Source organism: Oncorhynchus kisutch, unplaced genomic scaffold (assembly GCF_002021735.2).
Source record: "Oncorhynchus kisutch isolate 150728-3 unplaced genomic scaffold, Okis_V2 scaffold3875, whole genome shotgun sequence".
In the NCBI taxonomy this organism is placed as follows: domain Eukaryota; kingdom Metazoa; phylum Chordata; class Actinopteri; order Salmoniformes; family Salmonidae; genus Oncorhynchus; species Oncorhynchus kisutch.
Genome location: NW_022265820.1, coordinates 1 through 55,529, shown reverse-complemented (window position 1 = coordinate 55,529; position 55,529 = coordinate 1). Strand labels below are relative to the sequence as shown.

Below are 55,529 nucleotides of genomic sequence, written 5' to 3'. Positions count from 1 at the left end.
TTCTATATTATTAACTGAATATGACACTTCACTCAGGCTCTGCTCCTTCAGGGTAGCTCACTGCCAACCTCCAAGACTATGCATTGTAATCTTTTCTAAGAAATGGTGAAACGTACATGTGGTGTTTCCTTTTTTAAATGGAATGGATCCCAACCCTGTTGCTCTCAGGCATGGATGAATGACAGGTAATTACTGATCAGAGAAGCTATATGAAAGTAGCCTCTCAACCCTGTTGCTCTCAGGCATGGATGAATGACAGGTAATTACTGATCAGAGAAGCTATATGAAAGTAGCCTCTCAACCCTGTTGCTCTCAGGCATGGATGATTGACAGGTAATTACTGATCAGAGAAGCTATATGAAAGTAGCCTCCCAACCCTGTTGCTCTCAGGCATGGATGATTGACAGGTAATTACTGATCAGAGAAGCTATATGAAAGTAGCCTCTCAACCCTGTTGCTCTCAGGCATGGATGAATGACAGGTAATTACTGATCAGAGAAGCTATATGAAAGTAGCCTCTCAACCCTGTTGCTCTCAGGTGTGGATGAATGACAGGTAATTACTGATCAGAGAAGCTATATGAAAGTAGACTCCCAACCCTGTTGCTCTCAGGCATGGATGATTGACAGGTAATTACTGATCAGAGAAGCTATATGAAAGTAGCCTCCCAACCCTGTTGCTCTCAGGCATGGATGATTGACAGGTAATTACTGATCAGAGAAGCTATATGAAAGTAGCCTCTCAACCCTGTTGGTTTGGATAGTCTTTTTGTTTTCCTTGTTGTGATTTTGTTGAGCTCTTGGGATGGCCAACTGAAGAGCCTCAACGGGCCTCCATTGGGCCACGGTGAGTCGTACGTAAACTGTCTCTCCCTGTATTCTGCCTAACTCTGGCTGTGAGAGAATCCCAAATGACACCCCATTCCCTTTAGTGCACTACTCACCCAAAGGAATGCAATACAAAGGGGATAGGGTATCATTTGGGATTCTCTCTCTCCCTCTGAAATATAATACAACCATTAAACAACTACATTCACTTGCTAAATAATATCTGCTTTTCAAAACAGTTGAATCTAATCACTACCTGTATTAAAGGTCACCAGGGTTCGTGACCTGTTTTTTGCACTGAAGGTCATTGCAACCTGTCTTACTGTAGTAAATGATTAGTCCCAGTTAATTTAGTAACAAAACCTTAGACACTGTTCTGATTACTGATGGTTATGATCCAACCCTTCATTCTGGTGTTGCCTCCACAAACAGGAAGTGAACAAGATATGAGTTCAAATGTAAACAGTAACATTCACTCTGTCTTAAAAGGCACAATGTCTTATTTACACCAGTTTTTCTTTCTTCAAGTTTAGGAGTTTAGACCTTTAAAATGTACACTGTAAAATTCACTCTGTCCTAAAGAGGCAGAGAGATGTCTTGTCCTTCTAGATTACAGATGTTATGCCCCTATTTATACACACTTTTTGACATACAGTATGAATACATGATTGTGTGTCAGCTTGTGCAGCAGACAGTAGTCAGTCATGTTTCTCCTGGTCACGTGATGCGGCAGCCCAACCTGCGACTTCAAAAATCAGTGTCAGCTCTCGGCCCAAGAGGGAATTACCTCCTTATCTAATTAAGAAGTTGGTTTCTCCTGTGGGAGACTCAGGTTCAGATCAGTGTCTTCGTGTGTCTGTCTGAATTTGAACATGTGTTTCTCTCCAACCTGTAGTTCAGAGTACCATTCTATCAAATCACACCAGCCTTCAGACCACCATTAACATACAGTAGAGAGTTCATTAAACGTACCAATGAGAAGCCTATTTCTCACAGATCCATTCTTGTGAAAATGAACATCCCAAATCCCTCCATACGCCTTGGCCTGACGATATGTAATAGATTTCCCCACAGTTCTGGTACGTACCACCACCAGGCTCTCCACTCCACCAATACCTGCAGTAGAAACAACAGAGTTAGACTGACCACTCTCTAAGAACCTAGAGTATGAACAACACAGAGTTAGACTGACCTCTCTCTCAGAACCTAGAGTATGAACAACACAGAGTTAGACTGACCACTCTCTCAGAACCTAGAGTGTGAACAACACAGAGTTAGACTGACCACTCGCTCAGAACCTAGAGTATGAACAACACATAGTTAGACTGACCACTCTCTCAGAACCTAGAGTATGAACAACACAGAGTTAGACTGACCTCTCTCTCAGAACCTAGAGTATGAACAACACAGAGTTAGACTGACCACTCTCTCAGAAAGAGTATGAACAACACAGAGTTAGACTGACCACTCTCTCAGAACCTAGAGTATGAACAACACATAGTTAGACTGACCTCTCTCTCAGAACCTAGAGTATGAACAACACAGAGTTAGACTGACCACTCTCTCAGAACCTAGAGTATGAACAACACATAGTTAGACTGACCTCTCTCTCAGAACCTAGAGTATGAACAACACAGAGTTAGACTGACCACTCTCTCAGAACCTAGAGTATGAACAACACATAGTTAGACTGACCACTCTCTCAGAACCTAGAGTATGAACAACACAGAGTTAGACTGACCTCTCTCTCAGAAAGAGTATGAACAAAACAGATAATCAGTCCTACTCCTTCCACTGTGGTCAGTGTTATTATAGATCAGTAGTCTCTTACCTTGGAGTGGTCAGTGTTATTGTAGATCAGTAGTCTCTTACCTTGGGGTGGTCAGTGTTATTATAGATCAGTAGTCTCTTACCTTGGAGTGGTCAGTGTTATTATAGATCAGTAGTCTCTTACCTTGGGGTGGTCAGTGTTATTATAGATCAGTAGTCTCTTACCTTGGGGTGGTCAGTGTTATTATAGATCAGGAGTCTCTTACCTTGGGGTGGTCAGTGTTATTATAGATCAGTAGTCTCTTACCTTGGAGTGGTCAGTGTTATTATAGATCAGTAGTCTCTTACCTTGGGGTGGCCAGTGTTATTATAGAGCAGTAGTCTCTTACCTTGGGGTGGTCAGTGTTATTATAGAGCAGGAGTCTCTTACCTTGGGGTGATCAGTGTTATTATATAGCAGTAGTCTCTTACCTTGGGGTGGTCAGTGTTATTATATAGCAGTAGTCTCTTACCTTGGGGTGGTCAGTGTTATTATATAGCAGTAGTCTCTTACCTTGGGGTGATCAGTGTTATTATATAGCAGTAGTCTCTTACCTTGGGGTGGTCAGTGTTATTATATAGCAGTAGTCTCTTACCTTGGGGTGGTCAGTGTTATTATAGAGCAGTAGTCTCTTACCTTGGGGTGGACAGTGTTATTATATAGCAGTAGTCTCTTACCTTGGGGTGGTCAGTGTTATTATAGATCAGTAGTTTCTTACCTTGGGGTGGTCAGTGGGGTGCCGTCCACCCATTTCCAGGTCCCCTCAGTAACAGAGTCAGTCAGACCAATCCAGACATAACTGACTGATTTAAACCCATTGATGAATGTCTGTTGTTGAGGAACAGAAAAAGCATTGTTACTAACACATGATGGACTAATAAATAGAGTATCTCTCTCTGTCTCTCACCTGTTCCTCTTCACTGTTAATGATCACCAGATCTGCTCCTCTCTCCAGACAGTCCTGTCTACTCTCCTCCCAGGATTTCTTCTCAGTAGAGAGGTAGTAACAGCTGCAGCCAAACCTTCTCCATCCTTCAGGACAGGACCCTAGAAGTTTCACATTAAACCTCTCACTAAAGGCTTCAGTCGTACTAAAGTTATACTTAAATCTGAAGTGGTTCTCCAGCAAATTAGTAAAAATGTCTCACCCCATGTTCAAGAATGGCATTTTTCCATTTATTCAGATTACAACCTCTCACTTTTGGTTATTTTAAAATTAAATGATCTCCAAAATATCGCTATTTTTAAAACAAGCCATAAAAAGTTGTTTGCAATTTCAGTTTATTCCAAATATTATGGTTAAACTCAAATATACTAATTGATAAAAAAAAACGTTATTTTTTATATAAAGCGTTATAATCTTTCTACGTTATAGAAATAGGACTGGTAGAGTTGTTACACATGCAGCTAACAAAAATATATGGAAATGTCTGTTCTACTCAAAATAAAAAATAAAACCAACGTTGGGAAGAGATTTTCCATGTACCTATTCCATGGTACATGGTTTATGAACTGATACACAAAACGACCCTGGATTAAAAAAAGGTTAAAATTATTACACACAATTCTTGCAACCAATAGAAGGTTATATACAGTGCATTCAGAAAGTGTTAAATGTCAAAATAAAAATAAATCCCCCGTCATCAATCCACCCCATAATGACAAAGCAAAAACAGTTTAAAAAACATTTTGGCAAATGTATTAAAAATAAAAACGGAAACGGAAGTATTAAGACAGTTTACTCAGTACTTTGCTGAAGCACATTTGGCAGTGAATTACAGCCTTGAGTCTTCTTGGGTATGACGCTACAAGCTTGGCACACCTGTATTTGGAAAGTTTCTTCCATTCTTCTCTGCAGATCCTCTCAAGCTCTGTCAGGTTGGATGGGGAGTGTCGCTGCAAAGCTATTTTCAGGTCTCTCCAGAGATGTTGGATCGGGTTTAAGTCCGTGCTCTGGCTGGGCCACTCAAGGACATTCAGAGACTTGTCCCGTAGCCACTCCTGCGTTTTCTAGGCTGTGTGCTTAAGGTCGTTGTCCTGTTGGAAGGTGAACCTTCGCCCCCAGTCTGAGGTCCTGAATAATACAATGCTATTGTTTGAGGAGAGTGCACAGTTATGAACTTAAATGTATTCATAAACCAATTAGGCACATTTGGGCAGTCTTGATACAACATTTTGAACAGAAATGCAAAGGTTCATTGGATTAGTCTAAAACTTTGCACATATACTGCTGCCATCTAGTGGACACAATCTAAATTTCGTAGTCATATATTTGCCTTTCTTTGCATTATAAAGATGGAAAAAACAAACATTTTTTTTTGTATTCTCTTTTACCAGATCTGTGTTATATTATCCTACATTAATTTCACATTTCCACAAACTTCAAAGTGTTTCCTTGCAAATGGTATCAATAATATGCATATCCTTGCTTCAGGTCCTGAGCTACAGGCAGTTAATGTCATTTTAGGCGAAGATTTAACAAGAAAAAGGTCCGATACTTCAGAGGTTAAGTAAACAAGGTATCTGTTTTTTATTACATTTGCACCCCCCCAAAAAAACTGTTTCGCTTTGTCATTGTGGGGTATTGTGTGTAGATTGAATACTTTCTGAATGCATTGTATATGGGGGGGATAAAACCATCCCAGCTCCACAGATTTTGCTGCTTAGAGAAAGAATCATTAGATCAATTGTTTTGGTACTGTCCATATGTAGCTTGTTTTTGGTCGCAGGTTCAGGAATGACTGAAGAATTGTAACATTTACCCCCAGCTAACTCTGCAGATAGCACTGCAGGGTGATTTAAAAAGCCATAGTCAATCAATCAATATTATAATAATACTCCTAGCAAAACGGTTTCACTTTATTGTTTCAGAATGTGGAATCTGTGAGACTAGATGTTTGTGAAACGTCACAGCACAGTTGACAAATATGACAAATATGAATCAACTGGATGGTGTTCAGATATAGATGGGAGGGGTTGAGTGGAGCTGAAGGATGGGACTAAAAACAAGCTAAATATAATTATTGTAAAATATGCTCAGTCCATAATATGTATATAGTATGCACAAGCTGGAAGTAGAAGATTAAGTGTTGTTTTCAGTTGGTTTACAACAATTAGGGGACGGGCAGGACGGTAGGGTATGTGGAATTAATAAGTAAAATATATATTTTTAAATATATATACCGGACTACAAGTCGAAATTTTTGGCACACCTACTCATTCAAGGGTTTTTCTTTAGTTTGACTATTTTCTACATTGTAGAATAACAGTGAAGACATCAAAACTATGAAATAACACATGGTATTGAACAAATCAAAATCTATTTTATATTTGAGATTCTTTCAAGTAATGATGGAATGTGGTTTCTCTTTGCTTATTTGAGCTGTTCTTGCCATAATGTGGACTTGGTATTTTACCAAATAGGGCTATCTTCTGTATACCACCCCTACCTTGTCACAACACAACTGATTGGCTCAAACACATTAAGGAAAGACATTCCACAAATTCACTTTTAAGAAGGCACACCTGTTAACTGAAATGCATTCCAGGTGACTACCTCATGAAGCTGGTTGAGAGAATGCCAAGTGTGAAAAGCTGTCATCAAGGCAAAGGGTTGCTATTTGAAGAATCTCAAATATATTTAGATTTGTTTAACACTTTTTTGGTTACTACATGATTCCATATGTCTTCACTATTATCCTACGATGTAGAAAATAGTACAAATAAAGAAAAACCCTTTACAGAAAATATTGGAAATGGTGCAGACAATTACATGTTTTTATATATAAATATTTAACTAGGCAAGTCAGTTAAGAACAAATTCTTATTTTCAATGACGGCCTAGGAACAGTGGTTTAACTGCCTTGTTCAGGGGCAGAACGACAGATTTCTACCTTGCTAGCTCGGGGATTCGATCTTGCAACCTTTCGGTTACTAGTCCAACAATCTAACCACTAGGCTACCCTGCTGCCCCTACCTTGCCGCTCCACATTGAAGGAAGCCACAATCTATCTGCAACATTAAAGCTGATCTACCCCATAAAAAAATAATACAATCTGAGTTCTAGGTAGTTCTGATGACCTCTGATCTCCCGTGGCGTGTGTTGAGCGCAAAGGCAGAACACAGCTCCAGTCAATTGAATTTGTTTCTGGTCCTAATGGTCATGGATAGCATTGACAATACTTCTTGAATATGCTTGTGTGAGATAACAGGTCAACTACAGAAACTGTGGATCAGGAAGCAAATAAAAAGGTGGGCCTTTTGCACACATTTACCTTTGTTCTCCCAGTTCAGTCTTTCTATCTCCTTCTGTAGCTGGTCACGCTCCATAGTTGTAGTGTTCAGACTCTTCTTCAACTTGTCTATTTCAGTGGTTCTGGTATTTAGACTACTCTGTAGCTGGTCTCTCTCTTTAGTCAGGGTGTTGTAACTGGTCTGTAGCTGGTCTCTCTCTTTAGTCAAGGTGTTGTAACTGGTCTGTAGCTGGTCTCTCTCTGTGGTCCTGGTATTTAGACTATTCTGTAGCTGGTCTCTCTCTTTAGTCAGGGTGTTGTAACTGATCTGTAGCTGGTCTCTCCCCTTAGTCGGGGTGTTGTAACTGGTCTGTAGCTGGTCTCTCTCCTTAGTCGGGGTGTTGTAACTGGTCTGTAGCTGGTCTCTCTCCGTGGTCCTGGTATTTAGACTATTCTGTAGCTGGTCTCGCTCTGAAGTTGCATCTGTAAAAGGGAAAAGTCCATCAAAATGTGTAACTGTCACAACATTGACAAAAATGTTTTAGTAAAAAACAATGTTCACTTACAGGAATCCCACAGGCCCATGATCACAGCCAGTAGAACAAACACTGCAGCAACTGTGGAGGGTCTCTTCCACCACTGAAGGTGTTCTGAATAACAAGTTATTAAAGTCAGATCTTTGGTAATGTGGTAATGTGTTTTACTGTATCAGTGTTTTATTTGAGCTGGATTCTGCAGGAACAGGATCCGGCAGCTCTCAGTTTTGGACTGATGGATTTCACAAACTATTTGGTCGGATCCGCTACCTCTCGTGGCATAAAAAATAATTGTTACTGTTTGCAATGAAATAATTTGAATTAAAGAGCTCAAAGTTCATTTGAGTTTCCTCCTCGTTAATTCTCCTGCCCCCTAAAATAAATGCAATGTAAAAACGTAGATTTCTATCCCGGGACTGATTTTCTGAGAATACTAAACTTTTCACAACTTTATTATTCATTACGCTGTTATTTCTAACCTGATATGGATGAAAATACCTTCAAATTAAAGCTGACGATTTGCACTTTAACCCCATAGCCATGATTTTAAAATCCAAACATTTGGACTATAGAGCCATAAGAAGAAAACATGCTCACTGTCCCAATAACTACGGAGGGCCTGTAGGTAGGGGTAAGGTAGAGGCTGGTAGCCTCAATATTAACAGAGGATACTGTAGGTAGGGGTAATGTAGAGGCTGGTAGCCTCAATATTAACAGAGGGTACTGTAGGTAGGGGTAAGGTAGAGACAGGTAGCCTCAATATTAACAGAGGATACTGTAGGTAGGGGTAAGGTAGAGGCAGGTAGCCTCAATATTAACAGAGGGTACTGTAGGTAGGGGTAAGGTAGAGACAGGTAGCCTCAATATTAACAGAGGGTACTGTAGGTAGGGGTAAGGTAGAGGCTGGTAGCCTCAATATTAACAGAGGATACTGTAGGTAGGGGTAATGTAGAGACAGGTAGCCTCAATATTAACAGAGGGTACTGTAGGTAGGGGTAAGGTAGAGACAGGTAGCCTCAATATTAACAGAGGGTACTGTAGGTAGGGGTAATGTAGAGGCTGGTAGCCTCAATATTAACAGAGGGTACTGTAGGTAGGGGTAAGGTAGAGACAGGTAGCCTCAATATTAACAGAGGGTACTGTAGGTAGGGGTAATGTAGAGACTGGTAGCCTCAATATTAACAGAGGGTACTGTAGGTAGGGGTAAGGTAGAGACAGGTAGCCTCAATATTAACAGAGGGTACTGTAGGTAGGGGTAATGTAGAGGCTGGTAGCCTCAATATTAACAGAGGGTACTGTAGGTAGAGGTAATGTAGAGGCTGGTAGCCTCAATATTAACAGAGGGTACTGTAGGTAGGGGTAATGTAGAGGCTGGTAGCCTCAATATTAACAGAGGGTACTGTAGGTAGGGGTAATGTAGAGGCTGGTAGCCTCAATATTAACAGAGGGTACTGTAGGTAGGGGTAAGGTAGAGGCTGGTAGCCTCAATATTAACAGAGGGTACTGTAGGTAGAGGTAAGGTAGAGACAGGTAGCCTCAATATTAACAGAGGGTACTGTAGGTAGGGGTAAGGTAGAGACAGGTAGCCTCAATATTAACAGAGGGTACTGTAGGTAGAGGTAAGGTAGAGACAGGTAGCCTCAATATTAACAGAGGGTACTGTAGGTAGGGGTAAGGTAGAGACAGGTAGCCTCAATATTAACAGAGGGTACTGTAGGTAGGGGTAAGGTAGAGACAGGTAGCCTCAATATTAACAGAGGGTACTGTAGGTAGGGGTAAGGTAGAGACAGGTAGCCTCAATATTAACAGAGGGTACTGTAGGTAGAGGTAAGGTAGAGGCATGTAGCCTCAATATTAACAGAGGATACTGTAGGTAGGGATAAGGTAGAGGCAGGTAGCCTCAATATTAAGAGGGTACTGTAGGTAGAGGTAAGGTAGAGACAGGTAGCCTCAATATTAACAGAGGGTACTGTAGGTAGAGGCTGGTAGGCTCAATATTAACAGAGGGCACTGTAGGTAGGGGTAAGGTAGAGGCTGGTAGCCTCAATATTAACAGAGGGTACTGTAGGTAGAGGTAAGGTAGAGACATGTAGCCTCAATATTAACAGAGGGTACTGTAGGTAGAGATTGGTAGCTTCAATATTAACAGAGGGCACTGTAGGTAGGGGTAAGGTAGAGGCTGGTAGCCTCAATATTAACAGAGGGCACTGTAGGTAGAGGTAAGGTAGAGGCTGGTAGCCTCAATATTAACAGAGGGTACTGTATGTAGGGGTACGGTAGAGGCTGGTAGCCTCAATATTAACAGAGGGTACTGTATGTAGGGGTACGGTAGAGGCAGGTAGCCTCAATATTAACAGAGGGTACTGTAGGTAGGGGTAAGGTAGAGGCAGGTAGCCTCAATATTAACAGAGGGTACTGTAGGTAGGGGTAAGGTAGAGGCAGGTAGCCTCAATATTAACAGAGGGTACTGTAGGTAGGGGTAAGTTGAGGCAGGTAGCCTCAATATTAACAGAGGGTACTGTAGGTAGGGGTAAGTTGAGGCAGGTAGCCTCAATATTAACAGAGGGTACTGTAGGTAAGGGTAAGTTGAGGCAGGTAGCCTCGAGGTTACAGTGTTGCGCCAGTAACCAAAAGGTTGCTGGTTTAAATACCGGAGCAGACAAGGTGATCAACTCCGTGACATAATGACTCACAGGAACAGAAACAAGCATGAACATCGCAACAACACATTCATGACTTTAATAAAAGTTTAATAAACTTTAACACCAGGCACAATACTTAAGTAGGGTAATTCCTTACTTGTGGTGAGGGTTGTTGACACCAGTCGACTTTGCTTTCCATTTTCCAGCACAGTGCAGACAGTGACAGAGTACTGAGTACCACATTGCAGGTCAGAGAGAGTGATGCTGGGTGAAGATGTGGTAGTGATGTGTACTTCTGTCCCTGGACAGTGGTAGGAGATCTGGTAATGATGTTGTGTTTGGTCCAATCCTGGTGGCTGGTTCCAGCAAACATCAGCTGATGTGGTGTCCACTGAGTCAACAGTCAGCTGGTCTGGAGCAGGAAGTACTAAGAGAAAATAGATTATTGTCAGGGCTACAGTTTAACTCCAGAAATAAACTACAGGAGGAAAAGTAGAATAGTAGCTTAATAAAAGTAGAAAAGGTCAGCTTGCAAATCCTTTTGATATTTTTTTATTTATTTCACCTTTATTTAACCAGGTCGGCCGGTTGAGAACAAGTTCTCATTTACAACTGTGGCCAAGATAAAGCAGAGCAGTAAGACAAAAACAACAGAGTTACACATGGAGTAAACAAACATACAGTCAATAACACAATAGAAAAATCTGTATACAGTGTGTGCAAATGAAGTAAGGAGGTAAGGCAATAAATAGGCCATAGTGGCAAAGTAATTACAAATTAGCAATTAACACAGGAGTGATAGATGTGCAGATGAGGATGTGTAAGTAGAAATACAAAAACAGATATTGGATGAGGTAGGTAGTTGGTTGGATGGGCTATTTACAGATGGGCTGTGTACAGCTGCAGCCATCGATAAGCTGCTCTGACAGCTGATGCTTAAAGTCAGTGAGGTAGATATAACTTCAGTAATTTTTGCAATTCTTTCCAGTCATTGGCAGCAGAGAACTGGAAGGCAAGGCAGCAAAAAGAGGTGTTGGCTTTGGGGGTGACCAGTGAAATACACCTGCTGAAGCGTGTGCTACGGGTGGGTGTTGCTATGGTGACCAGTGAAATACACCTGCTGAAGCGTGTGCTACGGGTGGGTGTTGCTATGGTGACCAGCGAGCTGAGATAAGGCGGAGCTTTACCTAGGAAAGAGTTCTAGATGACCTAGAGCCAGTGGGTTTGGCGACGAATACGTTGCGAAGACCAGCCAACGAGAGCATACAGGTCACAGTGGTGGGGAGTATATGAGGCATTAGTGACTAAACGGATGCCGCTGTGATAGACTGCATCCAATTCGCTGAGTAGAGTGTTGGAGGCTATTTTGTAAATTACATCGTCGAAGACAAGGATCGGTAGGATGGTCAGTTTTATGAGGGTAATGGGAAGGGAAAAAATAAACTAAAGCAGAAGTCACAACAGAGGTTAGATTTGAAAAAAAAAGAATCCGGGGTATATACATTTATCAACTTCACTGTGCCACTGCTACATTGTTGTCACCATGGCAACAAAACAAAAGACACTGCAGTTCTAAATCCTCTCCACAATAGTGTTTAACACTGTACTACTGATAAAGTTAAAGCAAGCAGAGGCAGATCAACTCCTTGACTCACACTAATCGAAGAAAGCAAGAATTCAGACACTATAAAAAACTTTGATTAATTTCAGCACCAAACTGCATGTTGAGATCTGGGGAATTCACCATCATATATTTCTCATCAGGAAAGATACTGGACCTTTACATCCCATGCTGACACATCCATTATGATTAGTTCATAGTTATTTTGATAACTAGTTTAGGTTTGATAAATATTATGTCTGGTGACAAACTTGACGTATTTGACTTCCTTACTTGTGGTGAAGGTTGTGGACACCAGTTGACTTTGCTTTCCATTTTCCAGCACAGTGCAGACAGTGACAGAGTACTGAGTACCACATTGCAGCCCAGAGAGAGTGGTGCTGGGTGAAGATGTGGTAGTGATGTGTGGTTCTGTCCCTGGACAGTGGTAGGAGATCAGGTACTGATGTTGGGTTTGGCCCAATCCTGGTGGCTGGCTCCAGCTAACAACAGCTGATGTGGTGTCCACTAAGTCAACAGTCAGCTGGTCTGGAGCAGGAAGTTCTAAGAGAAAGTACATTATTGTCAGTGTTATCGTTTAACTCCAGAAATAGACTACAATAGGAAAAGTAGAATAGTAGTTTAAAAAATAGAAAAAGCCAGCTTGCAATTCCTTTTGATATGGGAAGAAATAAGCTGAAGCAGAAGTCACAACAGAAGCTGATTTGTAACAAAAACGAAGTGTTTCTGCTATTCCGGCACCATTTCTTCCGGCGCCGTCCCACGCCTGGACTTCCTGACAGGCCCCCAGGTGGTGAGGGTAGGTAGCAACACATCTGCCACGCTGATCCTCAACACTGAAGCCCCTCAGGGGTGCGTGCTCAGTCCGCTCCTGTACTCCCTGTTCACCCGCGACTGCATTGCCAGGCACGTCACCAACAGCATCATTAAGTTTGCAGATGACAGATAAAAAATGTCTAAACAATTGTTTACCTAATATCTATTTTTTACTTAAAAATGTCACTGTTGGTTAAGGGCTTGTAAGTAAGCATTTCACTGTTGGTTAAGGGCTTGTAAGTAAGCATTTCACTGTTGGTTAAGGGCTTGTAAGTAAGCATTTCACTGTTGGTTAAGGGCTTGTAAGTAAGCATTTCACTGTTGGTTAAGGGCTTGTAAGTAAGCATTTCACTGTTGGTTAAGGGCTTGTAAGTAAGCATTTCACTGTTGGTTAAGGGCTTGTAAGTAAGCATTTCACTGTTGGTTAAGGGCTTGTAAGTAAGCATTTCACTGTTGGTTAAGGGCTTGTAAGTAAGCATTTCACTGTTGGTTAAGGGCTTGTAAGTAAGCATTTCACTGTTGGTTAAGGGCTTGTAAGTAAGCATTTCACTGTTGGTTAAGGGCTTGTAAGTAAGCATTTCACTGTTGGTTAAGGGCTTGTAAGTAAGCATTTCACTGTTGGTTAAGGGCTTGTAAGTAAGCATTTCACTGTTGGTTAAGGGCTTGTAAGTAAGCATTTCACTGTTGGTTAAGGGCTTGTAAGTAAGCATTTCACTGTTGGTTAAGGGCTTGTAAGTAAGCATTTCACTGTTGGTTAAGGGCTTGTAAGTAAGCATTTCACTGTTGGTTAAGGGCTTGTAAGTAAGCATTTCACTGTTGGTTAAGGGCTTGTAAGTAAGCATTTCACTGTTGGTTAAGGGCTTGTAAGTAAGCATTTCACTGTTGGTTAAGGGCTTGTAAGTAAGCATTTCACTGTTGGTTAAGGGCTTGTAAGTAAGCATTTCACTGTTGGTTAAGGGCTTGTAAGTAAGCATTTCACTGTTGGTTAAGGGCTTGTAAGTAAGCATTTCACTGTTGGTTAAGGGCTTGTAAGTAAGCATTTCACTGTTGTATTCGGCGCCCGTGACAAATACACTGATTTGATTCATATAAATTAAAAGAATGATGTGATTTATAAATACTCGCCACAATAACAAGTGTTTTACGTTGTACTTTGGATAAAGTTAAAGCAAGCAGATCAACTCCTTGACATAATGACTCACAGTGGTGTAACGTACTGAAATAAAAATACGTGAAAGTACTACTTAAGTAGTTAAGGTATCTGTACTTTACTATTTATGTTTGACTACTTTTACTTCACTACATTCCTTAAGAAAATAACATACTTTTTACTCCATACATTTTCCCTGGTACACAAAAGTACTCGTTACATTTCGAATACTTAGAAGGACAGGAAAATATGCTAATTCACACACTTATCAAGTGATCATCCCTACTGCCTCTGATCTGGCAGATACCCTAAACTAAAATGCTTAGTTTGTAAATGATGTTTGAGTATTGGAGTGGGCCCCTGGCTATCTGTAAAAAAATATATATATATATATATGGTTCCATCTGGTTTGCTTAATATAAGGAATGTGAAATGATTTATACTTTTACTTTTGATACTTGAGTATATTTAAAACCAAATACTTTTAGACTTTTCCTCAAGTAGTATTTTACTGTGTGACTTTCACCTTTACTCAAGGCCTTTTCTATCTTTACTTTTACTCAAGTATGAGAAATGGTTACTTTTTCAACCTGTCACGACTCCCACCGAAGGTGTCTCCCCTGCCTGTTTGGGCGGTGCTCGGTGGTCGTCGTCGCTGGTCTACTAGCATCCACTGATCCCTTTTTCCTTTTCTGTTAGTTTGGTCTTATTAGTTGCACCTGTTCCTTTCTGTGTTTCTTGATGTTTGTCTATTTAAGCCTGTTAGTCCTGTCTAGGTTTGTGCGGGATTGCTATGCTGTTAGTTTGTGGATGTTCCTTTGGGTTTTGTTTCTCCAGACAGTTTTGGGTCCTGTGTATGGGCCTGTGTATGGTCCTGTGTATGGTCCTGTGTATGGTCCTGTGTATGGTCCTGTGTATGGTCCTGTGTATGGTCCTGTGTATGGTCCTGTGTTTGGTCCTGTGTATGGGCCGGTCAGTTAATGCGCCTTGTGTTTTTGGTGTGACCGTTTCTTTCCGGGAGTTAAAAAAATATTTACATTTATTCGAACCCTCTGCACCTGCCTCCAAACCCACTGTGCTTGAAGGACTCTGACAACACCACTGATGACTCACAGAAATAGAATAAAGCATGAACTCAGATATTATAAACATTCATTGTTTTCAGCACCAAACTGCATTTTGAGATCTGGGGAAATCACATATAGTCATTTTAATAACCAGAACTAATACTTAAGTAGGGTAGTTACCTGTGGTGAAGGTTGTTAACACCAGTTGACTTTGCTTTCCATTTTCCAGCACAGTGCAGACAGTGACTGAGTATTCAGTAGCAGGTTTCAGGTCAGAGAGAGTGATGCTGGGTGAAGATGTGGTGGTGATGTGTGGTTCTGTCCCTGAACAGCGATAGGAGATCTGGTAATGATGTTGGGTTTGGTCCAATCCTGGTGACTGGCTCCAGCTAACAGTAGCTGATGTGGTGTCCACTGAGTCAACGGTCAGCTGGTCTGGAACAGGAAGTACTAAGGGAAAATAAACATTGTCAGGGTTACAGTTTAACTCCAGATAAACACTGAGTGTACAAAACATTAAGGATACCTGCTCTTTTCATGACAGACTGACCAGGTGAATCCAGATTAAAGTTATGATCCCTTATTAATGTCACTTTTTAAATCCACTTCAATCAGTGTAGATGAAGGAGAGGAGACGGGATAAAGAAGGATTTTGTGTGTGTGCCATTCAGAGGGTGAATGGGTAAGACAGAAATATTTAAGTGCCTTTGAACAGGGTATGGTATGTGCCAAGAGCATAAGTTTGGGTCAAGAACTGCAACGTTTTTTCACGCTCAACAGTTTCCCGTGTGTATCAAGAATGTTCCACCACCCAAAGGACATCCAGCCAACTTGACAACTCTGGAAAGAATTGGAGTCAACATGGGCCAGAATCCCTGTAGAACGCTTTCAATACCTAGTAGAGTCCATGCCCTGATGGATTGAGGCTGTTCTGGGGGCAAAATGTGTTGTACACTCAAATGTAATTAAATGTTTAACAGATGTCCCGCTTAACATTTCTCAAAAGTTAAATAATCTGAAAAATGTAAAAGTTGTAAAAAAAGAAAGTCCCCCAGCTTTCAATAAAGAGATACATAACTTCCGCTCAGATAATGTCTGAACTATGCCTCTTTCAGCCTCCACTGCTAGGTGTTGCACTAAGGATTGCTATGTTTTAAGAAGCTGTTTTACCTAGAGCTGTGGAGGTCATGACATTTAGTCTGCTGGTTATTGTCATGCAATAGACAGCCGGTCTCATGGCAATTGACCGTGAATTCATGAATTATTTACAATGTTTAATGTTTGATTCATTAAATAATAATAATTCCTGAATAATTTGCCAGTAAGAAACTGCTAGCCATGGGCTGTTAACAGCTGACCACTGCTAACTGGCAAGCACAAAAACAGTGAAGTTCGGGAGTACAGACTCCAAGAAATCAGCTGCCGAAAATGCACAGTCAAAGAAGAGATTATTCTGTCAAGGAAGTTATTTTTTTATTTGAAATAAAGGCATACTAAGACAAAATACATGTGACGGGTAAATTATAACACATTAGTGCATTTATTAAAATGCTGGAAGTGAAGGCTGGAATTAAACAATGAACTATGCAAATGAGCAAAAGGTGTGTGCATTAAGGAAATAGACGGCTGGCTCAAATAGAAACCTGTCTCTAATAACCATCTGTTGTTTCCAGTGATTTATGCAAATAAACCCCTGGGATATTAATTTCACTTATGGTAAACACGTTTAACATCTCCAGGCCTCAACACCTACAAGCCGCTGATGCGTGCCATTGAAACTTCCACATTTTTTAAAGTGTAATAAATCATTTAATATACACCATCACAATAAATCAATGATGTATTTTAGGCAGGACTAAATAAACATAATATGAAGACAATGTATTTCAGAAGAACAGAAGAGTTCTACTGTATATTATCTGGCTATGCACCATGCCATAGCATGTAGACTTGTTCATTTAGCAGACAAGATACGCTTAAGTCCCGTGCGATTCTTTTATATAATTTTATAGTAAGAAGAATACATAATCATTATTTTAATTCAGTTTTACTCTTGGGGGCTTGGGCTCATATAGGCCTATACATAACATATTATGCTCATGTGTGTTTTGAATGAATTTTCACCTTAGAAAGTGCTGTTCATTTCGTTGTGTTACGCTTTGAAACTACATCCACAACTACCATGTTTTCCATTCAGTTTCAACCTGTTATTGAACTTCTTTCTTCAAATTGGTCATCACAGTGAGGTGAGTTTTAAAAGCACATACTGTTTAAGTGTTTGATGTGATTTTCGATTGCATTGACGTCAGAGAGGTTACAGGGACAATAGAGCCCTGAGTACCAAGCCATTAGGACCTGCTGGTAGTTTGCAAGTTGGGTACTACCAAAGCATGTCCACAGTGCAAAAAAGAGATTACCTTAACTCAGTAGTCATGTGGAATATTACTGAGGTCATGACTCATGACTGCCGGTAATATGTGACTGAGTTGTATAGCTTACACTACATAAACTTGTAACCTCACTTTTCAGAAAATGGTCTTTGAATACTCTTTGTCTACTCCCATTCAGCATCGTTCACCCCCTCTTAAGCTTTAGCCCCACCCATCTCTTTAGGGATTCACATGTGAGGCCATGTACTAACCATTTCAAGACTAAAGGCTGGTTTATAATACAGTGTGTTCGCAAATTTGATCTAGACTGCCAGAGTGTGCTCTGGGTGTTCGTAAACTCAGAGCGTTGCCAGAATGTCCGTTTGTAAATTCAGAGCGCACACTGGAAGCTATGGCCCTAAAGTAGGATTGATCCGAGCGTTCTGACCTAACAGCAGCAGTCAAGCACCCAAGCTAACTGGCTAACGTTGGCTAGCTTAGGAGCTACATCCAGATATTAATGAGAGAACACCTCACTGTGACCATTTCACTCGCCCTAGCAGAGCTGGTTAGGTTGTTTTTATGTTATCCAGAACATTGGTGACTGTAACTGTGCTGCTGGTAACAATTTAATTACGTTTAAATTACCAACGTTTACTGACACATTCAACAAGTGTAGAGCGTTCGTAAATTGGTCAGTTATTCTGCCCTCTGGCACACAGACGAGAGAGCTCTGAAATCGGAGTAGACAGCTAGAGGGAATTTGCCAGCTACATCTATCAACAGTTGTGTTGTCGCAGTGACATGAACATTCTATTTAAATGGTTACTTGCATAGTGGATGGAGTCTTTCGTATCGAAGACTTGTAGCTAGCTAAATAATGAACCATAATCCCAACTCATGACGTTACTACCCTGCATGAATCTGCAGGTAGCTAACCAACCAGGTTCATAACTAGCTATAACCAGCAAAGGCTCTGATATAACTACACACAGATCATACGTAACGTTAGCTAGCTAAAAGTCCACTAACTCGAAATGAAAACGACTGACATTAGAAACGTGTACTATATGAGAATGTAGCTGTATACTGGGATGGACACTTCTAACTCTTGGTATAGATTTAACAATTTTATGGTCACCGCAACATCACTCTACTTTTCCACCGGTAACGTTCTAGTCATTTTATTAAATGTTAAATTTTTTAAATGTTTATATCCTTCCAGATGGAAAAGTAGAATAAATCCAGGGCTTTTGATATGGGAAGAAATAAGCTAGAAACAGAACAGAAGCAACAAAATGTATATTTGTAATGTAACAAAATTGTTGTAGTTCGTTTATTTTTTATTTGTTTAACTAGGCAACTTAGTTAAAAACATTCTTATTTACAATGGCGGCCTACTAAAAAGCAAACGCCTCCTGCGGGTGGCTGGGATACAAATATATTTATATAAGACAACACACACAAGAGACACCACAACACTACGTTGAGACACCACAACACTACATAAAGAGAGACAACATAGCAAAGCAGCAACACAGCATGGTAGCAATACAACATGGTACAAACATTATTGGGCACAGACAACAGCACAAAGGGCACGGTAGAGACAACAATATACATCGCAGAAATCAGCCACAACTGTCAGTAAGAGTGTCCATGACTGAGTCTTTGATTGAAGATACCAGTTTGAGTGTTTGTTGCCGCTCATTCCAGTCGCTAGCTGCAGCGAACTGAAAAGATGAGCGACCCAGGGATGTGTGTGCTTTGGGGACATTTAACAGAATGTGACTGGCAGAACAGGTGTTGTATGTGGAAGATGAGGGCTGCAGTAGATATCTCAGCTAGGGAGGGGGGGAGTGAGGTCTAAGAGGGTTTTATAAATAAGCATTGAGACAGGTATACAGAGATGACCAGTTTACAGAGGAGTATAGAGTGCAGTGATGTGTCCTGTAAGGAGTATTGGTGGCAAATCTGATGGCCGAATGGTAGAGCATATCTAGCCGCTCCAGACCACCCTTGCCTGCCGATCTATAAATTATGTCTCCGTAATCTAGCATGGGTAGGATGGTCATCTGAATCAGGGTTAGTTTGGCAGTTGGGGTGAAAGAGGAGCGATTACGACAGAGGAAACTAAGTCTAGATTTAACCAAGTCTAGATTTAACTTTAGCCTGCAGCTTTGATATGTGCTGAGAGAAGGACAGTATACCGGCCAGCCATACTCCTAAGGACTTGTATGAGGTGACTACTACCTCTGAGGGTTTAGAGCTTGACACCTGTGGGGAGAGGGGCATTCTTATCAAAACACATGACCTTTGTTTTGGAGATGTTCAGAACAAGGTTAAGGGTAGAGAAAGCTGTTCTGACTTTATACACTGCACTCTTTGAGAGAGGTAGTTAGCTAACCAGGCCAAAGACCCCTCAGAGACACCAATACTCCTTAGCCGGCCCACAAGAATGGAATGGTCTACCGTATCCAAAGCTTTGGCCAAGTCAAAAAATATGGCTGCACAACATTGCTTAGAATCAAGGGCAATGGTGACATTAAGGTTGCAGTGACACATCTATAACCTGAGCGGAAAGCAGATTGCATACCAGAGGATACTACAGACATCAAGAAGTTTTTCCAACACTTCTGATAAACAGCACAAAATAGAAATAGGCCTATAACAGTTAGGATCAGCTTGATCTCCTTTAAATAAAGGACAAAGCGTGGCTGTCTTCCAAGCAATGGGAACCTCCCCAGAAAGGAGCGACTGGATAAAAGGTTGGAGAGAGGCTTTAGTGGTAAAGAGATGATGAGCAGTAATTAGGGGAAGATCTCTTACTAGTGCAGACTGTTGTAGAGACAGGTTCACTCTGTTCCCCATTGCTCAGCACAGTTGCAACACTAACAGTGTACTCGGTGCCAGGATGCAGGTTTGAGAAAATTTTGTGGCAGTCGTCAGTAACGGCTGTGAGGGGGTCTGTTCCTGGGATGCAGTTGGATATGAAGAAGCGCTGTGGGACTTTCTGCATCCCTTCAGCCTTGGACCAGTGGAGAGTGAAGGAGGTCTCTTCCAAATGGTCTATCTTTAAAACTCTGGGTGGGACCACTGAAACAAAAATCAATATTTGTTTAGAATAGAGGTTGTGCTGTTTTTGACAGAGTCCAAACATGTCTCTAGTAATGAATGACTGATGTAGTCTGGATAAAAACACAAGTTAGCCTACTGTACCTGTGGATAGGGATGCTGAGGCCTACTGTACCTGTGGATAGGGTTGCTGAGATCCATCTGCTTTGGCTTCCATCTTCTCCCTCTGTAGCCATGTTGAACTGGTACTTTTCATCAGGTTTGAGACTGCTTATTTTAAGATGATGCCCACCTTTCACCCTTGATGAGCTTGTTTCACCGTCACACCCCCAGGTCACTCTGAATGTCTGTGGTCCTGTCAGCCACTGAGGACAACTACAGCTCAGAGACACAAATACTTATGTCAAATACTGATGTCAGCAGCAGGACATGGATTCACCAGGAGGGGGCAGCACTGGTGAAGGAATAATGAGAGAGAGAGAAAAACAGACTTTATTGACAGTAAAATTACAAAAACAAGTGTATTATTCATCCCAGCAATTAACACATGTTAAAAACAACTACATCCACTGAAGAAAAGTGTTTAAAATACAAAATATTCCCTTTAAAGAGACATGTTTTTGTTTTTAAGGACACCGGACCTCATATTTAAAGACTTTTGGAATCCACATTTAAACTAATAAGAAGTTATATTTTCTGGGGGCAGAAAACACACCGCGTTGTAGAAATGACCCAGGCTTAGGTCGGACACCAATCTGCCTGAACCTGGTAATGGCTAGACGGGATACAGTTGATGTCTAATTGACGTCAGATGTTGATTTCTTTTTGCATTTAAGTTAACCCTAACCCGATTATCCTAACCTACTATGTTAATTGTCCTAACTTGCTGCATAATTTCTCCTAATCAACCTGCTACAAAAAGTAAATCCTGAGCTGTGTTTGAATACCCCATACAGGCTATTCCCAAACTGGGATACGGGCAATGCCGTCGGGGGTATGCCAAATAAAAATGTGTTTCACATTTTCAAACTGTCCATTTAGATTCTCCAATAGGGCTATACATTTGGGTGGTGTTTTTCCCCTCACCTGAATAGCTTCGGTTCACTGCCAAAAAATAACATGAAACCATCTAGTGTTCAGTGAAATAACACAATGTCAAATAAATGTAGCCTAGTGAAATAATGAACATTCAATTACATTAACCGTTACGCTCTCGTGGGAATTCCACTAACAGTCCGTTGCCAAACTATTGTGAAGGACTTCAATTCTTCCTGCTGCAGTGGATATGGCTGGGACAATGCTGGGGGAAAAGGCCCAAAGAACTATACAGACAATGACTTCATCAAACAACACTGTTTCACGACACATCAGTGAATTATATGAGTTACAGCTGGATGAATCAACAGGTCTGGCACAGCTCCTGGTATATGTCCATTATGTTATTGGGGGGTCAATTAAGGAAGACATCCTCTCCTGCAAATCACTGGAAACCAGGACAACAGGAGAGGATATTTTTAAGTACTGGACAGCTTTGTGACATCATTTGGACTTTGGTGATCAAGATGTGTTGGTATCTGTACTGATGGTGCAAAAGCCATGACAGGGAGTCAGTGGATTGGTAACGCAAGCAGTTGCTCCCGACGCCACTTGGGTTCACTGCAGCATCCACCGAGAGGCTCTTGCTGCCAAGGGAATGATTGACAGCATGAAAGACATTTTGGACATTACAGTGAAAATGGTTAATTTTGTTAAAGCAAGGCCCCTGAACTCTCGTGTATTTTCTGCACTATGCAATGATATGGGCAGCGACCATGTAACGCTTTTACAACATACAGAAGTGCCCTGGTTATCAAGGGGAACGTTTTTTTAAATTGAGAGACGAGCTTAAAGTTTTCTTTAATGACCATAACTTTCACTTGTCTGACCGCTTGCATGATGACGAGTTTCTCACACGACTGGCCTATCTGGATGATGTATTTTTTGTACAATTTGATGAACAAATAAGGTTATATATGTAAGATGGCTAAATAAAGAGCAAAATTACTTCTTATTATTTGTTCCCTGGTCCTGTAAGAGCTCTTTGTCACTTCCCACAAGCCGGGTTGTGACAAAAACTCACACTCATTCTTACATTTATTAAACATATCATATAGCGTGTGTGTGGCAGGCTTACAATGATGGCAAAAACAACATTTGAGAGTGCACTGACCCTGGTGCTAGAGGGGGTACAGCTGGAGGTTGAATGTTTGAAGGGGTACAGGACTATAAAAAGTTTGGGAACCAGTGCCGCATACTAACATACTGTATAATACTTACTTAGGGTGTGTTCGTATATTTAATCTGGAGTGCCAAATTTCGGTCCGGGGGTTAGTAAATTCAGAGCGTTGTCAGATTGTCCATTTGTAAATTCAGAGCGTTTCGCTCCCGGAGAGTTCAGAGCGCACACTGGACGCTCTGGCCAGGGAGTAGTAGGGTTGATCAAAGCGTTCTGGCCTCACAACGGAAGTCAAGCTCCCAAGCTAACTGACTAACGTTGGCTAGCTTGCTACAGTAGCTACTCCCAGACACAAATGAGAGAACACCTCACTCTGGCCATTTTATTCACTCTAGCTGAGCTGGTTAGGCTGTTTTCATGTTATCCAACTCATTGGTGACTGTAGCTGTGCTGCTGGCAACAATTTAATAACGCCTTTTCGCCTAGGTTTACTTACACCGGCCATATTCAAGAGGTGTTCAGCTTAGTAAATTCATCAGTTATTCTGCGCTCAGGCACACTCAGAGGAGAGTGCTCTGAAATCAGAGTAGATAGCCAGGGCGAATTTACAAACACACCCGAATTAACAATGTCTATCGAGAACGTGCAACGACTATACCACTTAATTTAGCTAAGCATGAAGTGAGTAATCAAGCCAATGAAGGTTGGGTAGTTAGATAGCATATAGGGGTGGGTATAGTTTGTGGAACGTTCCAACAGGAATCTGTTCCAAAAACTTTGTAAATAACAAGGTTGCCAACAAACAACGCATATAAAGTTGTATAGCGGCAGAATAAGATACCGGGTGGGGAGTGGGCTATTTCATTAAGTTTTTCACTCACCATGTTTATTCTGAAAAAAGTATTTCCTCACTCTGGTAGTTTATGGAGAAACATAAAGAATAAGCTACGTGGTGAGTTGATGCCTATTCGCCAGCTAATTAGCTACGTGAATTGACCATGCTACTTTGAACATGTTGTTTGTTGACAACCGTGTACTTAAAGTCTTCCTGTTGGAACGTTCCACAAATTATACCAACCCGCATATAGTCAATTTACTGTCAAATTGAACGTATTTGAAGGTCTCCCGAGTGACGCAGCGGTCTAAGTCACTGCATCTCAGTGCTAGAGGCATCACTACAGACCCTGGTTTGATTCCAGGCTGTATCACAACCGGCCGTGATTGGGAGTCCATAGGGCAGCGCACAATCGGCCCAGCGTCGTCCGGGTTAGGGTTTGGCCGGGGTATGCCGTTATTGTAAATAAGAATTTGTTCTTAACTAACTTGTCTAGTTAAATAACGGCTAAATAAAAAATAAATACATTTGTAGCCAACTTAGGTAGCTACTAACGTACTGCTGTAATGATATGCTATGTGGTTCGTAAGGATAGTGCAGCAAACAAAATGTCAGCCAACGTGTAACTTATTTCAAAAGTCACTACATTGTTCAACAGTTTCTTAACATTTGTCATAATGAATAAAAACAATGAATTTGTATCCTTAGTCGCCTGACTTCGGCTACATATTTTTCCGCAATTTTCTTCAAATCTGATGGGTATTCGGACACTAAGAATGTTATAGAACTCAATAAGGCCTATAGAGCACTCAAAGACATGACCGCCTATCAAAGTTAGCAAGAAATACACTAACACTATCGCTTATTGTTTCTTTCAACATAAGCATGTATTATTTTAGGATAAATATAATATCGGCTTAACAAAACACATCTCAGCGTCTGATCGCGTGTAAAAGAGAGAACCGTTTGTAGACTTTGTGCGCACACCGCCATAGTGGGCCTAGTTGGGTGTTTATGTTTTTACCTGACGTTTATTAGAAAGAAGTTGAAAATCGGGCTATTATCTTCACGTTTCGTTGAGATAAATAAAAATGGACTTATAAAGAATGTTACACCTGACTTATATAATAGAAATATTAGTAACCTACCACTTCTCCGCCTGTCGAGAAGCCTCAGGTAGAGCTACATAAAATAGTTGTCAAATGTACCTTCTTCTTTGTCATAATGGCATTTGCAACAATTATATGTGTATTCCGCCACCTACTGTACAGGTGGATAATAATCATATTTTTTTAACAGGTATCCCTACACTGGCTCAGAAGGATCATGTGATTGCGGGACATTTTCAGGCGACAGTAGTCCTTGCACTGCAAGGAGGCCCAAAAACGTAATACGTGTATCCAGATCACTTGATTGAAGTATACCATTTGCAACTGGTTGTGGTGCATCTTCTTCAGGACTGTGGCCTCTTGCCCCTTCAATGTTCTACACCGCCTCCACATAAGAGATTTGCTTGACACCTCAACTCTTTCACCCTTAACATTGTTGTCCAAAAAAGCGTATTCCAACAAGGAACGATTCATCAGACTCGTTTTCCACAACAATCTTAGCACTTTTTGTTCCATTCTTGGACTTCACTGTTGTCCACTCAACTGTCTCGTTAACTGTAACCGACGTGCTTTTTAAAAAACAGTTCTACGTTTTCTAAGAGCCAGAGTATGTAGTTCTGATAATTGTAATTTTTCTGGTGTCAAATATTGATAGTGTCAAAATAATTAAAAACATCTGGAAATAACAACACATCTGAAAAATCTTAGCAAACGCCGCAAACTTTATTTAAAATATTTATTCTACATTCAAATTGTTCACCAAGTTGAAATGTCTTCAGCTCGTGGTTAAATGCTGTTAACATACCAACAAACATAGACCAGAAAATGTACAGTATTCCTATTCTCTTTTTTGTCATCCCTGTGACAGTTGTAATCACTCCTTTGTTCCTCCAGGTGGAAGCAAAGGTCTTTGTGGAGCTGATGGTCCTAAAACGTTGTCAGAAAGCAGACATGACGAGAGTGAAGAAGCTCAGGGATGAGTTCAAAGGTACAGAGACCCAATGTGAATTATATTCAATGCGTTTATGATATGAAGAGTTTGGTTTTGTGTGTATCTGAAGAGCACAGAGATTAAATGCCAGAACGTATTTTCTCTCAACCTGCTCTTTCTACACCTCTCTCTCTTTCCATTTCCTCTCTATGTGTTCATACTTATTGTAGTTTATTTGGGAGAAATCACCACAATTAGAAATAATGTTCATTCAATGAGTTGTATTTATTTTTTATGTGTTCATTTATTTTTCTATAAACAATTCTTTAAAAAAGTATTTAAATGGTGTACTGTGTTACATCTTTATTCATTTAACTGAGATATGTTGCCTCCATTTTTATACAATGAAAGAATGCAGAGATTTTAAAAATTAATCAAAGTCATTCTTTACATTGTGCATCTTTGACAAAGATGCAATACACTTTTCTCTCCTGTACTGCAAAGTTGTGTCATTATGTTTATATGAATGAGTCCTATCAGCAATAATCAGTATATGATAACAGTGCTATAATCCCAAACACAGTAGTTCACATTTAGTTGTATTACAGCCTGAATTCAAAATGAATTATGTTTTACATATTATTTTACAAATCTACACACAATATCCCATAATGACAAAGTGAAAACATGTTTTTAGAAACATTTGCCAACTTATTGAAAATGAAATACAGAAATATCAAATTTACATATGTTTTCAGCCCCCTGAGTGTTAAAATCACCTTTGGCAGCAATTACATCTGTGAGTATTTCTGGGTAAGTCGCCAAGCTCTTTGCACACCTGGATTGTACAATAGTTGCACATTATTCTTTTTTAAATTCTTCAAGCTCTGTTAAGTTGGTTGTTGATCATTGCTGGACAGCCATTTTCAAGTCTTCCCATATATTTAAGTCAAAAATGTAACTAGGCCACCCGGGAACATTTAATGTCATCTTGGTAACAATTACAGTGTATATTTGACCTTGTGTTTTAGGTTAATGCTGAAAGTTGAATTTGTCTACTGATGTCTAGGATAGCAGACTCAACCAGGTTTTCATCTAGGATTTCACCTGTGCTTAAAGCTGCATTCCATTTAATTTTATCCTTATTCTTTTACAATGAGAAGGATACCCATAGCGTGATGCAGCGACCACCAGGCTTGACAATATGAAGAGGGATATACAGTTATGTGTTGTAATGGATTTGCCACAAACATTATGCTTTGTACTTGTACTTTCTATTTCATTTCTTTGCCACATTTTTTGCAGTTTTACTTTAGTGCCTTATTGCGAACAGAATGCATTTTTCGGAATATTTTGTATTCTGTACAGGCTTCCTTCTTTTCACTCTCATTTAGGTTAGTATTGTGGAGTAACTACAATGTTGTTGATCCATCCTCAGTTTTCTCCTATCACAGCAATTCAACTCTGTAATGGTTTTAAATTCACATTTGGCATCATGGTAAAATCACTGAATGGTTTCCTTCCTCTCTGGCAACTGAGTTAGGAAATTACGCCTGTATTGTAGTGACTGGGTGTATTGATACACTATCCAAAGAATCCTTAATAACTTCACCCGACCTCAACCCAGTTGAGATGGTTTGGGATGAGTTGGACCGCAAGGTGAAGGAAAAGTAGCCAACAAGTGCTCAGCATATATGGGAACTCCTTCAAGACTGTTGGAAAAGCATTCCTCATGAAGCTGGTTAAGAGAATGCCAAGAGTGTGCAAAGCTGTCATCAAGGCAAAGGGTGTCTACTTTGAAGAATGTCAAATCTCAAATATATTTTGATTGTTTTGACACCTTTTTGGTAACTACTTAAATATATTTTCCTTTATTATTTTCCCCTAACGCTACCACCCCTACCATAATTGGAGTAAATTAATGGACAAGGCTTCACTTTCAGCTTATACATACTAAATACATTTTATGGACACAATGTATTTTATCAAATACAGTGGGGCAAAAAAGTATTTAGTCAGCCACCAATTGTGCAAGTTCTCCCACTTAAAGATGAGAGAGGCCTGTAATTTTCGTCATAGGTAGACTTCAACTATGACAGACAAAATGAGGGGGAAAAATCCAGAAAATCACATTGTAGAATTTTCAATGAATTTATTTGCAAATTAGGGTGGAAAATAAGTATTTGGTCAATAACAAAAGTTTATATCAATACTTTGTTATACCCTTTGTTGGCAATGACAGAGGTCAAACGTTTTCTGTAAGTCTTCACAAGGTTTTCACACACATCTCCTCTAGAGCAGTGATGTTTTGGGGCTGTTGCTGGGCAACACGGACTTTCAACTCCCTCCAAACATTTTCTATGGGCTTGAGATCTGGAGACTGGCTAGGCCACTCCAGGACCTTGAAATTCTTCTTGGGAAGCCACTCCTTCGTTGCCCGGCCGGTGTGTTTGGGATCATTGTCATGCTGAAAGACCCAGCCACGTTTCATCTTCAATGCCCTTGCTGACGGAAGGAGGTTTTCACTCAAAATCTCATGATACATGGCCCCATTCATTCTTTCCTTTACACGGATCAGTCGTCCTGGTCCCTTTGCAGAAAAACAGCCCCAAAGCATGATGTTTCCACCCCCATGCTTCACAGTAGGTATGGTGTTCTTTGGATGCAACTCAGCATTCTTTGTCCTCCAAACACGACGAGTTGAGTTTTTACCAAAAAGTTATATTTTGGTTTCATCTGACCATATGACATTCTCCCAATCTTCTTCTGGATCATCCAAATGCTCTCTAGCAAACTTCAGACGGGTCTGCACATGTACTGGCTTAAGCAGGGGGACACGTCTGGCACTGCAGGATTTGAGTCCCTGGCAGCGTAGTGTGTTACTGATGGTAGGCTTTTTTAAACTTTGGTCCCAGCTCTCTGCAGGTCATTCACTAGGTCCCCACCCTGTGGTTCTGGGATTTTTGCTCACCGTTCTTGTGATCATTTTGAGGTGAGATCTTGCATGGAGCCCCAGATCGAGGGAGATTATCAGTGGCCTTGTATGTCTTCCATTTCCTAATAATTGCTCCCACAGTTGATTTCTTCAAACCAAGCTGCTTACCTATTGCAGATTCAGTCTTCCCAGCCTGGTGCAAGTCTACAATTTTGTTTCTGATGTCCTTTGACAGCTCCTTGGTCTTGGCCATAGTGGAGTTTGGAGTGTGACTGTTTGAGGTTGTGGACAGGTGTCTTTTATACTGATAACAAGTTCAAACAGGTGCCATCAATACTGGTAATGAGTGGAGGACAGAGGAGCCTCTTAAAGAAGAAGTTACAGGTCTGTGAGAGCCAGAAATCTTGCTTGTTTGTAGGTGACCAAATACTTATTTTCCACCATAATTTGCAAATAAATTCATAAAAAATCCTGCAATGTGATTTTCTGGATTTTTTTTTCTGATTTTGTCTGTCAACGTCGAAGTGTATCTATGATGAAAATTACAGGCCTCTCTCATCTTTTTAAGTGGGAGAACTTGCACAATTGGTGGCTGACTAAATCATTTTTTGCCCCACTGTACATCAAACGCATGGTTTCTATGGTTTCTATGTGTTTGATGCCATTCTATTTGCTCTGTTCCAGACATTATTATGAGCCGTCTTCCTCAGAGGCTTCCAATTGTCTATACGCTTTCAGATTAATCTCATGCATTCTGACAATCATACCAACAAAACCCTGCCTAAGGCTGTCTCTCTGATAACTGGAGGTCATTGCCACCTGTTCTACTGTTGTCAAATGATTCGTCCTAGTTAGTTTAGTAACAAAACCTTAGACACTGTTCTGATAACTGATGGTTATGATCCAACACGTCATTCTGGTGTTGACTCCACAAAGAGGAAGTTAACAAGATACGAGTTCAATTGTAAACAGTAACATTGACTCTCTTTCATAGTGGCAGAGAGGTGTCTTGTCCTTCTAGATGCCATGTTAATATTAGATAAAGTTTAAAACAGAGGTGTCTTGTCCTTCTAGATGCCATGTTAATATTAGATAAAGTATAAAACAGAGGTATCTTGTCCTTCTAGATTCCATGTTAATATTAAAGTAGAAAACAGAGAGGTGTCTTGTCCTTCTAGATTCCATGTTAATATTATATAAAGTATAAAACAGAGAGGTGTCTTGTCCTTCTAGATTCCATGTTAATATTAGATACAGTATAAAACAGAGAGGTGTCTTGTCCTTCTAGATTCCATGTTAAGATTAGATAAAGTAGAAAACAGAGAGGTGTCTTGTCCTTCTAGATTCCATGTTAATATTATATAAAGTATAAACAGAGAGGTGTCTTGTCCTTCTAGATTCCATGTTAATATTAGATACAGTATAAAACAGAGAGGTGTCTTGTCCTTCTAGATTCCATGTTCATATTAGATACAGTATAAAACAGAGAGGTGTCTTGTCCTTCTAGATTCCATGTTAATATTAGATACAGTATAAAACAGAGAGGTGTCTTGTCCTTCTAGATTCCATGTTAATATTAGATAAAGTATAAAACTGAGAGGTGTCTTGTCCTTCTAGATTCCATGTTAAGATTAGATAAAGTAGAAAACAGAGAGGTGTCTTATCCTTCTAGATTCCATGTTAAGATTAGATAAAGTAGAAAACAGAGAGGTGTCTTGTCCTTCTAGATGCCATGTTAATATTAGATAAAGTTTAAAACAGAGGTGTCTTGTCCTTCTAGATTCCATGTTAATATTAGATAAAGTGTAAAACAGAGAGGTGTCTTGTCCTTCTAGATTCCATGTTAATATTAGATAAAGTATAAAACAGAGAGGTGTCTTGTCCTTCTAGATTCCATGTTAATATTAAAGTAGAAAACAGAGAGGTGTCTTGTCCTTCTAGATTCCATGTTAATATTAGATAAAGTGTAAAACAGAGAGGTGTCTTGTCCTTCTAGATTCCATGTTAATATTAGATACAGTATAAACAGAGAGGTGTCTTGTCCTTCTAGATTCCATGTTAATATTAGATAAAGTGTAAAACAGAGAGGTGTCTTGTCCTTCTAGATTCCATGTTAATATTAGATAAAGTATAAAACAGAGAGGTGTCTTGTCCTTCTAGATTCCATGTTCATATTAGATACAGTATAAAACAGAGAGGTGTCTTGTCCTTCTAGATTCCATGTTAATATTAGATACAGTATAAAACAGAGAGGTGTCTTGTCCTTCTAGATTCCATGTTAAGATTAGATAAAGTAGAAAACAGAGAGGTGTCTTGTCCTTCTAGATTCCATGTTAAGATTAGTTAAAGTAGAAAACAGAGAGGTGTCTTGTCCTTCTAGATTCTATGATATATAAAACAGAGTTGAGAACAATAATGTCCTAGTCAGGAAATGTCTTTAATCTTGGTTGAATTATTTATTGAATTAGCAGGAAGTACACAATGTGTATGTTCAGAATAATAAACGCAGAAGAAGTAAGCATACCTGATAAACATATACAGTCATTTCAAATCTATTTCGAAGTGTAAAACTTAATAGTGATTGATTGACAGTGACTATTGAATGATATTATACCCCTATTCTACACCTTATTGATTGACAAATTAATACATTATTGTGTCAGCTTGTGTAGTAGACATGAGTTGGTCATGATTGGTTGCTCATGGTCAAGTGATGAGGTAGCCCTGCCCTGCAACTTCAAAATCAGTGTCAGATCTCAGTCCGAGAGGGAATTACCTCGTCTAATTAAGACGTTGGTTTCCCCCATGGGAGACTCAGGTTCAGATCAGTGTCTTTGTGTGTGTGTTTCTGAATGTGTGCATGTGTTTGTACCATTCTATCAAATCACACCAGTCTTCAGACCATCATTAACATACAGTAGAGAGTTCATTCATCAGCAGTGCAGAGAAAGTACTTATGAGAAGCCTATTTCTCACAGATCCATTGTTTTGAATAGATACAATCAAAATCCCACAATGCTCCTTGGCCTGACGACTTGTAAGTCATTCCCCCACAGTTCTGGAATGTACCACCATTGGGCTGTCCATCATCCCAATACCTGCAGTAGAACCAACACCGAGTTAGACTGACCTCTCTCTCAGAACCACAGAGAATCGGTCCTACTCCTTCCACTGTGGTCAGTGTTACTATAGAGCAGTAGTCTCTTACCTTGGGGTGGTCAGTGTTATTATAGAGCAGTAGTCTCTTACCTTGGGGTGGTCAGTGTTATTATAGAGCAGTAGTCTCTTACCTTGGGGTGGTCAGTGTTATTATAGATCAGTAGTCTCTTACCTTGGGGTGGTCAGTGTTATTATAGAGCAGTAGTCTCTTACCTTGGGGTGGTCAGTGTTATTATATACCAGTAGTCTCTTATCTTGGGGTGGTCAGTGTTATTATAGATCAGTAGTCTCTTATCTTGGGGTGGTCAGTGTTATTATAGAGCAGTAGTCTCTTACCTTGGGGTGGTCAGTGTTATTATAGAGCAGTAGTCTCTAACCTTGGGGTGGTCAGTGTTATTATAGAATAGTAGTCTCTTACCTTGGGGTGGTCAGTGTTATTATAGAGCAGTAGTCTCTTACCTTGCTGTGGTCAGTGGGGTGCCGTCCACCCATTTCCAGGTCCCCTCAGTAACAGAGTCAGTCAGACCAATCCAGGCATATTTGACTGATTTATACCCATTGATGAATGTCTGTTGTTGAGGAACAGAAAAAGCATTGTTACTAACACATGATGGACTAATAAATAGAGTATCTCTCTCTGTCTCTCACCTGTTCCTCTTCATTGTTAATGATCACCAGATCTGCTCCTCTCTCCAGACAGTCCTGTCTACTCTCCTCCCAGGATTTCTCCTCAGTAGAGAGGTAGTAACAGCTGCAGCCAAACCTTCTCCATCCTTCAGGACAGGAGCCTAGAAGTTTGACATTTACTATCTTTGACACTCGAATGTTATGAACATTTATATTACACAAAATAAAAAGAACATGACACAGATAAAGCACTTCTAAGGTGCACCTGCGTAATGATCATCCTGTTTAATCAGCTTCTTGATATGCCACACCTTTCAGGTGGAACGGATCATCTTGGCAAAGGAGAAATGCTCACTAACAGAGATTATAACAAATCTGAGCATTTGATAGAAACTGGCTTTTTGTGTGTATGGAGCATTTCTGGTATCTTTTATTTCTGCTCATGAAACATGAGACCAACACTTTACATGTTGCGTTTATATTTTTGTTCAGTGTATCTGACATTTACACGTTAAACATAACCTTTGCAACTATTATTTATTCACACATTCAATAAGTAGCTTTGCACGAGCCTTGGCTTGTGAGAGGCCAGAAGAGCTCATAGGATCCTGGTCCTGCTCCTGTTTCTGTAGAGGCAGCTGGATGTACAAGTAAACACTTCCAAAGTATCTGACATCTCTAGTCTCTTCTATAATTACTAATTAAAAACTGGGACAATTAATTACATTACACTTTCGACACAGATTGGAAAATGCATCTTCAGTTATGTTGCAGCTTAAATGTGGAACAATACTTCTTGAATATGTTTATGTGTGAGATAATAGGTCAACTACCGAAACTGTGTGTGTGTGTGTGGGGGGGGGGGGGGGGGGGGCTGTCCTTACCTTTGTTCTCACAGTTCAGCCTTTCTATCAACTTCTGTAGCTGGTCACGCTCCATAGCTGCAGTGTTCAGACTCTTCGTCAACTCATCTATTTCAATGGTTCTGGTATTTAGACTATTTTGTAGCTGTTCTTTCTCTGTGGTCGTGGTATTTAGACTATTCTGTAGCTGGTCTCTCACTGTGGCCATGGTAATTAGACTATTCTGTAGCTGGTCTCTCTCTGTGGCAGTGGTATTTAGACTATTCTGTAGCTGGTCTCTCTCTGTGGTCGTGGAAATTAGACTATTTTGCAGCTGGTCTCTCTCTGTGGTCATGGTATTTAGACTATTCTGTAGCTGGTCTCTCTCTGTGGTCATGGTATTTAGACTATTCTGTAGCTGGTCTCTCTCTGTGTTCATGGTATTTACACTATTCTGTTGCTGGTCTCTCTCTATGGCCGTGGTAATTAGACTATTCTGTAGCTGGTCTCTCTCTGTGGTCATGGTTTTCAGACTATTCTGTAGCTGGTCTCTCTCTGTGGTCATGGAAATTAGACTATTTTGTAGCTGGTCTCTCTCTGTGTTCATGGTATTTAAACTATTCTGTAGCTGGTCTTTCTCTGTGGTCATGGAAATTAGACTATTTTGTGGCTGGTCTCTCTCTGTGGTCGTAGAAAATATACTATTATATTTCTGGTCTCTCTCTGTGGTTGTGGAAATTAGACTATTTTGTGGCTGGTCTCTCTCAGTGGTCATGGTATTCAGACTATTCTGTAGCTGGTCTCTCTCTGTGGTCATGGTATTCAGACTATTCTGTAGCTGGTCTCTCTCTGTGGTCATGGTATTTAGCCTATTCTGTAGCTGGTCTCTCTCTGTGGTCATGGTATTCAGACTATTCTGTAGCTGGTCTCTCTCTGTGGTCATGGTATTCAGACTATTCTGTAGCTGGTCTCTCTCTCTGGTTGAGGTATTTAGACTTTTTTGTAGCTGGTCTCTCTCTGCAGTTGCATCTGTAAAGGGGAAAAGTCAATCAAAATGTGTAACTGTCTCAACATTGACTACAAATGTTTTAGTAAAAAACTATGTTCACTTACAGGAATCCCACAGGCCCATGATCACAGCCAGTAGAACACACACTGCAGCAACTGTGGAGGGTCTCTTCCACCACTGGAAATGTTCTGAATAACAAGTTATTAAAGTCAGATCTTTGGTAATGTGGTAATGTGTTTTACTTGTATCACCAGTGCTTTATTTCAGACGGATTCCGCGGGAACAGGATCCGGTAACTCTCAGTTTTGGACTGATGCATTCCAGAACCAATTTTCCGGATCGTGGCATGAACAATGATTCTTAGTGCTTGCAATGTAAAAATGTGAATTAAAGAGCTCAAAGTTAATTTGAGTTTCCTCCTCTGTAATTATCCTGCCCCTTAAAAAAATGCAATGTGAAAATGTTTTTCAGCCCGTGCTTGATATCCTGAGAATTTTAAACTTTTCACAACTTTATTACACATTATGTTATTTCTAAATGGTTCACCTGATATGGATGAAAATACCCTCAAATGAATGCTGACGGTCTGCACCTTAACCTCAGTCATTATTTCAAATCCAAACTTTTGGAGTATAGAGCCATAAGAAGAAAACATGTTCACTGTCCCAATAACTACGGAGGGCCTGTAGGTAGGGGTAATGTAGAGGCTGGTAGCCTCAATATTAACAGAGGGTACTGTAGGTAGGGGTAATGTAGAGGCTGGTAGCCTCAATATTAACAGAGGGTACTGTAGGTAGGGGTAATGTAGAGGCTGGTAGCCTCAATATTAACAGAGGGTACTGTAGGTAGGGGTAAGGTAGAGGCAGATAGCCTCAATATTAACAGAGGGTACTGTAGGTAGGGGTAAGGTAGAGGCAGGTAGCCTCAATATTAACAGAGGATACTGTAGGTAGGGGTAATGTAGAGGCTGGTAGCCTCAATATTAACAGAGGGTACTGTAGGTAGGGGTAAGGTAGAGGCTGGTAGCCTCAATATTAACAGAGGATACTGTAGGTAGGGGTAAGGTAGAGGCAGGTAGCCTCAATATTAACAGAGGATACTGTAGGTAGGGGTAAGGTAGAGGCAGATAGCCTCAATATTAACAGAGGGTACTGTAGGTAGGGGTAAGGTAGAGGCAGATAGCCTCAATATTAACAGAGGGTACTGTAGGTAGGGGTAAGGTAGAGGCAGGTAGCCTCAATATTAACAGAGGATACTGTAGGTAGGGGTAATGTAGAGGCTGGTAGCCTCAATATTAACAGAGGGTACAGTAGGTAGGGGTAAGGTAGAGGCTGGTAGCCTCAATATTAACAGAGGATACTGTAGGTAGGGGTAAGGTAGAGGCAGGTAGCCTCAATATTAACAGAGGATACTGTAGGTAGGGGTAATGTAGAGGCTGGTAGCCTCAATATTAACAGAGGGTAGGGGTAAGGTAGAGGCTGGTAGCCTCAATATTAACAGAGGGTACTGTAGGTAGGGGTAAGGTAGAGGCAGGTAGCCTCAATATTAACAGAGGATACTGTAGGTAGGGGTAAGGTAGAGGCAGGTAGCCTCAATATTAACAGAGGGTACTGTAGGTAGGGGTAAGGTAGAGGAAGATAGCCTCTAGGTTAGAGTGTTTGGCCAGTAACCAAATCCAGCAGAAGTTGAATTTGTAATGTAACATCTTCAGTGCATTCGGAAAGTGTTTAGATCCCTTGACATTTTCCACATTTTGTTACATTACAACCTTCTTCTATAATGGATTTGGAAAACTGAAATATCACATTTACAAAAGTATTCAAACCCTTTACTCTGTACTTTGTTGAAGCACCATTGGCAGCGATTACATCCTTGTCATGTTCTGACCTTAGTTATTTTATTATGTCTTTTAGTATGGTCAGGGCGTGAGTTGGGTGGGTTGTCTATGTTCCTTTTTCTATGTTTTGGGATTTCTGTGTTTGGCCTTGTATAGTTCTCAATCAGAGGCAGCTGTCAATCGTTGTCCCTGATTAAGAACCATACTTAGGTAGCCTGGTTTCACTTTTGAGTTGTGGGTGTTTATTTTCTGTGTCTTCCACACTGAACTGTTTCGGTTGGTTATTTCATCTGTCCTTTATTGTTTTGTTTCAGTGCTTGTTTTAATAAAGAGCATGAACACGTACCACGCTGCGCATTGGTCCTCCGATCCTTACTCCTCGTCGTCGTCGGAGAAAGACAGCCGTTACAATCCTTGAGTCTTCCTGGGTATGACTCTACAAGCTGGGCACACCTGTATTCGGGTACTTTTCCCCATTTCTTCTCTGCATATCCTCTCAAACTGCCAGGTTGGATGGGGAATGTTGCTGCTACAATTCTTTTTATCCTGCTGCTCAGCCACTTTACCCCTGATTGTATGCCTAGAACTACCTCGTCTATCACTGATATCATTATTGAAATTGTTGGAATCGGCTAAACTGATCATTGAGATAGTAAATAAATTATAGTAAATTAAAGAGACTGGGTCCTGTCAGAAGTTAATGGCTTTCTGAAGACAAACAATGGACATCTGTGGATTAGATGAAGGAATGTGTTGAGGTCAGGAGGTGAGGACAGATTCTCTTAAGGCAGTAATAAAGGTTTGTCATCCTGTTACCCTCTTTATTAGTTCCTGTGGAGCCATAATCTGTAAGGAGGAGGAGTGTCTTAAGTAGGATGTATATAACTGAAGAAATGTTTTGCTCTCTGATTACAGCTGTACAGAAACTTTGGAAATGATTAAACTTGGTTAAAGCTTCTCTAGTTTCCGTGAGTTATTTACTCAGGAAAAAAAATAACCTAACAATATTGTTCTTGTACTGTACATAATTAATTTTGTTTTGACTCTTTCTGATATTGCTACTATGCAAGTAACCATTTGGCTGTACCGTTTACACCTTCTATTGAGACCCATCCACTTAGCAAGACTTAGCAAAATATTGAAAAAGCATTTGTTGATATGTGGTCGTAACATGATTTTGTGACATACCACAACAATACCACGTGACCGTTTGATACACTGCCGATTTTGCAGGTTGTCCTACTTACAAAGCATGTAGAGGTCTGTATTTTTTTTAAAATCATAGGTACACTTCAACTGTGAGAATCTAAAACAAAAATCCAGAAAATCACATTGTATGATTAAGTGATAATTTGCATTTTATTGCATGACATAAGTATTTGATTCATCAGAAAAGCAGAACTTAATATTTGGTACAGAAACCTTTGTTTGCAATTAGAGAGATCATACGTTTCATGTAGTTCTTGACCAGGTTTGCATACACTGCAGCAGGGATTTTGGCCCACTCCTCCATACAGACCATCTCCAGATCCTTCAGGTTTCGGGGCTGTCGCTAGGCAATATGGACTTTCAGCTCCCTCCAAAGATTTTCTATTGGGTTCAGGTCTGGAGACTGGCTAGGCAACTCCAGGACCTTGAGATGCTTCTTACGGAGCCACTCCTTAGTTGCCCTGGCTATGTGTTTTGGGTCGTTGTCATGCTGGAAGACCCAGCCACGACCCATCTTCAATGCTCTTACTGAGGGAAGGAGGTTGTTGGCCAAGATCTCGCGATACATGGCCCCATCCATCCTCCCCTCAATATGGTGCAGTCTTCCTGTCCCCTTTGCAGAAGAGCATCCCCAAAGAATGTTTCCACCTCCATGCTTCACGGTTGGGATGGTGTTCTTGGGGTTGTACTCATCCTTCTTCTTTCTCCAAACACGGCGAGTGGAGTTTAGACCAAAAGCTATTTTTGTCTCATCAGACCACATGACCTTCTCCCATTCCTCCTCTGGATCATTCAGATGGTCATTGGCACACTTCAGACGGGCCTGGACATGTGCTGGCTTGAGCAGGGGGACCTTGCGTGAGCTGCAGGATTTTAATCCATGATGGCGTAGTGTGTTACTAATGGTTTTCTTTGAGACGGTGGTCCAAGCTCTCTTCAGGTCATTGACCAGGTCCTGCCATGTAGTTCTGGGCTGATCCCTCACCTTCCTCATGATCATTGATGCCCCACGTTGTGAGATCTTGCATGGAGCCCCAGACAGAGGGTGATTGACTGTCATCTTGGACCATTTTCTAATAATTGCACCTAGAGTTGCCTTCTCACCAAGCTGCTTGCCTATTGTCCTGTAGCCCATCCCAGCCTTGTGCAGGTCTACAATGTTATCCCTGATGTCCTTACACAGCTCCTGGTCTTGGCCATTGTGGAGAGGTTGGAATCTGTTGGAGTGTGTGGACAGGTGTCTTTTATACAGGTAACGAGTTCAAACAGGTGCAGTTAATATAGGTAATGAGTGGAGAACAGGGGCCTTAAAGGAAAACTAACAGGTCTGTGAGAGCCGGAATTCTTACTGGTTGGTAGGTGATCAAATACTTATGTCATGCAATAAAATGCAAATGAATTACTAAAAAATCATACAATGTGTCACGTTTTATCAAGGTGGGTGGAATCAAGCGCAGAGAGCAGGTTTCAGTGATTTATTCTCCAGCGCACAAAAAACACGGTCAACCCAACACACAGGGTGAATAATCCAACACAGGATCAAAATAGACCGGAGAATAAAACACAAGTACTACACCAAATGACATGAATACAAAAACAATCCCGCACAAAACAAGGGCGGGACAACCTACTACATATAAGGACGTTAATTAAACTAAAATACACACAGGTGAAACTAATAAGACAAAACCAACAGACAAACGAAAAAGGGATCGGTAGTGGCTAGTAGGACGGTGACGACGACCGCCGAGCACCGCCCGAACAGGCAGGAGAGCCAACTTCGGCGGAAGTCGTGACACAATGTGATTTTCTGGATTTTTGTTTCAGATTCCGTCTCTCACAGTTGAAGTGTACCTATTATAAAAAATTACAGACCTCTACATGCTTTGTAAGTAGGAAAACCTGCAAAATCGGCAGTGTGTCAAATACTTATTCTCCCCACTGTATATGGAGCATACATCTTTTATGTGCTGTACATGTGCATCTCACGCAGGTTTCAACTCAGATTGCATGACCTTAACTTTTGTATCGAATACTATTTGATAAGTGGGTGTGTAACAGTATATAAAGTATGCTAATATACTGGTGTGAAAGCATTTGGGAAGTGGTCAAAAGTACCATCATCATTGTCACATCCTTAGAAAGCATGAGCTCTTGAGTTGGGAAAATCTTGTGCAATACACCAACGCATGTCTTGTATTCAAGATCCTCAATGGCCTGGCTCCCCCTCCACTCAATATTTTTGTTAAACAGAAAACCCAGACATATGGCAGCAGATCCACAAGGTCTGCCATGAGAGGTGACTGTATAGTTCCCCTAAGGAAAAGCACCTTTAGTAAATCTGCATTCTCTGTGAGAGCTTCCCATGTCTGGAATACACTGCCATCAGACACACATAACTGCACCACATATCACACTTTCACAAAATGCTTGAAGACATGGCTAAAGGTCAATCAGATTTGTGAACATGGTCCCTAGCTGTGTGTTGCCACTCCATGTTGTCTGTTGTCTGTAGCTTGTGAGGTGTGGAAACACTTTGTTGCTTTTATGAATTTTGTCTTGCTGCTTTTTGTTTTATGCTGCTCTGTCTGTATGCTACGTCTTGCTTGTCCTATGTTGCTCTGTCTGTATGCTATGTCTTGCTTGTTCTATGTTGCTATTGTCTATATTGTAATTGTTTTTAATAACCTGCCCAGGGACTGCGGTTGAAAATTAGCCGGTTGGCTAAAACCGGCACTTTTACTGAAATGTTGATTAATGTGCACTGTCCCTGTAAAAATAAAAATAAATAAACTAAATAAACTCAAACTTTAAAGTACTACTTAAGTATTTTGGTGGGGTATCTGTACATTACTTTACTATTTATATTTTTGGCAACTTTTACTTTTACTTCACTACATTCCAAAAGATAATATTGTACCTTTTACTCCATACATTTTCTCTGACACCCAAAAGTACTTACATTTAGTTACATTTATCAAGAGAACATCCCTACTGCATCTTATTTGGCAGACTCACTAAACACAAATGCTTAGTTTGTAAATGTTGTCTGAGTGTTGGAGTCTGCCCCTGGCTATCCGTCAATAAATAAAAAAGAGAACAAATTGTGCCGTCTGGTTTAATATAAGGAATTTGAAATGATTTATACTTTTACTCAAGTATGACAATTTAGTACTTTTTCCACCACTGAACATGGCTGGGGGTTATAGCATTTATTTAACATGACCCATCAATTTAGACAAGTGTGTCTGGGTAAGCATCATCTAATATTTTTATCTGGACACTTTCTGTTTACCTGGGGTTTTTCGTTATTGTAGGCTACTACCACTTTTATTCTTAATCTTTACTATACTACTCACTGTTTAGCACATGACCTCATGTGAGTCCTTTAGAGATGGGTGGGGCTGGCTTAAGAGAATGTGAACAATGCTGAATGGGTGTAGACAAAGGAGAGCTCTCCAATAGGTACCAAATCATTCAATAAATCATCCACAGACAAGCAAATATTCTTTACATCAACATAATCACTACAAAACTGATTGTAAACTCTCTTCTAAACTATTGTTTTCCTAGATATGGCTACTCTATAGTCACAAGCCATACCACCCTCCCAGGCCCTAGAGCCTGAGAAGGGAGACATGAAGGAAGGAAGAAGTGGGAGTTGTGTTTTAGTTAGTTAGTTAGTTAGAATGGATTTTATTTTTACTAGGGTGGATTAGGTTAGTTAGAATGGATTTTATTTTTACTAGGGTGGATTAGGTTAGTTAGAATGGATTTTATTTTTACTAGGGTGGATTAGGTTAGTTAGAATGGATTTTATTTTTACTAGGGTGGATTAGGTTAGTTAGAATGGATTTTATTTTTACTAGGGTGGATTAGGTTAGTTAGAATGGATTTTATTTTTACTAGGGTGGATTAGGTTAGTTAGAATGGATTTTATTTTTACTAGGGTGGATTAGGTTAGTTAGAATGGATTTTATTTTTACTAGGGTGGATTAGGTTAGTTAGAATGGATTTTATTTTTACTAGGGTGGATTAGGTTAGTTAGAATGGATTTTATTTTTACTAGGGTGGATTAGGTTAGTTAGAATGGATTTTATTTTTACTAGGGTGGATTAGGTTAGTTAGAATGGATTTTATTTTTACTAGGGTGGATTAGGTTAGTTAGAATGGATTTTATTTTTACTAGGGTGGATTAGGTTAGTTAGAATGGATTTATTTTTACTAGGGTGGATTAGGTTAGTTAGAATGGATTTTATTTTTACTAGGGTGGATTAGGTTAGTTAGAATGGATTTTATTTTTACTAGGGTGGATTAGGTTAGTTAGAATGGATTTTATTTTTACTAGGGTGGATTAGGTTAGTTAGAATGGATTTTATTTTTACTAGGGTGGATTAGGTTAGTTAGAATGGATTTTATTTTTACTAGGGTGGATTAGGTTAGTTAGAATGGATTTTATTTTTACTAGGGTGGATTAGGTTAGTTAGAATGGATTTTATTTTTACTAGGGTGGATTAGGTTAGTTAGAATGGATTTTATTTTTACTAGGGTGGATTAGGTTAGTTAGAATGGATTTTATTTTTACTAGGGTGGATTAGGTTAGTTAGAATGGATTTTATTTTTACTAGGGTGGATTAGGTTAGTTAGAATGGATTTTATTTTTACTAGGGTGGATTAGGTTAGTTAGAATGGATTTTATTTTTACTAGGGTGGATTAGGTTAGTTAGAATTGATTTTATTTTTACTAGGGTGGATTAGGTTAGTTAGAATGGATTTAATTTTTACCTTGTTTTTTCAACCCCATCAAGTTGGTGGCGGGAACACACATTTTTGGGTTGTAGTCCGCCATAAAACCCACAGAAGTAGAACGATAGACTGCAACAGAGCAGGTAAATGTTGAACTGGAATGCAAAAAATGTGCTGAGAAGTGTCTGGAAGTGGTGTAGCAGCGCTGCAGCAGATCGAAAAGTACTGGAGCAAATGGGGTCTCGCCACACGTTTTCCGACGGCTTTGGATAAAGACACAATACACAACAATGAAACAATGCATATGTTCATTCTGCATAAGAACCACTTTCTGCATGTATGCTTATGTACAATACTATGTGTGACTCATCACCTGGATTCGGTCTTATGTAGCAACAAATTATGTTTTGTACTTATATAGAAGTAGAGACTCAGAGCTACAAACTGGTATATCATACACTGCATTTGAGGACCAATGCGAAAGCAATTCTGCTTTGAAAGTTGATCATCTTGTAAACTCACTTTTCAGAAAATCGCCTTTGAATGTGTTGGTATCTAGTGAAGAGCTCTTCATTCAGCATCGGGCCAGAGGTATACAGAATGGTGTCGTCTGTGTAGAGGTGGATCAGAGAATCACCAGCAGCAAGAGCGACATCATTGATGTATACTGAAAAAAGAGTCTGCCCAAGAATTGAACCCTGTGGCACCCCCATAGAGACTGCCAGAGGTCCAGACAACAGGCCTTCCGATTTGACACACACTTATATGAAAATGGGGTAAATTATATCGTCTTAGTCTTTCTAAATCAGTGGTCAACCCTAAACAAATTGAAATTAAAATGTATTAATTCTAAAAGTTTAAATTAAACCAGAGCGCCCTCAGATAGTGGGAAAAAGCCACACTTGACCGTTGCACTTGAGTCATTCCCACGCTGAATGGCTAAGCCCACTAAGCTATGAAAGTGCACACTAATTTTCACGTTTGTTGAATGGAGGAGACCAAGGCGCAGCGTGATATGAATACATGTTATATATTTAATGAAGAAAGAACACTAAAACAAACTTACAAAACAACAAACGTGACGCTATATATATATATATAAACAGTGCAGACACAGGCAACTACACATAGACATAGATAATAACCCACGAAATACCCAAAGAATATGGCTGCCTGAATATGGTTCCCAATCAGAGACAACGAAAAACAGCTGCCTCTAATTGAGAACCAATCTAGGCAACCATAGACATACATAAACACCTAGATGGTAAACAACCCCATAAACCTACAAAACCCCTAGACAGTCCAAAAACACATACATCACCCATGTCACACCCCGACCTAACCAAAATAATAAAGAAAACAAAGGATACTACGGTCAGGGTGTCACACTAATATGGTGAAAACAATGTGTGGGGAGGCAGAGGCACAAACTGGCATCAATACCTTCGTCAGAAAACACTGTGAAACTAATAATTGGTGCTATTTCTAGCAATCAATAGGAAACTGACTGAACGACTCAACTCCCCACCTTATGCCATCCAAATGAACATTGGCTGTGAGGGCCGAGATGCATTGACTAATGTTCGCTACATGTCGAGGGATGCTATTCACAAGAACATATTGTTCTGTCTCTCGATTCCCGAGCATGAAACGGTTCAGTGTGCTACGTGGCTATATTGACAAAAAAAAACAGTTTCCATGGGAAAGAATGGTGGGCTATTGCACAGATGGGGCTCCATCTATTACGAGACGGAGGGCAGGCCTCTACACTCTAGTTATGAGCGTATGATACACCCACTGAGTTATAATGGATACACCGACAGCAACTAGCAGCAAAAGCGCAGAACTCTGATATATGCAGAAGTTCAACAGGTAACTTTGATTGTAAACTACATTGTGCACGCCTGTTTGCAAAACTATGTGGATATATGGCATTAGAGCATGACATTATTCTATTCACACCGAGGCTTGGTGGTTATCGAGGGGGAGTGTTGGAATTGTTATTCGCAATGGATGTAAAAAATAAAAAACAGGCTTTGTTGACTTTCTATGTAATGAAAAGAAAATGTGTCTCCTTGCCTACAGACATATTTGGGAAACTGAACAAACTGAATACAAGCATGCAGGTGAAATATAACAAAGTTCTACAGATGATTGACCGAATCAGTGACATCCATTTAACTGTGATCCTGGCTCAGTTGACATGCAGGTACATGTACAGTGAAATTGAACAGCTGATTGAGCTGTCATGTCACCGAATGCTGCATTCAAAGCATTAACGAGTCACTATGGAGGACTTCTGGATTCCTGACTCAAAGGGAATACTGTGCCGTCTCCCTCCGAGCATTAAAACCCATGGTACGCTGATTCAGTGCTCTCATACGCATTAAAACAAATGTCAATCCAGGTTGGATGTGACAGGAGAGATGAGGTGAGCACTGTTGACCACACCCCCTGACTTTGAGAAGCTCCGACATGACATGCATCAAGCCACACCCATCTCATTAGTGGTGGTGAGATAAGAGACATTATGTCACACTAATTTGTAATTGACTGTCATAGCCCCAATGTAAAAGTATGATATGATATTGGCTGTTAATTACATAAAAATTGTACATATGGTTGGAGGCACAGGAATTTGCATATCTCAAAATGGGGTTGTGGGCCAAAAAGTTTGGGAACCCCTAGGTTAAGGTTAGGGGTACGTTTTGGGATAGGGATAAAACATTACGTTTTGGTACTCATTCCAAGTGATTAAAGTAAGGCTCACATTTTGGGACATGGTTCAAATAAAACCAGGGAGCAAAACCAGGGATTGAACATGCAACATTCCGCTAAACTCAAGCTTAATTGATGGTAATAGCACTCAATAGCACTAGTGGACACTTTTTAAAGCATTTTCCGACGTCCTCAGGACATGGATAGACGTCCAATTTCGACGTCAATCTGGGTGTGTTCCTGAGGTGGGAGTCTGATCACGATTGTTCTTGCCTGATTTGTTTCCCCCGAGACCACAGCCAAGGGGGATGCCGACAATGCTCAGACACTACTGCACGGGAAGAGGAGCCGAACCCTCCTAAATATTTAGCAGAACTGTAGGTATATTACAAAACTGTCTTCCAAAGATTCCCTTGACATATCTAATACAGTTAAAAAGGTGAACGAGTATTTATAGTGCAGGCTCACAGTGTTGAATTCTTTACCAGGCAGAATCACAAGTGCAGAATGTGTATTAAATATTGAAGACCATATTAGTCCCTTTTAGGAATGGTAAAAATATCAACATTAGAATGCCTACATCATAATGCCTATATCATAATGCCTACATCATAATGCCTACATCATAATGCCTAAATCATAATGCCTACATCATAATGCCTACATCATAATGCCTACATCATAATGCCTACATCATAATGCCTACATCATAATGCCTACATCATAATGCCTATATCATAATGCCTACATCATAATGCCTACATCATAATGCCTACATCATAATGCCTACATCATAATGCCTACATCATAATGCCTACATCATAATGCCTACATCATAATGCCTACATCATAATGCCTACATCATAATGCCTACATCATAATGCCTACATCATAATGCCTACATCATAATGCCTACATCATAATGCCTACATCATAATGCCTACATCATAATGCCTACATCATAATGCCTACATCATAATGCCTACATCATAATGCCTACATCATAATGCCTATATCATAATGCCTACATCATAATGCCTACATCATAATGCCTACATCATAATGCCTACATCATAATGCCTACATCATAATGCCTACATCATAATGCCTACATCATAATGCCTACATCATGATGGCAAAGGGTGGCTATTTTGAAGAATCAATGTTTAAAATAGATAAAAATATAGAAAAACATTTGAATGAGTAGGTGTGTCCAAACTGTTGACTGATACTGTATATACATATGTGACCCGATGCAGGAAACTAGGTGAATGTCGCAAGTCACAACCTCACAGGAGAGCAATTTGAACGTAAATAAACGTTTTTTATAAAAATTATTTTTTTGGCAGAAATGCCTTCTTGAACATGTGAACTTTCATGTGCCTTAATAACAAACGTGTATGTCATTGGTAAATACGAATACAGTTGTTAAATTACGAGCCTTGTTGGTAAAGCCACGGATAAAGGGAGCTACCTTCCCACTAGCCATGATTGGCTGAGACAATGAGTGGGCTGGATATGCCGAGAGAAGAGTTTGGATTGGTCTGCCATATAGTAGGCTTCGTCTGTCTCTGGATTACATCTTCAATCTAAAGGCTACCATGGTATGGCATTCCTGACAGGGAGACACGTCAATCATGCATGATGATGTATACAGTTAAGATTGTCTAGCGTTAGCTAGCTACATTTTCAGATATTACATGTTTCTAATTTTGACAGAAAGTGGTTTCATTTCAATCTAAAGTGTACAGTTAGCTAGCTAACGTTTGCTGGCTGGCTCCATAGCTAACGTTACTATTAGTATACCAGAGCCGTTTGCTTTGCTAGTTAGAGCTTAATGTTAGCTAGCTAACATTGAACCTGATTGGTTAGATCCCAGCACTGTGGCATTGTTGGCACTGTGTTCATTGTTGTTTAACTAGCTAGCGCTAGCTGGCTGGCTCGTTAGCTAACGTTAAGTGATGTGTGTGAACCTACACTTTGTTTACCTAGCTAGGTACGTTGTTTACCTAGCTAGCTAGCTATATGTCTTAAGCTAACGTGTACTGTTAGCTAGCTAACGTTCGCTGTCTGGCTCTCTAGCTAACGTTATTATTCGTATCCCAGAGCAGTTTTCTTTTATTGTTAGAGCCTAATGTTAGCTAGCTAACATTGAACCTGGTTGGTTAGCTCACTGCACTGTGGCATTTTGGCACTGCTCATTGTTGTTTAACTAGCTAACGTTAGCTGGCTGGCTTGTTAGCTAACGTAATGTCACGTGTGTACAACACCCGTTGAATATGGCTGGTGTCAGTAAACGTTTATCTAACCAGAAGCGTCAAGAGCGTCAAGTGCACGCTCCGAGAGCACAGCGAGATGGCTGGGGCTAAAGCTTAAGAGGGTGTGAACGATGCTGAATGGATGTAGACAAAGAAAAGCTCTTCACTAGATACCAAAGACATTCTCTCAAAAGTGAGTTTATAAACTTTCAAAGCAGAACTACTTTCCCATTGTTCCTCAAGTGCAGTGTATGATATACCATTTTGTAGCTCTGAGTCTCTAATTTATCCAATGTAAAAAAAAACATTTAACATTTTGCAACATAAGATTGAATCCAGGTGGTGAGTCACATATACACATATACAGTGCATTCAGACCCCTTTAGTTTTTAGCCTTATTCTAAAATTGATTCAATTGTTTTTTCCCAACAATCTACACACAATACCCCATAATGACAAAGCAAAAACAGGTCACTCCGTAGATGTTCGATAGGGTTCAAGTCCGGGCTCTGACTGGGCAACTCCAGGACATGCAGAGACTTGTCCCGTAGCCACTCCTGCATTGTCTTGGCTGTGTGCTTAGGGTCGTTGTCCTGTTGGAAGGTGAAGCTTTGCCTCAGTTTGAGGTCCTGAGCACTCTGGAGCAAGTTTTCATCAATGATCTCTCTATACTTTGCTATGTTAATCTTTGCCTCAATTCTGACTAGTCTCCAAGTGCCTGCTGCTGAAAAACATCCCCACAGCATGATGCTGCCACTACCATGCTTCACCATAGGGATGGTGCCAGGTTTCCTACAGATGTGACGATTGGCATTCAGGCCAAAGAGTTCAATATTGGGAGTCTTTAGGTGCCTTTTGGCAAACTCCAAGCATGCTGTTATGTGCCTTTTACTGAGGAACGTCTTCTGTCTGGCCACCCTATCACAAAGACCTTATTGGTGGAGTGTTGCAGAGATGGTTCTCCCATCTCCACAGAGGAACTCTGGAGCTCTCTCAGATCGACCATTGAATTCTTGGTCACCTCCCTGACCAAGGCTCTTCTCCCCCGATTGCTCAGTTTGGCCAGGCGGCCAGCTCTAAGAAGAGTCTTGGTGGTTCCAAACTTCTTCCATTTAAGAATGATGGAGGCCACTGTGTACTTGGGGACCTTCAATGCTGCAGACATTTGATGGTACCCTTTCCCAGATCTGTGCCTCAACACAATCCTATTTCGGAGCTCTACGAACAATTATTTCAACCTCTTGGCTTGTTTTTTTTCTGACATGCCCTGTCAAATGTGGGACCTTATATAGACAGGTGTATGCCTTTCCAAATCATGTCCAATCAATTTAATTTACCACATGTGGACTCTAATAAAGTTGTTGAAACATCAAGTTTCAATTGAAGCTCAATTTCGAGTCTCATGGTAAAGGGTCTGAATACTTATGTAAATAAGGTATTGTTTAAAAAAAATATTTATGACATTTGCAAATATTTCTAAAAACCTGTTTTCACTTTGTCATTATGGGGTATTGTGTGTAGATTGATGAGGGAAAAATGTATTTAATTTTAGAATAAGGTTGTAACGTCACAAAATGTGGAAAAAGTCAAGGGGTCTGAATACTTTCCAAATGCACTGTACCTACATGCATACATATAAATACATATACACATGTATTTAAATATATTTTAATTTGATTGTTTTGCCACAACCCTACCACCCCTCCTCTAATTGGAGTAAATTAATGAACAACAACACTTAGGCTTCTATTTCCAGCTAATACATACTATATACATTTTACAGACGCAATCTAATTTACAATAGTTATATTTAGTTTAATGTAGTTTGTTTTTAGTTATGTCCTTCCTCAACCTCTCCCATCTAATTCTGATGTCCATCCAGTTTGATTTCTATTTGCCATATATTTTTAACGGTGCTGTTTCACAAAAGTTCTGAACCAAAGCATTTTACGGACACAGTATATTTTACGTTACTTCTCTTGTTGTTATTCGTCCCACCCTTCAGCTCCATTCAACCCCTCCCATCTATATCTTAACACCATACAGATATGTAAAAAATAAGTTGCATATAGCCTTTACAAAAGTCATACTTCATTTCATGTCGATTTAGAAAGACAAAACACCCATTTATTGTATCAGGCTTGTGTCTTGTAATAGTGACTTTATAGACGTCCTTACCTGCCTGTTGAGTTGGGTATCTGGAGTTGTATGTCTGCGGGAGGATTGTCAGCTGATGGTATATAGTGTTGTGGGGCCAAGTTGTACTTCATGAAGTGATAGGTCACCTTTAGTTTGAAGGTTTTCCTTTTCTAGACAGTCAGGTGATTTCTTGTAAATCACGGAGGTTGTTCCAGTCTGTCTAGTTCAGGGGCAGGAGCAGTTGCCCCACCCTTGCATGCCGTATGCCTCACCAGCAACAACTTTAGGGATTCCTGTTTTTCTACGGTAAAAAGACTTCAACAGCCACAAGGATGTTGACAACCAAGGCAGCCATGACTGTTGTTGTTTAACATAGCAGTCAACCTATTTCCTGTAGTATCAAAATGATTAAACATTTTGTTTAATGTAATAACGCCATTTAAATAAATTATTCTATATATACAGTTGAAGTCGGAAGTTTACATACACCTTAGCCAAATACATTTAAACTCAGTTTTTCACAATTACTGACATTTAATCCTCATAAAAATTAACTGTTTAAGGTCAGTTAGGAGGAGTTAGTAAGGATCACCACTTTATTTTAAGAATGTTAAATGTTAGAATAATAGTAGAGATAATTATTTATTTCAGCTTTTATTTCTTTCATCACATTCCCAGTGGGTCAGAAGTTTACATACACTCAATTCATATTTGGTAGCATTGCCTTTAAATTGTTTTAACTTGTGTCAAACGTTTCGGGTAGCCTTCCACAAGCTTCCCAAAATAAGTTGGGTGAATTTGACCCATTCCTCCTGACAGAGCTGGTGTAACTGAATCCGGTTTGTAGGTCTCCTTGCTCGCACATGCTTTTTCAGTTCTGCCCACAAATATCAAACGCGCCAACTTAATGGACACTTTGGATATATAACGATGGATTTAATCGAACAAAAAGGACCATTTATGATGTTTGTGGGACATATTGGAGTGCCAACAAAAGAAGATCTTCAAAGGTAAGTCATGATTTATATTTATTTCTGAGTTTTGTGTCTCACCTGGCGGGATGAAATATGATTTTCTGTGCTTGTTTGATGGGGTGCTAGCCTCAGATAATAGTGTTGTTTGCTTTCGCCGTAAAGCCTTTTTAAAATCTGACACCATGGCTAGATTAACAAGAAATGCAGCTTTAATTTGGTGTGTTGAATTTGTGAAAAATATGATAGTTAAAAAAAAGTTTTTTGTTTCACCGGATGTTGTCGAAACCCCTGGCCCCAACAGGTTTTAAGGCACAGTCAACTTAGTGTATGTAAACTTCTGAACCACTGGAATTGTGAAACAGTGAATTATCTGTGAAATAATCTGTCTGTAAACAGCTGTTGGAAAAATGACTTGTGTCATGCACAAAGTAGATGTCCTAACCGACTTGGCAGAACTGTAGTTTGAAAGAAATGTGTGGAGTGGTTGAAAAATGAGTTTTAATGACTCCAACCTAAGTATATGTAAACTTCCGACTTCAACTGTATATTATTTGGTAAAACATTGAATTTGACCTTACTGCTATTAGCCCATTGAAACGCATTGAATAACAGATTCATACATGTAAAATCTGTAAAAAATGTAATAAAAAATCTAAAGGAAGTTTGTTTATACATTCTGCCCTTTATCTGAGCGATATAGGGAAGATCTGGAAATAATTATATATTTTTGCCACATTAATGTATTTATTTAGGCACTAAAACTACCGCCATATATATTACTTCCTTTCATTTTTTAAAACTGGTTTCGGACTTCCTTCACACGAGTCTTGTGAAGCTTGTGTGTGTTCTTATACTATATTTGTTCATGTGAGCCTCATCTTCTACAAAGGGGTCATATTAGTGTGTAACCCAAACTGTTCAGACTCTACAGACAGAATTTGGCAGATTGGTGGTACCGACTTCACTCGAGTCCCGTGACGCTTGTGGGGGTCATAGATCAAAACGAATAATGCAAGTCTGGGCTATTATAGGGTCTGCTCCTTCAGGTTGGCGCACTGCCCAAGCAAAGCATCAATATAACATTGGAGCAAATCAAGCTTATATTTTGGGTCTCTACGGGGCACGACAGTAGAACTAAGCAAACATTGGAGCAAAACAAGCTCATATTTTGGGTCTCTAAGGTTAAAGCCTCTCTGGGATATGTGGGACGCTAACGTCCCACTTGGCCAAAAGCCAGTAAAAATGCAGAGCGCCAAATTCAAATAAATTACTATTAAAAAACAAACTTTCATGACATCACACATGAAAGACACCAAATTAAAGCTACACTTGTTGTGAATCTAGCCAACATGTCTGATTTCAAAAAGGATTTACGGTGAAAGCACACCAAAACATTATGTTAGGTCAGTACATAGCCAGAGAAAAACACAGCCATTTTTCCAGCCAAAGATAGGAGTCACAAAAAGCAGAAATAGAGATAAAATGAATCACTAACCTTTGATGATCTTCATCAGATGACACTCATAGGACATCATGCAACACAATACATGTATGTTTTGTTCGATAATGTGCATATTTATATCCAAAATTTTAGTTTGCATTGGCGCCATGTTCAGAAATGCCTCCAAAATATCCGGAAAAAATTGCAGAGAGAGCCACATCAAATCAAATAAATACTCATCATAACTTTGATGGAAAGATACATGTTTTACATAGAATTAAAGACACACTTGTTCTTAATGCAAACCGCTGTGTCAGATTTTTTAAAAACTTTACGGATAAAGCAAACCATGCAATAATCTGAGTTCAGAATTATTATTTGTTTTATCCGCCATATTGGAGTCAACATAAATCAGAAATTACAATATAAATATTCCCTTTGATGATCTTCATCAGAATGCACTACCAGGAATCCTAGGTCCACAATAAATTGTGGTTTTGTTCGATAATGTCCGTTATTTATGTCCAAGTAGATACTTTTGTTAGCGTTTTAGTAAACATATCCAAACGCTTGTGCAGGTCCCGACTGACATCGGACGAAAACTTCAAAAAAGTTATATTACAGGTCGAATAAACTTGTCAAACGAAGTAGAGAATCAATCTTTCGGATGTTGTTATCCTAAATATTCAATAACGTTCCAACCGGAGAATTCCTTTGTGTCTGTAGAAGTAATGGAACGCAAGTCGCTACCATGTGAAATGCGTGTGACCCGGCTCTCTGCCAGACCACTGACTGAAACAGCTCCCATCCGGCTCAACATCACAGTATAAGCTTCATTCAATGTTCTACAGACTGTTGACATCTAGTGGAAGGCGTAGGAAGTGCAAACAGATCCATATACCACAGGGATTTCAATAGGCGATGAGTTGAAAATCGACTAGCCTCAGAATTCTCACTTCCTGTTTGGATTTTTTCTTAGGTTTTTGCCTGCCATATGAGTTCTGTTATGCTCACAGACATCATTCAAACAGTTTTAGAAACTGCAGAGTGTTTTCTATCCAATAGTAATAATAATATGCATATATTAGCATCTGGGACAGAGTAGGAGGCAGTTCATTCTGGGCACGCTATTCATCCAAAAGTGAAAATGCTGCTCCCTATCCCAAAAAAGTTAAGACAGTAGAACTAAGCTAACATTGGAGCAAAACAAACTCATATGTTGGGTCTCTATGGTTACTAATGTAGAACATAACAAACATTGGAGCAAAACAAGAGTATATTTTGGTCTCTATAGTTACGACAGTAGAAAAACAAACATTTGAGCAAACCAAGCTTATTTTTTGGGTCTCTATGAGGATGACATTAGAAATAAGCTCATGAGGCATTTACACTGAGTGTACTAAAGATTATGAACACCTGCTATTTCCATAACAGACTGACCAGGTGAATCCAGGTGAAAGGTATGATCACTTACTCATGTCACTTGTTAAATCCGAAAATATAAGCTTGGCAATATACATTACATGACCAAAAGTATGTGGACACCTGCTCATCAAACATCTCATTCCAAAATCATGGGCATTAAATTGGAGTTTGTCCCCCTTTGCTACTATAACAGCCTCTACTCTGGGAGGCTTTCGACTAGATGTTGGAACATTGCTGCGGGGACTTGCTTCCATTCAGCCGCAAGAGTATTAGTGAGGTCGGCCCTGATGTTGGATGATGATGCCTGGCTCGCAGTCAGCGTTCCAATTCATCCCGATGGTGTTCGATGGGGTTGAGGTAAGGGCTCTGTGCAGGCCAGTCAAGTTCTTCCACACCGATCTCAACAAATTATTTATTTTGGGCCTCGCTTTGTGCACGGGGCATTGTCATGCTGAAACAGGAAAGTGCCTTCCCCAAACTGTTGCCACAAAGTTTGAAGCACAGAATCGTCTAGAATGTCATTATATTGTGTAGATTTAAGATTTCCCTTCACTGGAACTAATGGGCCTAACCTGAACCATGAAAAACAGTCCAAGACCATTATTCCTCCTCCACTAAACTTTACAATTGACACTATGCATTGGGGCAGGTACCGCTCTCCTGGCATCCGCCAAACCCAGATTCGTCCGTCCGACTGCTAGATGGTGAAACGAGATTCATCACTCCAGAGAACGTATTTCCACTGCTCCAAAGTCCAATGGCGGCTAGCTTTACGCCACTCCAGCCGACGCTTGGCATTGCACATGGTGATCTTTGTCTTGTGTGTGGCTGCACAGAAATGCATTTAATGAAGCTCCTGAAAAAACAGGTATTGTGCTAAAGTTGCTTGCAGAGGCAGTTTAGAACTAGGTAGTGAGTGTTGCAACCGAGGACAGACAATTTTTACGAGCTATGCGCTCCAGCACTCGGCAGTCGAATTCTGTGAGCTTGTGTGGCCTACCACTTTGCGGCTGAGCAGTTGTTGCTCCTAGGCATTTCCACTACAGAAATTTGACAAACTGACTTGTTAGAAAGGTGGCATCCTATGACAGTGCCACCATGAAAGTTTACTGAGCTCTTCAGTAAGGCATTCTACTGCCAATGTTTGTCTATGGAAATTACGTGGCTCTGTGTTCGACCTGTCAGCAACTGGTGTGGCTGAAATAGCCAAATCTCCTAATTTGGAGAGGTGTCCACAAACTTTTGTATATATAGTGTACGGCTCTGCTCCTTCAGGGTAGTGCACTGCCCAAGCAGTAAGTTTGACTCCAATGTTTGTAAACTATGTAAATGTAAAAGTACACTGTATAGACCTTACTGTTGACATCATGGATGGTCAGTCCTTGCACCCATAGCTTTGTCTATTAATTTGAGAGTGGTTACATTTATCGAGGCCCAGCCTTAACCTTTTTACCAAAACAGAGGCGGGGTGTCCTCTTTGTTATTGTTTGAACTGGGGATTGGCCCTTTAAAATGATTTGGCTGTATAGAAAAATATGTTGTAGGTAGATAAGTGATAATCCACTGAGGGACTATTATCTTACTATGCAGTAATTTGGTACAAAACCATGCACACAGATTTGTTTAATTTGACCTTTATTTAACTAGGCAAGTCAGTTAGTTAAGAACAAATTATTATTTTCAATGACGGCCTAGGAACAATGGGTTAACTGCCTTGTACAGGGGCAGAACCGTAGATTTTTACCTTGTCCGTTTGGGGATTCAACCTTGCAACCTTTCGATTACTAGTCCAACGCTCTAACCAGGTTACCTGCCGCCCCGAAAAACAACAAGTTGGATTAACCTAATGACCCCTAAAACCCTGATACTGCACTCTGCCATTGAATGACCTTAAACAACTGTATGGGTAAATGCAAAGTATAGGATCTGAAATATAAATGTGTTAATCATTTTTGTTGTTTTTCTGTTTGATGGAAACAGTTTGAGAGTTCTAACTACATTCTAGATGTATTTAATGGTTTTATGTAGCCATGCTTTCATGTTGTGAATGTTGTATTGAAGTAAACCTCAAGCATTGTTTCAGTATAAGGTAAGAACTATTCAATCATGGCGAATGTTTAAACTTAAGAAATATTTGACTTTGTATAAATATAGTTACAATGCTGTCAGTTGCATAATGTTAGCTGACTTTTACATACTTTGTTTGCTATCTTACCATTAACTGGTCATTTACATTTCAATGAGAGATCAACCATAAATATCCTGTGGGAATGTGCCATCTTTATTCTGGGGATCACTGGCTGTCTCATGGTGTGTCTGATGGTGTCATGATTGGTTTGACCTGAACTCGGAGCCTGACAGAAAACCAAGACAAACCACAGTAACTGCAGTCAAATCACGGTGGAACAAAGACAGAGTACATTGACTTCACTTCCTGCTGTTTGCCTTGGTTTTTACTTGGATTTTGTAGTCACTATTTGACACTCTATTTTCTCTGAAACTGAATATAATTGAACCAGGACACTTTGTGACAAGATAAACCGGATTCTACAAAGCTGGATTTCAGTCTTCACTTTTGAAAAATGTGAACAGTAGTTACTGCTGTTTGTAATAGTACAGTAGAATAGCTGTGCCCATCATTCTAATAGACCTACCTCTTCATGGACTACCTCTTCATGGACTACCTCTTCATGGACTACCTCTTCATGGACTACCTCTTCATGGACTACATTGGAACCTCGTCTTCTTTAGGGTGTGAATTAGTATGCTCAGATTGAATTACAACTGTTATTTTAACAATGCTGGGTATGTATCTTGTTGACACTCATCCAGTGATACATTGACCCCTGAATGCATTGTCTGCAGCATTCAGTCACATGACAGCTCCATCAGCTGTTGATTTCACTTATCGGCAAGTCAACTGACTTCGGATTGGGAAGTAGATCCCAAAGGGCTCCTCCAAGTGTTGGAGG

The 55,529-nt window shown here is 40.1% G+C and overlaps 2 protein-coding genes across 2 annotated transcripts; both read right to left on the bottom strand.

Annotated features, from left to right (window-relative positions):
• Positions 1-1,437: 1,437 nt before the first annotated feature.
• LOC109880165 (fibronectin-like) lies at positions 1,438-21,633 on the bottom strand. The gene is made up of 12 exons (XM_031821137.1): positions 21,343-21,633; positions 20,321-20,599; positions 19,900-20,166; positions 14,882-15,151; positions 11,942-12,211; positions 10,205-10,474; positions 7,436-7,519; positions 7,194-7,352; positions 6,912-7,130; positions 3,545-3,684; positions 3,356-3,465; positions 1,438-1,943 (listed from the first exon to the last, which is right to left on the bottom strand). Exons 2-12 carry the CDS (start codon positions 20,379-20,381, stop codon positions 1,811-1,813), a joined length of 1,983 nt encoding a protein of 660 aa, XP_031676997.1. The 5' UTR covers positions 20,382-20,599; positions 21,343-21,633; the 3' UTR covers positions 1,438-1,810.
• An 8,969-nt stretch (positions 21,634-30,602) lies between these two features.
• LOC116372054 (C-type lectin domain family 10 member A-like) lies at positions 30,603-33,822 on the bottom strand. Its single transcript, XM_031821127.1, has 4 exons — positions 32,841-33,822; positions 31,978-32,117; positions 31,789-31,898; positions 30,603-31,268 (listed from the first exon to the last, which is right to left on the bottom strand). The coding sequence occupies exons 1-4, from the start codon at positions 33,739-33,741 to the stop codon at positions 31,136-31,138; spliced, it is 1,284 nt and encodes a 427-aa protein (XP_031676987.1). The 5' UTR covers positions 33,742-33,822; the 3' UTR covers positions 30,603-31,135.
• Positions 33,823-55,529: the final 21,707 nt, after the last annotated feature.

Bases quoted from the DNA above. Each gene is read 5' to 3' on its own strand.
- LOC109880165 (XM_031821137.1), bottom strand. From the start codon at position 20,381: ATGGCTACAGAGGGAGAAGATGGAAGCCAAAGCAGATGGATCTCAGCA. The intron at 3,466-3,544 runs GTGAGAGACAGA...CCTCAACAACAG, and splicing joins TTAACAGTGAAGAGGAACAG to ACATTCATCAATGGGTTTAA. The intron at 1,944-3,355 runs GTAAGAAACTAC...TTTCTACTGCAG, and splicing joins ACCCCACTGACCACCCCAAG to GTATTGGTGGAGTGGAGAGC.
- LOC116372054 (XM_031821127.1), bottom strand. From the start codon at position 33,741: ATGACCACAGAGAGAGACCAGCTACAGAATAGTCTGAATACCATGACC. The intron at 31,899-31,977 runs GTGAGAGACAGA...CCTCAACAACAG, and splicing joins TTAACAATGAAGAGGAACAG to ACATTCATCAATGGGTATAA. The intron at 31,269-31,788 runs GTAAGAGACTAC...GTTCTACTGCAG, and splicing joins ACCCCACTGACCACAGCAAG to GTATTGGGATGATGGACAGC.